The sequence below is a fragment of the Meles meles genome, chromosome 4 (genome assembly GCF_922984935.1).
Source record: "Meles meles chromosome 4, mMelMel3.1 paternal haplotype, whole genome shotgun sequence".
NCBI classification, from domain to species: Eukaryota; Metazoa; Chordata; class Mammalia; order Carnivora; family Mustelidae; genus Meles; species Meles meles.
In genome coordinates, this window is record NC_060069.1 from 45,600,801 (window position 1) to 45,672,889 (window position 72,089).

A 72,089-nucleotide genomic window follows, 5' to 3' on the forward strand; every position below is an offset into this window, starting at 1 on the left:
CCAGCTGAGGTCCTGACCTGAGAGAGCATGTCACCGAGAGGTCACTGGGCCAGCAGCGTGTGGGCTGTGGGCTGTGTAACACTGAACACCCGGCCTGGGGACGCAGGGCTAGGGGCCGGGAGGATCCTGTGTCCCAGCCCATGGCTCCTGGGCCCTATCCTCTTGCCTTCTAGAGGGTGGCTGAACCTTGGGCCCCCGCCCCTGTGTCAGCAGAACCCAATTTCCATCCTGCTGGTATCTTCTGAGAGGTTGACAGGGAGGAAGAAGGAGCTGTGGAGGGCAGAGTGCAGACGGGGGATCCTGAAAACTATAATTTCAGCAACTTCACCAACTTGGATGATTGATTCCTTTTACTTCTTTATCCTTGTCTCGTTTGTGCCATGAGGCTCTGGCCGTCACACGTGGCCAAACACTGGGCTGGGAGAAGGGGAAGGGCCGAGGAGACGGGCCCTGCCAAGGGTACCTGTGTTTTGAAAAGGGATCGGGAAGGTTTGGTGAAGCCCATCTCTTCCAGCAGGACATGTGTGTGTATGGGCGGAAGCAGGAAACACTTGCCGTCTCTTTCTGCCCGGGTTCCATCCCCCTTCTTTGGGGACTTGGCCTGCCCTGTGTGGTCCAGTGAGGCTGCTGATCATAGTACGCTGCTCTCTGGCCAGAGTCTGAAAGAGCAATATGGTGTGTCCTTTCCCTGGTCCTTCCCCACCACCGGGGAAGTACGAGGGATTTATTATGGTTATCAGAAAGTAGACGCACGCCAGTCAGGCATCACCCATCTCTTTCCACTTCCTCTTAGGAGGAGCCGTGTACAGGAACCCGAGGCTCTCCCTGGTCCAACGCTCAAGGCTGTTTCTATCTCTGGGGTTCTCAAGGTGGACGCATACTTACATTGCATTCTCTAATAAACGACTTAGCCGTAACACAAATGGTATTTTGGTCTCCCCCGGCCTTATTCCTTTGTCTTATTCTCTGTGGGCTCAGAATTCACATGGAGAAGATGAGTACTAGTTTTTAAAAAGGCAAGGATGCTCGACATGAGCCAGGCCAATAGGATTCTCTCTCCTGGGATGCTGAGTCTCGAGACACACAGGGACCAAACTCGGTTGGAGCAGGGTTATCTCTAGGCTGTGCGGGGAGAGAAACACTTTTGCTTGGCTCTTGAAGAAGAGACATGATTTGGGGGGCCATGATGGAGAGAAAGCAGGATGAGCACAGACCAGGAGTAGGAAAGTCCAAGGAATGTTTAGAGAAGAGTCAAGTGTCACTGGCTAAAACATATTGCCCACGTAGATGCATAGAAGACGTGATGGACTAGGACCGGCTCTTGACAGATATTAAACGCCAAATAAGGAATTTTGATTTTGTAATGTGGGTATGTGAAGAGACTGCATAATGTGAAACAGAGGGCTGGCCCCTGCGGGGGTAGACTGAGGCTAGAGGAGAGGCTTCCAAAGGGACCTGAATTACAGGCCAGCTCTGCCATCTTGCCGGCATGTCCTACCCCCTAGAGTCGCACTCTCTTGACTTAATCAAGATTAACAGCCTGGGTGTATTTTTGCCCACCTGTCACACAGACAGATACAAGCAATCATAGCGCCCACTCCCACTCTTTTTAGAAGAGCTAACATGTTATCATACACATGACTCTGTTCCTGGCTTTTTTCACTTAAATTTGGCAAACATGCTCCAAGTCGCTGCACACGTATCTAACTCAGTTTTGTTGAAATGTTTGCATTTTAATCTACGCGTCGATTTCCTATAATTTGTTCAGTCGATTACCTATTGATGGATATTCGGGTTGTTTCAGGCTCCCGCTAATACAAAAGTTAGTGTAACAAACATCCCTCAAGTTTACTCTTATATACTGACTTTCACAAGTTTTGTTTAGAATATATGCTCCAAAGTAGTACTCCTGTGTTACAGAGCCAGTCTGTTTAAAATTAATAAATTTTATTAAATTTATTTATAAATTTATTTTATTTATAAATTTATTTTTAAAAAATAAATTAATTAAAATTAATAAATATTTTCTGATTCTATTCAAAAAATGTTGCAGCAATTAATTCCCACCATCATGTGCACTCATTTGATGGCAAAAATGAAGAAGTCTCACAATACCAAGTGTGGGAGAATATGTCCATAATTGGATCACTTACACATTGCTGGTAGAAGTACAAATTAGCACAACCATTTGGGCAAGCAGTTTAGCACTGTCTTACCAAGTTGCACATTCGTATACCCCACGAGTCAATGGCTTCTCTATGTATGCATAAGAAAAACACCTTCACATCTATACCAGGAAACTCATACAACAATGCTCTAGTGGCGTTGTTTATATCAGCAAAAATGGTACATTCTCCCAGATGCCCTTTGGCAGAGCACTGGATATCTAAATTGTGATATTGCCACACAATGGCAGTAAACATAGATGAACTATAGTCATCATGTATTTTATTACTGTTTGCTATAATACGGCATATACACATTATATACTATATATGCATGCATAAAATGTTGGGTGAAACATTAAGACCCAGGAGAATATTGTTTACCACTTCAGAAGCAAGTGTACTTGTAGTAAAAAGAAACAAAATTGTACATAAAACAAAACTTAAAAAAACAAGTCAGGGTACTAATAGACGTGCGTTTGCCCTGGGTGGGGGGAGGATGGAAGAACAGGTGCAGAAGGAACACGTAGGCAGATACACTGTCGAGGCTCTGGGTCTTTGAAGTGGTTCATCAGTGTTGATTATATCATAAAGAGATGATAATTAATTCACAAGCTCTCCAGCTAATGGGAAGAGGGCCATTCAGAAAGTGTGTCAGGAACCAAAACCGTAATAAGAAAAAGAAGATGGAGAAAAATGAAACAAATACCAAGGAATGAGAGATGGGACGTCAGCCCTGGGGGGGCCGGGTTTCTGGGGTGACGTCAGGGCTCTCAGCCTCCCAGGTTTGGCCCAGGCCACATGAGGCGCACTGGCACGTTCAATAGAGTCCCCGCAGAAACCCAGGGGACTTGGTACTAACAAACAGTAGGGGTGGCAGTCATAGCAGCTCTCTTGTGCACTGACATCCGGGTGCATCATCCTGAAGGTCTGACCGTGGCAGGTTTCTTCTTACCTCCTATGTTTTATCCTCTGGGGATAATAATAAATAAATAATTATTTATTATAATAATTATAATTTATAATTATAAATATATATAATTTATATAATAATTTATAATTATTTATTATAAATAATAAATAAAAATTTCCAGACAGTATTTTGGGGGAAGTATTTGGGGGGACAGTATTCTGGGGGAAAATACTGTCTGGTAGGCCTTGAGTGATGCTTCCCTTGGTTGAGGTGAACCAACACCAAGCAGCCACACACTTGGGTTTGGGGTTTAGCGTGAGGCCGCCCAGACCTGGTGAGCTATGCCAGAGGAAGCCCTGCTCTCTTGCCATGTAAAAGATACACTCCCCTCCGCATCACCTCTCTGCTGTCCCAGAGCGCTGGAAACACCTGCAGGCCCAGGAGGGCAAGGATGGATGGCAGAGCAGATTGGAATAGAGACGTCTGCCATCAGGATGACTTATCAGGGACCTCTCCCAGCTGGCTTTACTACAGGGTTATCTGATCCCTCCTGAAGGGTTCCTGCACTAAAACCATCACCCAAACTCCTGAACTGGCTCGGTTGCCCTCCCTCTTCGATCTTCGATCAGGAGGGACTGAGTTGGCTCCTGCTGAGGTGGGTCAGGGTGAGAGCACAGACTTTCCATTCGCTTCTGTATCCTGGAGCTTGGAATGAATCGCCCGGAGGAGCAGCCGGAATTGTATGATGACAGATGAAATACTCGCTCTCTCCAGCAGGATAAGGAGATGGCAAGCTGTTACTGTTATTATTTTGTATTTACAAAAAAAAGAGTAAGTCATAAAGCCCCAGGGCCACTTAGCTAATGGACACATAATTGACCAGGCGCTCTCTAATGCATCATGTTACGAGCATTACGCTCTCTGCTCCCCTCCTGGCCCAGGTCTGGCTGAACAGTTGGGGCCTGAACCAACACAATCTGAACTGACCCCAAACAGTCCAGGATGTTTGTACCAAGCACTGACCCACCTTCAGGCCTGTGTTGTGACCCTGGGCCCGCAGAACTATTTTACACCAGTGAATCTGAATTTGTTAACCATCGAAAGGAAATTAGCTACTCAAGAAGGCAGAACTCCACTGACAGTCATTTCCCTGACCTGTGGTCACTGCAGAGGTTGCAAATATAGGAACCTACCCATCTGAACCTTCTTCTTCTTCCTTTCAATAAATAAGACCCAAGTACATGGGTTTACTTGGTCTGCAAAGAATCTTTACACTTGGCCAATAGACTCTGTCCCCAGAGGCCGGATTCTCTTTCCCAAATTTCTGTCTCACAATTCTGCTTCTTCTTCAAGCCCCAAGTCAAATATTGTCTTCTCTGTAGAACCTTCCTTGTTGGAATGAAATTCTTCTCCTTCTGCACTTGCCCCACTTGTGGCATCCAAACTAGATACCGTGAGACTGAACGCAGCTCTGCTTTTCCTGTTTGCTTCTAAGTCTCTTGAGGGCAAGCAATGCAGGTAAGACACATGAAGTGTTAGCAGAGGTAGAGCACAGCAGGGGCTGAAGGAAAGCTAACGCCCTCTTCCTCGGAGAATGGCCTTGGAAGAAAGTAAGCCTTGAGGTTTTAGTCGAATACGCATGGAACCGAGGAAAGGACAAAATGATGAGTGAGCCAAAACAGGCAGAAACAGAAAACCAGTTTTGCAAGATTTCTGAATTATTTGTTTTGAGCGGGGACAGATAGAGAATAAGTCCAATTTTGCTGGGATTTGGAGGGGGCTGTTCCAGATTTAGTTGCACTGAGTACAGGAAACAAATCAGGTTGTGTGATTTGCATTTGCTGATTTTGAATATTCCAGACGGATTCCACGTGTTGTCCTCATCCAGCCCCGGGGTGTCTCTCAGGAGGATGAGAGAAGGTGGCTGTGTCTTTAATCACGATGGACCCCATACATGTGGATTTCCTGCTTGGCTTAAAGTGAGCGAGGGAGTCAGCCTTGAGATGTGAAGTATTTTGTGATACGGAATTTTAATGATCATATTTGTGATAATGAGATTTGGTCTCCAATCTAGCAGAGCAATTAGAATATTTTACTGCAAAGGACAATCTGCTACGATTGTTTCTGTTTCATTCTTCAAATAATCTTGATCTTATTGTTTATCTTTCGATAGAACAAAGTAGAGGGAAAGGACCAGGGACCGCCTGGGGCAGCATTCGCGTTCTTGCTGCACACCCCGCCCCCTCCTGTCAGCACCATCTATTTGTTGTCGCTATCTCTAAGCTGTACAAGAGCCCTGCAAAATAAGTAATATTTCCTCCTTTTTAAGATAAAAAAAGCACTGAGGCCCACAAAGAATACTTGATTTTATCTCAAAGCTGAAGCTAGGATTCAAAATCAGATCCATCAGCCTCTGAGGCTTGTCTAGATCCGGCTCACCTGCCCCCCAGCCCTCTCCTTCCGTGAAGCCAGGATGACTTGTGCAGGAGCTTGTAGCAGCGGTCAGGGTCACAAAGCCCAAGAGAGGTACCACTTGCATTACGCACATCTGGAGATCTTGCTGGAGAGTTTATGGAGAGCTGGGGCTCCTCATATATGAAAGACCCTTCTGATCATTTGATATCATGAAAAAATTTCGTTCTCCCCATGTCCTCCCCCACTTTGGGTCATTTTTTTTTTTTTTTTTTTTTTTTTTTTTTAAAGATTCTGTTTACCTGAACAAGTTACTTAGGGTCTCTGAGCTTCAGTTCCCTTAAAATGAGGCTAGTAGCATCCTGTTCTCAGAAGGCTACAATGCTGGGCTGATCTGTTGAGGTTTAGTGCCTACAACAGTACGTGGAACACACTGGGTATTCCGTAAATGAGTTTATGAATTGGTTGAGTAGATGAGTGTAATTATACCCCACCCCCCCGAGGGCTGGTGTAAATTTTGAGCGGTATGAAGACCAGAGGGATACATTAACAGAATGCAGTGGGAGCATACGTGGGATTATTACAGCTGATTTTACAGATAGGGACCCCAAGCCCCTGGGACAAGGAAGTGATGGTCCAGGATTTCTTTTGTTCAGTGAGGGAGTAGATGTGTTGTCCCTCCTCTGTCCCGTGCGGCCCGTGCCTCAGTGCTCTGCACAGGGTAGGAAAGGATGGACAGAGGGAGGCGGGAAGGCTGGCCTGAGTTCAGCACCTCCAACAACGGAGGAGGTCAGAAAAAGCAGACCCGCCTTCTGGAGGTGAAGGTCTCCAATGTCTTGCTGTAGCGGAAGACTCCCCACAATTTCCTTCCTTTAAAGCCGTCAGAAGGCAACAGTCTCTAGCCTACTTAAGTAACCCAAATCTTGTATCAGGAGAGACAGAGAAGTGGTTAGAACTCTGCTCACATTTGTCAGTTCCAGAAGCATCTCCGGCGCTCAAGCCGGTGACTCCGACGGAGGCCGCTCGGTGGGAGTGGGTGATGGATGGGTGTAATATGCTTCCGTCGCTGGGGCCGGCCCTTTATCGCATTAGCTCCCACGCCCTGGAGCAGGATGCGCTGATTCAATTCACTTCACCCTGTGGACGGGCTCACTCTGACAGGAGGCCAGGGATGGGATCCTGAGGATGGACGTGGGCGCGGAGCGGCCGGACGGCTGTCCCCCACGTTTGCACAGTTCACCTGGCTCCGGAGGACCACAAGGCAGATGGACTTTTCCGGAAAAAGTGGGAGGCCATCCCTTCATCTTGTCAGACCATTCGTTCCATTTAAGATGAGATGGCTGAGGCCGTCAGGGATCGTTGGCATCTCAGACTTCTGGAAACTGCTCCTTTTCATCTAAAACTTGTTTGCTTTCCTGCTTCCAGCTTGTTTGGCCTCAGAGTTTTGAAGTCATTAAAATCTGTTTATTCATTGTTTTCAAAACCTTTGGCTCACTGAGACAAAGGGAGCTTGGATTATTGGAGAGAACATTTCATTAGGAGCTCCAAGACCACACTAGCTCCATGACCTCGGGCAATTTCACTCTTTGAACAAATATTTAGGGCCCTCATTATGTGCAGGGGACCCTGCCAGATGCCACAAAAGATGCCAAGATGTACAGAAAGCCTCTGCCCCGAGGTGCCTACAACCCCTTCCCACGTCCTTATCTGAAAATTGATAGAGGATAGGCCCCACTTCCTCCATCAAGTTGGCATTACAATCCAGCATGAAAGCCTGGAGCTCAGCGCCACGTCCCTGGAAGTGCTCAGCAGGCGCGTCTGGCAATGGCGCTAATGGTGACGTCACTCTTCTCCTGTCCTCATATACGCCGGGTCCCATTAACCAACACGTCACCGAGATGCGATCTGGCTTTCCATCTTTATGTAACAACAAACATTAATTCTAACCTTTTCTGCTGATCCAAGGATATGAATTTTAAAAACAAAACAGATAAAACTTAGCCTTTAAGCAGGTCTGAGGAAGCCGGCATGAGGGCAGGATCAGGAGAGGCCTGCCTGCCGGGTGATTCTGCTCTCATGCCATTAAAAATATATAGTGCCCAAAAAGTGAAGAAGAAGCGCAGTCTTAAATCATCCTGGGAAAAAATGTAGGTCATAGGAAGACCATTTCATCATCTGGAAGGGAAAGGAGGGGACCGAGGAGGCCACTCAGTGAGTGCCGTGGGTGGGCAGCAGCTCTGTGCATTCGCCCCCACCCCAGGAAGGGTAGATGTGGCGTCCCCAGAGCCTAGGATCAAGGCAACAGAAGGGCTCTGAGGCACAGCCAGGAAGCTGAGCCCAAGCATGGGGATCAGGTTGAAAACTGTTCACAGAAATGGCTTCTCAGCAGTATCAACTCCCTACTCCTTGTGAGGGAGGATCTCAGCAGGATCCTCTGATGAGGAAGGAGAGCTCCCTGCCCTCAGAGGCCACTGCTTGGTTGGCACCAGATGAAAGGGCAAAGCCCGGGAAATGCAGCATCCCATTTAAATCCCTTAAAATTTAAATCCATTAAAACCCTTTCCTGAGCGGAGTCCCCTGGTCCACCCCTCCTGCCTAAACACCACGGATCAGTTCGGGGGGCTGAGGGCCACCAAGGAGCAGCCACCAAGGAACATCAATCTGTCCTCAAATAATGGACCGCCCAGTGGGAGGGAGGGCTTGGGCTGCCAGGAAGAGGAGGCTGTGTTTGCTGGTATCTGAACACAGCTCTGCCTCTTCAGCTTCATAGACAGGGTGCTCAAGGCCCCTCAATGACAAGCAGAGGGTGGACACTGTGAGCAACAGGTGGTTGGCAGCTTAGCAGAGGACCAGCTGTAAGCCGGGCGGGGTCCCTGTCTGCCATGAACCACACTTAGCTTGCGGTCAGAGCTGCAGGAGTAATGGCTTCAGAAACTGACATCCCCTTCTTTCCAAATTTCTTTACCCACCAGAGGGAGATGACAGATCCTGTGAAGCAGTCAGCCTGGGCCAGTGGCCCCTGGGACCATGGGGACTCTAAAGATGGCACCCATGAGAAAATGGAGTAGCTGGTTGCACCCAGGGGAGAGGATAGGCACGAGGGTCTTACCTGTGCAGGGTCCTTCATGCCTAGAGCAATGGGAGGCATGGCAGAGGCATGATAGAATGGCAGCAAAGTCTATCATCCAAACTGGTCATAATTATTCCAGGACAGCTGGTGTCAACTGAGGCTGCTGTGGCTGTTGTAGGTGCCCAAATTTCTCCCATCTCCCCATTGCGTTCCTGCTGACACAACTCCCCAGCAAACCCACCCACAGCTGTCCATCTCAGAGTGTTTCCTGAAGAACCCACCTAAGACAGCGGTGCCACAATGTGTCCGAGGCTGACTCCAAAGTGAGAAAGTGGGGCTGGCCGATGGAGGGGGGGCAGCCCCTGGCATGCTCTGAGATTTCCACTCTAAGACTTGGGCTGGTGGCGAAGTGGAATGGAGGGCTGTTGGGGGGAGGGCCGTGCTCGCAGGCGCAGTGTCTCAGTGTCTCAGGTGCTCAAGGGGCTAGGAAGGAATCATTATAAGGACTAGGGGATCAGACGGCTGTCCCAGAGGGCCATGACTGTGTTGGAGAAAGACGGGCAAAGGTTGAGGATGACTAGTCATCATTTCAGTGATGATTAGGCCAAGGATGAGAGTTGGCATATAAAGCATGTGCGTCTCCTGAGTCAGGAGGGCAAAGCTCTGGATCAGCCTCAGGGCTGAGCCTTGAGGGTAGCCAAGCTCCAGAGAAGCTGGAATTCGTGACCTCAACAATTCTGCAATGCCACTGGGATCATGCTTGGAGAAGAACAAGGACCTGGAACTTGGCATAGGGACATCTGGGCTGACACACTTGAGAATCATGAAGTCTCTTAAACCTTCTGGGCTTGCAGAATGACTAGTATGTTTGTGTGCCATATCTTTGAAACCTAGAAAAAAGTCAAATAGAAATTCCCAAACTGTGGGTGTTGTGCAAAAACAATAAATCCTGTTATAATTTTTATTTATTTAATAAATAAATAAAAATTAAAAAAAAAAAGAAATTCCCAAACTGCAGGGCACACAGTAGGGGAAGGGATCCAAGAGCTCAGGCATGTTAGAGAGGCACACACTATGTAAAGCCAGAAAGTCCACTAACCAGCTCTGTTCCATGAGAGGGTCTGGAAGCCCCACCGTCTGCTAAGGCAATAAGAATGGTGATGGGGTACCAGGAGATGCTGGTACAGAGTGGGGCTCCCTGGTAGCAATGGGAACAAGAGAGTCTTGGCAGAGTAGAGACCCAGCTGATAGTACTTAAGACCATCAGCAGCTGGTGGGTGGGGAAGGGGGCAATTATCATAAGGAACAGCAAGGATGGGGCACCTGGGTGGCTCAATCCGTTAAGTGTCTGACATTGGCTCAGATCATGATCTCAGGGTCTCGGGATTAAGCCCCACATTGGCCACCCTCTCCGCAGGGAGTCTGCTTGTCCCTTTGCCTCTGTCCTTCCCCCTGCTCATTCTCTCTCTCTCACTAATAAATAAATAAAATCTTAAAAAAAAAAAGGACCAGCAAGGGTGTGCTGGCGGTCAAGAGGCCTGACTACAGAGCTATGTAGATACAGCTAATGGGCTAGGGCTGTTGTTGGGCAGCATGGGACGGCAGACACAGGCTTCATCAGTCTACGCAACAAGAGCAGAATCAGAAACGGATGTTTGGGAGGCTGAGGGCAGCTGCCCCAATTAAAAAAAAAAAAAAAAAAAAAAGCCATGTTCCCAGCTTGGAGCCACATCAGACAGAGACGGAAAAAGTATTTATGACTGTGGTTCAGAATGCTAATGCGACCTACCTCGAAAATACAAAACGAAAAGGGCAGCTAACATGGGATGACAGATGGAAGGGATGGAGAGAGGAGGGAAGTTTTAATATCCTTATCTGTTATGATGAGAAGAGAGGAGATAGTCCCCATAGTGATAGAACAAGAAATAGAAGTTCAAATATATTAGTTAAATTTACTGGTAGAGTACTAAATCTAGTGTTGTAGATGCACTAGGAGGGGGCCGTGGCGTGGTAGGAAGGGTAAGTGACCTAAATTTCCATCTACCAAGGCAACAAGCAATGTCTAAAGTTAATGATTGAAGAACTGATCACATAAGCTTTGAGTTAGAGACATGGAGGTAACCACTAGGAAATTAACTGAAAACGGTGTCTCACTTCCCTCGACCGAATGGGTATGAATGGCTGTCTTTGGGTTGTGGTGGTGGGGTGGACAGAGATAGGGTCTTTCTATCATGAGCTCTTACATACTCTTATTTTTAATCAAGTGCACGTGTCATTTGGGTGCATTTTAGAATAACGGTAGAAAAAGAGATGAAACAGAAACCCTTGTATTATCAAGCCATGAATGCTTGAAATGTCAAGCCATGAATGCTCACAAAACATTGAAAGATGGTGTGGAATCTGTCATTTGTTAAATTGTCTTCTATGAGAGTGAATTAGCTATAAAGGGCTGAAGAGAAAATGATGAAGGGCTTGGCTTCAAATTCAAAAAGCGAGTGGGGGCGGGCAGGTGAGAATTGGAAGATCATCACCACCAGAGTCACTGGGTGTCAGCCAGGCACGGCCGCAAGTAGGCTCTTGGCAGGTAAAGACCAGGAAGCAGCCGCTGGGCTGGAACTGGCCCTGGAACAGAGGGCCAGCACAGTGGGTTCAAGGTGAACACCTTGCATCCAGAGAGGACACGGTTTCTGCAAAGGGAGGCAGGAGCTGTTTAAGTTTTAGGATGGTCTTGCCTCAGTTTTCAGGGAGCCCTTTAGTGATGAAACGGGAGGAAAGACTCAAGTCAGGTGCCCTGGCTGGGCAGGGATCCTTCTTCCTTCTGCCCCTTCCAGGTTGTGTGACACCATCCCCCAGACAGTTACTTAGCTTCAACGAGCCTCAGTCTCCCCACCTGTGAAATACAGTTAATGAAACCTCTCCCAGAGTAAGGGGGTCACTAAGAATGAATGCACAAAGCACAGCATCGCCATGTGGGAGGAGGACAGAGAGCGTGAGGAGGGCGGAACCTGTCATCACCCAGCCTCAAGGGCTCCCATAGGCTGATTTCCCAGCCTGTGGGACCCAGAGCACCACCGGGACTAGGAGGAAGGGAGGTCCTGACTGGTTGGGAGAAGGCAGGGGGACTGAATCTGGTTGACCAAAGAAAGACGCCATCTGACAGTGTCTCTGCACCCAGGGAACATTCCATCAGCTACCTGGCCAGATGCCTCACAACTTCATAAATAATCAAAGGACACTGAATCATAGGGAATCATAGAGAATGGCTTCTTTGTGCTAATTTTATTTCCTAGGACAGCTTGGCTTGACTCTCCATCTGTTTTCAGTGTGACCCTGATTTCTACCTAATTTCTCGGTTGGATGCGAGAGGCAGAGAGAGGTTAAGTGGTGATTTGCCCATCAGTCCTTGGTATGGTTACTTTTTATTAGGGTGAAGTCTCGGTGGCTGAGTCAGGGCCTCCTCCATAGTAATCCTTTAGCAAGGGTCAGGGAAAACTGTGAGGTTTATAGACAGACTTGATAGCACATTCCATGTTGGAATAGAAAGCCCCAAGGTTTAGGCTAAGTCTCAGTTTCTCCACCTGTCAAATGGGTTCAATGACACTTAGCCTACCAGACCATTAAAAGACATATAGCCAATGTGTAGAAGTTCTCAGCAACGCCTGACACGCCACAGGGACTCACTGTGTGATGCTATTACGTTGCCACGTACAGAATCTTACAATCACAAAGTCCTTCAAAATCCTGCCTTGGTGGTTTCTTTATAGACTTGATTTCACAGACCAGTTAGATTTCGAAAAAATACGGGACCAATATAGGATTGACAACTTTCATATTGCCAAGTTAGGTCATTAAAGACAACTGCCATCCACTAGCAACATCCTTTCCTACAAGAAAGGATATTTTAACACACACGCAGAATAGAAATGCCGTTAACATCAGAATGAAGGACAATCTTTCAAAATTGGGGACAATTCAATTCGTAAAGCACTCCTGTGTTCTTTTTCTCATTTCTCCACACAGTGGTGAAACCCTGGGCATCACTGACAGCTCTCTGTAGATCTGCCCTGGGCAGCCCCTTCCCCAGTTCCTTCCACCCTCAAGGCAACCAATAAGGAAAACGTGGAAAGGATTGTAGCATTATTTCCACTTTACAGAGGAGCAAACTGAGTCAAGGAGGAAGGAACTAACTCCTGAGGTTCCTTAGAGTTCAAAGTACCTATTCTATTATTACCATCATTTTCCTCATCACCCGAACCCATAACGGCATATTTGCTAAGTACCAGCCATGGTGCTACATAAGTTATCAGCAATGCCTCGTCTTACCCTTGAAGAAGGCCTGTGACTGAGGGTAACATAATCTCCATTTTGATAACATGTGAAGTGTAGGTTACAAAGTTGTCCAATGTCACACATTCAGTCAGTGGCAGAGCCAGGATTCAAACCCAAGTTTAGGCTACTGCGAAGATGTTGCGTATTGTAGGTCCTACCTTCCCAAAGTCACCAGCTAAACCCTCTGATTCCTGGCCCACTGGTCTTTCCCCATCACAAAAGTCTAGAAGCAGGGGCCTCTCGGCCTCTTCCTGCTGCTCCCATTTGTCCAGACCCTCCATCACTTGGCTCCAGTGCCCTTGACAGTGGAAACCCCAGACTGGGAGTCAGAAGCCGAGGGCTGAAGCCAGAGTCACAGCCCCTCCCCCATGCCTGCCAGATTCTCATCAGCAATGAGCTAAGGTTCTGTGCCTCTCTTGCCTGTGAAACATTCACACACACACACACACACACACACACACACACACACACACACGCGTGCGCGCTCTTACCATTCTACTCTTCATGGATTCAGATTCTAGCAAATTCTGGGGGCGGTGAACTCTGTAGAATCTGCTTTGTAACCCAGATTAGGAGTCAAAATTGTATCCACGGTCTCTGCTCAATGGGTGGTACCCACTGATAAAGGATGAAGCAAGGGCGGAGTAGTTTGTAACCTTCGAGTTAACTGTGTCTTAGTCAGACGCAGGGTCCCCCCGGGAGCTGGGCGGTGCAAATCCCTGCCTTTCACCATGCACTTCGGTTCATCCCAGTGTGGACCTTCCTACAGCCACAGGGTGGGGAGACCACAGGCTGAGCGGCTATGCCCTGCTGGAGCCCCTACCACCTGCCCCGCCTGCCCCGAGACCACACTCTGGGGACACGGAATAGCAGAATTCCCTGCTCTAACAGCAGCAGTCTCCTCCAGGCCAGGGCCTGAACTGGCCTCTCACCCAACCTGCAGGTCAGGCTGTGGTCGAGGCATGAAAAGAGGACACTGTGTTAAAGTATGTCTGTGGGCTGAACACACACGCCCCCTACCCCGCCTCATACAGTTAGGGGCTCCCCCTCTCCTGCAGCCACCCCTTCTGCACCAGTGTCGACAGGAGAAGGGACATTTATCCTCTAAGGAAGTTTAGCGAATGAACTTGGACCTTTGGGTCCCTAGGCTCAGTGGAGGGGGGCAGGGGTGACCCATGGGCTGAGAACAGGACTCGGGGAAATCTATACTTGTACCAGCAAGCTCCCATCCCCTTCCCCACCTGCAGCCTGGCCCTCCAGAAAGGAGCCAGACTCTTGCTCGCTGGAGAGACTGCACAGATGCCAAGAACAGAGCTGGAGAGGCTGGCATGTGGCGGTCCTTCAGGAATGTGGCTGGCTGGTCCATCCTGCCATGGCCACATTCCCCAGGCGAGGAGCTGGTGTTCTCCTCGCTTGCCTGGGGACACCCTCCATTCTTTCCGCACCTCCCTCCACTGTGCTCACAATCACGTACCTCCGTGTTGTCTTGCGATCCGCCAACGCTCTTCTGGAAAGCTTGCTACCCTCCTCAGCAAGGGGACAATTGCATGCTTTGTCCTTTGTCCTCTCACTCCATCTCTTCCACCTGATGACCTCGTCTCATCCTTCTTTAATAGAAACCACCAGAGAGAAACGCCCTCATGTCTCCCCCGCCCTCTGCCCCGCAAAGAGAGAACCACACCTGCCTGTGCACCGGCCTCTTCCCTCCACTTTGGCAAATGGGGCACCCCTCTTCCGGCCCGAGGCCCTCCCCGCTCTAGGCCTTTGCTCCAGAAACGTCTCCCTGTCTGCTCAGGCACCCCCACCAAGAGGCAGCCTTCAGTCTTCAAACGCCATTCGCTTCCTCACCATCCCTCACCAGCTGTCTGCCCCGGGGTTCTGTCCCTCCTCACAGCAAGACACTGAAAACAGTGGCCGCGCTCACCAGGCCCTTTTCTCACCTCCCACTCCTTCCTTTAAACTTATGTGTTAAAATCTCTTTTGGATTATTTCTCATTTGTGGTCCCCAGTGCTCCAAAATTGAGGAGCATTTGGCTCTACAGTTGCTCTGTTCTGGTTTGTTCCAGTAGAAGGTGGTTGTCTGGGGATGGCCCCCAGGCCTTGGGTCATGCAGGCGTCTATACAGGGCGGCTCTGCACGAGCCTTTGCTGGGGCTGCTGGGATGCACTGGTTCTGCGCTGGGTTTGGAATGAATTTGTTGGTCTGGGGGGTCTGCATGTCTGGACGCGTGTGCAGTGTGGCACAAGCCTGGCTTTCCCCTTTCTCCACATGCCGTTTCCCACCGGGCACAGGCTCAGCCTCCTCGCTGGTAACCCAGGACCGTGAGTGCAGGGTCTCTAGTCGCTTCAGGGACAGAGAGCTCTTGGTTCACCTCGTTCTTCCTTCACGTACCAGCGAACAGTCACAGCAGGACAGTTGTTCCTTTAAGATTTGACGGCAGGAGGAACAACAGTCAGAGCACAGGACCTTGTGCCGAAAACTCTGGAACTTCACTGGTCAAGTTTTCTGGAGAGTATCAGTGCAAGAGTGGAAATAATATAATCCAACTATCTGCTGTCTCGCTAAACATAGTCCAAAAATTAAGCGATTGAAAAAAGAAATGATTTAATTTCTGATGGTTCTGTCTTCCCCCTCCTTCCTCCCTCCCTCTCTCCCTCCCTCCCTTCCTTCCTTCCTTCGTTCTTTCCTAGATTTTATTTTTCCTTCTTTTTCTCCTCTTCTCTTCTTTTGCTGTTGTCTTTCCTCTTCCTGAGGCTTAGTGGTGTGAAATGAGCTCTACCTTGGTTGACACTATTTTCCTCTGGAAAATCCTCTGCCTTCCTAAAAGTGTGAGGGGATATTTGTAATTTCTCCTGATCATTTCCTTAATCCTTTGCCTTTTTCCTACATTTCCTTCTTCCTTCCCTCCCTCCCTTCTTTAATTTTTCAACACAAATTAACCCTAAACAAATGAACAACAAGCCAAATAATCCATTAATTAATATATGTTGAGATGGTAAAAATGCACCGATTAAGACCAGTAACCCTCTTGCTCTCTTCCCTTCCCCATTATCTGCGGAAAGTGTGTGGGGGAGCTTGTTTCCCTTTGGTTTCCATCGAAGTACACACTTTGGCTGTATTCTAAGGACCTTGGGAGGTGGAAATGCCCTGAGTTCTCTTCTTCTTTTTTTTTTAAGATTTTATTTATTTATTTGACAGACAGAAAGATCACAAGTAGGCAGAGAGGCAGGCAGAGAGAGAGAGGGGCTTCCCTGCTGGGCAGAGAGCCCAATGCGGGGCTCAATCCCAGAACCCTGAGATCATGAGATCATGACCTGAGCTGAAGGCAGACGCTTAACGCACTGAGCCACCCAGGCACCCCTCCCCTGAGTTTTCTTAAGAGTGAATGTCCTGTAACTTAATCGGCTTGGGAATGATCCATTCTTGGTCCCTTCTGTGTTTTACGCTGTGCTTAGCTATACTCTTCCACTTGGGGATCAAAGCACATCACATTGCTGGGGGAAACTGCTACACCCCCCCTTCTCCCCATATTGCCTGCAAAAGGCTTCATTTCCCCCTGAGCATCTGCTTCTGTCCCCTGTTTTGTTTTCTTTCTCTTCAGGAAATAATCCCCACCTCTTTTTTCATCAATGTGTCATGACTTTACCCTGAGGTTGAAGTATAAGGTGTCCTCCTGGAAAGAGGGAGGGGCTGGAGACTTCATGACTCTTCTAAAGCCTTTCCCGGGAGGCTGTGGGGAAGCAGGGCCTTCCCCGGAGGTGGGCTGTGGAAGCTAAGGTGGGACTTCCCGCCCGCAGGTGTGAGGCTCCCAAACACATACGCCTGGCCTCGGGGGAAGCAGGTACTGCCACCCGTCTAGTGACATGCAGAGCATCTTTTAAACCAAAGCTCCCAGGTAGGACCTGTGTGCCCAGCCATCCCACCTGGTTTACCCCCGGAAGCACTGACTGACGTCAGAGACAACTCAACCTGAGACTCCGGCAGTGACTCAGCCTCTCTCCAGCCATCTCCTGCCCATCTCATCTGCCTTACTTCGAGATTCTTGAACCAACAACAAAAGATCCAAGACCACCCAGAATATTTGCTCGTCCTGTCCCCCACCCAGGTCTCATGAAATGTGTTTGAATTTCCTTGATGGGCACGGGCACCTGCCTGGCTCCATCTTCCCCAGAAAGTGTTTCTATGAAGAGGTGGGAAGATGGGTTACAAAATCCAAGGGGCAATTATCAGGTATGACTACTCCCAGAAGTTTGGTAATCCCTAATCTCAACTATGTGGCTGTTGATGAGAGAGAAGAATGTAGAAAACCAAAAATTCTGTGGGTGGGGACTGGGGATGAAGTCATGGGTTGCTAAACACCGTTTTAAGGAATGTATTTAAAAAAAAAACTTGGTGTTGTAGAGAAAAAATGAATCTTGGAACACTGCATCAAAAACTAATGATGTATTTTATGGTGACTAACATAACACAATTAAAAAAAAGAAAAAATGTAAAAAAAAATTGGTTTACAAGTGGATTAAATTAGGGGGAGTAATTATTTATATTCCCCTTCTTACTTAAGAACGCCTTCAACAATCAGCATGGCCTAGTGGGTGGGACTCTGAGCCAGGCTTCCACTCACCAGCTAGTTACCCGGCCTCTGTAAGCCCTGAGTTCTTTCTTAAGCTATTAATACCTTTCTCATACGGTCAAAGCGAAGACCTTAGCAGTTAAGTCAGCACCGGTGAGGTCCCTAGTCCCTTTCAGTGAGCTAAGGTCATGGGCCACACAGGGGCGGGCTCTGCTCACCAGGGACAGCCTAGTCTTCAGAGTCCGGGCAGTCTTGAGTGAGCCCTGTTCGGGCGACACAAAAGACACCCACAGAGGACACAGGAGGCTGGACCAAGCTTCAGCTCATGACCTGCAGGAATGAGCACAAAGGCCTAATTATCAGCAGTCGCTGTGGGATATGCCTGACAGGTGGTCACATGGCCTCCGCATGGATCTCTCCAGCATGGGGAACTCACCACTTCCCAAGATAGCCTTTCAGCCACTCGAAACCAGCTACCTTCTCTCCCTCAGGGTTCTCAAGGAGGAAGCTTGCCCCTGTTGTACACACAGACCAGCCCTTCAGAAACTTGAAGGCAGTTCCCCTGCCTCCCCTTCGTGTTCTCTGTTCCAGGGTCCCTCTTCCTTCAGCTGCCCCTCAGGAAGCTTGAATGAAATAGGAGCTGGGTGTCCCCCCATCTGGCATCTGGTGTGTGTCCGATGACACCGCCATTTTTAGTAAGCGCTCACCTTGAGGGATTCCTCATTGAAGAAGCATCCCATGTCCCCGGTCAGGTCTGCAGCAGGGGTATTTAGCAAGGGTCAGGAAGGCCTGTGTTCTGAGAGATTATCCAGAGCACTGGCCAGATTGGAAGTGAGGTAAAAACTGGAAAGATCTTGCGTTTCTACCCCTTTCTTCCTTCGGTTCTTCCTCCTTCGCACACTGGTCACTCTGAACTTCCCCAGCTGACTTTGGAGGTGCAGTCAGGCTCTCTGTGATTGCTTCCTCATATAAATAAGGCCCAGGGCTTCACCCTGTTTTCCTCTCCTCTGGATGGCTCTCACTGCCACTTTATCCCTGGCATTCTCTTCCTCCTCTAGCCTGGCTCTTGCCCCCACCGGTTTTTATCCTCTTGTCTCCAGGCAAACACACAGGCTCTGAGACCTAAAGGGCATAACCACTCACCCTTCAGGAAGCCATCCACAGGGGAGAGTGATGGAGGGCTGGAAGGCAGGAGGATCACAGTTCTAGAAACATCTGTTTCCAGATGCCCTTCTGAGACAGCAAATGCTAACTCCATTAGGCTTCCAGCCTTTTATCCCAAGGGAGAGAATTCGACCTGATTACCCAAGCAACCAGGGTTAGAAAAGTCACAGAGGCAGAAAAATAGTACAATAGAACATTCTGTATTGTAGAGCAGCTCGCTGTTGTCAGGAGTCCTACCTTTGGCCAAGTAAATCCAGGGGTGGAATAGAGTGGCCTACTTCAGTAGAACCAATGCTTCCAAGAGCCAGTGGTCCTGACTTTCTAAGAAACTCAGCCTCGTGCTGACCTGGCTCAAGCTGACATATTTTACACACCATTGTACAGAAGGTGTGGGAGGGCACTGGCTGTCAAGGACATAGGCATGGCTCCTTCTCACTGTCCTTCACAGGCAGAAGGGACAGTCTCTTTACTCAATCCAGGATCTCACACAAGGTAAAAAAAAAAAAAAAAAAAAAAAAGCCTTAGCCCACAATAGCATATCATCCATGTGTTCATTTTTTATTTGGACTTAGGAAGCTTTTTGGCTTAAAGAGAACAATTTTTGTGTTAGAAAATTCTGGATGTATTTAAATAAAGAAAAAAATATATATATACATGCATATATATAAAAGATTTTATATATTTTTATATATTATATATATTTATATATTTTATATTAGATTTTTTACATATATATTAAATATTTTATTTATTTATTTGACAGAGAAAGACACAGTGAGAGAGGGAACACAGCAGGGGGAGTTCAAGAAGGAGAAGCAAGTTTCCCGCTGAGCAGGGAGCCTGATGCGGGGCTCTATCCCAGGACCCTGGGATCGTGACCTGAGCCTAAGGCAGACGCTTAATGACTGAGCCACCTAGGCGCCCAAGAAAATATACTGAATTTGGATTTAAAATTTTTTTTTTTTGCAAATATGCTCTACCATTTTTTAGTAGAACAAGAACTAGTGTTGGAAGCTTGAAAATATCAGAGTGTCTCTTTCACAGGACCCTTTCTCATGGATCCCAGAAGCTAGGAAATCTGGACTGAAACCTGCATGTGAGTCCCCGACTCTCCTGAACGCTTACTGAGCAAACTGATGAGGCCGAGTGTGAAAAAGATACCCCTTCCCGCTACCTTCCTAGAAGCCGTTTCCTGTTCAAACACAAACAGAGCCTCGTGCGGCATAAATTACATAATGGATGGCAAATTTCCTTCCCTTTAGCCCCATGTCAGGAGCACTTGCATTCCAAAATTCAAGTAACCTGCAGTGTTTCCTAAACTGGGGCAAGTGTTTCCCAGAAACGTGCCTGCACCAGGCCTGTGTCCACGGAGGCTTCTCTCCAGGATGAGGGAGCGTGTCACCGTGAGTGGCAGACAGGGTCCTGCAAGGAGATTGTGGTGAACGCCCACGTGCTCCACGTGGGCATAGGTGTCCACCTGTGGCGAGCAGGCACAATTAGGCACTGATATATAGATAGATGATAGATACATAGATACATAGATATAGATATATTTATATATATTTTCATATGCTTTAATATATATTTATAAATATGTCTGGCAAGGCTTTATGTTTACATATGGGTCTATGCATGAATTTGCACAACAAATGTCTAGTAGGGACCGACCATATGTTTAGAACCAAGTATTTCAGGCCAACTTTGAGTCACTGCTTTCAAGGCATTCACAGTCTCCTTAACATTTGGTGAAAACATTCTGGGGGAAACGAGTGGGCAGAAGCGTGTGGAGCTAGCCATACCAAGGCACTGCCAGGCTCCTCTGCTAGAGCAGGGGAGGAGGACATGGGAGGGGAGCACGAGAAAGAAGGGCTGGAGAAGGGCTGGGAGGGCAGCAGTGTCTGCCAGCTGTCAGTTCACCCTTCTGGGGCAGGTACGGGTGCTGGGCTCTAGGAAGGCAGGTGACACCGTCTCCGGTCCTTGCTGCCCCAGATCGGGGAACATCCCCCCTTCTCCTAGGGCTGATCTCTCTCCACTGGGCTCTGAATCCCAGTCCCTTGGCTTCTTGGGATCCCCCCACCCCTCTGTTAACATAACCCTGTTATTCAGGGTGGTGTCAGCTTGTCCTCCTTCCCTCCTTACCCCGGGACAGGTTGCCCCAAGTCTGTCTGATCATGCCTTGACCCTCTGTTTCCCTCTGAACACACTTGCCTACCTTCTACAGTCTTTCTGCCTCTGTGAGCCCCAACCCACCCCACATTTGCCCTGGCCAAGGTCACCCCCTAGACACCCTGCACCGTCACGCTGCCTGAAAGGACACTCTCACAGGGTCTCCTGCTCAGCACCCGGCCTGCTCTGGCTCTGGACATGATGCTGTCTGCTGGCGGCCTGCTCCCCAGAGGCCAGACTGATTCTGGGCTCTCTGTCCTCCCGGGCCCTTCCGTGCAGTGTCTGCCCATCTGCCATGTGTCTAGGCCATCTCCCCATCATCCCCACCTCTCTACTGCCATGTTTCCCAACCTTGGACCTGGGAACTTAAAATCCACTGAAACAGGGGCTCATTGAACAGTAATTGGATCAGAATTTCTGGGGATGGAGTTCAGGGGATCCTTTTTTTAAAGCTGCCCTCTTGACTTGGATAGGAGTGCAAGGTTAAGACCCGCTGCCCTACAGGCTTCCTCGACGCTCCACGCTCTTCCAGACTCTTCTGTCCAAGCCCGATTGCTCCTCTGAACTCCCAGTTGTATGTGTGACTTCCTGTTTATTACAGCTACTGGGCTGTCCAACTGGCAGCTCACCACAACCAACTCAAACCAAGCCTGGCTCTCCCTCTGCCTGCTCCTCTTCCGTGTCCCTGGCTTGCTGAATGACATGGGCCTGCTCCAGGTTGCCTAGGGCTGAACCCCGGGCTTGCCTCAGACTCCTCTCCTGTCCACACACATCTCACTGACCACCAAGCCCTGTGACTCATTTTAGCCTGCCTTTTAATTACTTTAAGTACTTCTACAATTGGATCCTTCTTTTTCATCCTCTCTGACCCTGCCTACCCCATCCAGACCCCTAGCCTGCCTCACCTGAGCCATTTAACAACCTCCGAGCCGGCTCCGTCCTCCAGTCCCCCATACAGCAGGTATAGGGATGCTCCTACAGGTACATGGGATCCTGCTAGTCGCTGCTGAAAACCTCCAGTGCTGCCCAGGCCCTTCAAATGACCCCTGCTAGCGGCCCAGCCCTGTGGGCCTGGCCTCCTGCCTGTACCTGCTCTGACCTGCTTTTGGATCCCCGGTGTTCCCTGCTCACCTGCGTCTCCTGCCTGGCCCAGGCTGCCCCCTCTGTCCTTACTGCTCGTCTTCTATTTCCTGCTCAGCCTCTAGACCCCAACAGGGATGACCCCCATCCTGAAGATTTTGGTGACTTCTCCCACCACCCTGTGTCTACCACACACCATAGGAGTGTGTCCTGTCACGACCTCCTCCCCGGGGCGGGGATGATCTAGCACAGTGGGGCCTTGGCCAGAGTGGGTGCACAGGAAATGTCTGTCGAATGAACCAAGGAATGGTGAGCGGTCTGACTACAGCAGAGCGTGGGCGTGGCCAGCATGTAGGAAGCTGAGAAGCAAGAAGCTTAGCCCACATGGGGATGTCCAAGGTCATCCCACCCTCAGACATACTAGAGGACTTGTTTGGTATTCTACAGCCTAACAGGGGTGTTTAAGAGCACAAATAGTCCTTTACTGTCCTCATCTATAAAATGGGGATAGTAATAGCCATTTAGCAAGAATGCCCTGAGGATCTGAGAAGGTCATGGAGGTGAAGGAGCTTTGACAATTAGAAAGGACAGTTCCAACATGGGTGTGGGGTTTCCAGTGTCCTGACTTGGCAGTGTCTCTGTGCCAGTGGCTCACAGGATGCCTGGTGTGGGAAGGTTGCATGCCGGTGACGGAAAGGTGGCCCCGTCTGCCTGGCCGGGTCCCTGGGGAGGGCACGTCTGCACTTGCAGTGTGCGCCTTTGCACAGTGACAAATTCCCGTGGTCGGAGAAGAGTGGGGGTTCAAGTCCAGCTCCTTGACTGACCCAAGGGCCCACTGAGCAGTAAGTGTGGTGCCCTTTGCGTGCAGGCCGGGAGGAGTTCTGCTCTCTTGGCTTGTGGTCGACAGCCTGCAGGACCTTAAAAATAGCTCTGGGAAGATATTTTTAGTGCACCATCCTGAGGCGTGGCTGGAGCCCGTGGCCTCCTGTGACGCATGGAAATTGTTTTGGCTCCGTTTGCAAGTGATTCAGACAGCTGGTTTTGGACTTCAGGGGTGTAAAAATAAAAACAAAGTGGGGGAAGCTGGGTTCCAGCCCCAGGGCATCCCCCACCCCCACAACATCTGAATAATCGCTCCTGAGAATGTTTAATGCGAGCCTTGGTTCCCTAGAGACTCTACAGATCATGGCTCCGGCCGGAGGGCTTTGGGTCCATTTCTCAGGCCAGAAGGGGAGTGTTGTGTGAGGTCCCGAAGCCACTTCAAGTCCCCAGACCGGAGGTGGCAGCGCTGCCATTAGAGTCACGTCTAACTCTAGAGACCCTGCGGCCCTGCCCATCTCCCGACTACACAACCCCCGCGGAGCCCACGGAGGAGTTCCACAGACATCGTCTTCTCTTATGAAGCGGCATTAGGATGCTAATGTTACAGGTGAAGAAGAGACTCAGAAAGCAAAGAGACCTCACACCTGCCGAGCCCTCAGGACACACCAGGGCCCTCAGGCTCCAAATCCCTTGTGCCCAGTCTGCATCAGGCTTCACGGAAGGCTCTCCGTGAAGGAGAAGGCCATGGACACAGACTCTGTGCCACCTGGCAGGCTGAGTGGGGACAAATGTGTAAGTCTGGCTAGCCTTGTGGGTGCTTCTCAGGGACTGGGAAGTGAAGACAGAGAGCCCAAAGCAGGGCCTCCAAGGAAGATGCAGGTGGGGCAGACTCCAGGCTCAGGCCCTGGCTGGTCCTGCTGCTCCTGGGAGAGCCTGGTGGGCAGCACTTTGAGAAGCAGCGAGCGTGGGGACCGAGCCCTGCAGGGGTGGCCCAGTCACTTCTGTTCCCACCACAGCTGACCGCCTGGTCAGTCAAGACTCCGTCCCTAATTGATCAAGAGAAGTGAGATGTCCACTTCTGATGTTGTGTGAGGAAGAGTTAATAAAGATGACCAGCCCACAGGGCTACATCATCCTTTTCAGGATCAGCCACGTAAGCAGACTCAGAAAACATGCAACCTGCAGCACCTCACCACGCATGCTCGTAACGTCAGAAGCAGGAAAAGCAAAGCCACATGAAATCCTGCTGTGTGGAGCTGTTTCATATTTGGTGACTGTCATTCTTCAGGCATGTCTTTGCACTTGGAAGAACGTGAACTATTTTACATAAATTTACATAAGTGGGAAAACGTTGCACAGGATACGCTATCTTTTCACTTGCTTTAAATAGTCAATCATATCAATGAATTTCAATCTGTATCGTTTTAAGGGGTGTACCCAATTCCATTGTACAAACGTACCTGACGTCATTAAATCAATATTCTTCTGACGGAAGTTTGCTTTGTGTTCCAGATCTCAATTATCTTTCACCATCTTTAAGACTTGCACCTCAATCAAAATACCCAAAAATGTATACTTTAATTACTTAACAGATTAACCTTCATTTGGCCTCATTATATTTCTATTTCACGGCAGGAAAGGGGAGAACCACTGAGATATGAGAAAAGAGCTTCTGGCCTGCAAGTTCCCTGCTCCATTATCTTTTTAAATGCAAGAAAGTCTGTACTATCTTTGTCATTCTTACCAGAACCAAGCCAACTTGATGAAACACCAGTCCTATTTTAGGGCCTTATCTTACCTACATGTCATGCGTCAGAGCCATTCCAGCCACCAGAAGGACAGAAGAGAGATGTTGTACTCCCTGACCAGTCCCACCACCTGTTGCTTTCAGCCCACCACAAGCAGCCTCCTAGCCTCCGACTTCACATCCTTTGCAAGGTCGTGATTTGTGAATCATCAAACCAAATGTCATGATTTATGTGAAAGCGATTCTTTTTTTAAAGTTGCCAATGGCTATGTAAACCACAAAAAGATTGTTTCATTAACTACAGTGTGTAGCCAGAGTTTCCTAACCTTTTTTCAAATATAGCCTTTTTAAAGTAAAAAAAAAAAAAAAAAAAAAAAAGTCCCCGAGTCCTGATGACAATCTATTAAGCACCTAGTACTCGCTGGCCTTGAATGAGGTGCTGGGAGTACAGTGACAGCCACAGATTTGTCTTTCCCGGAGCTGACATTCCTGCAACGGGAAGTCATCACATAGTAGTGTCCCTTGTGGGGTCCGCCGAGCAAGAAAAGCGCGTGACGCCTGGTATGAATTTAGAGCTACTTTTAAATGAATGTTTATTTTGTTAGTCACAGTCGCAGCCCTGTTGTACACTTGACAAACAATGTATATTTGCAAAACATAGCACTCATTTAGTCAGAGACAATGCTTGATTCATAAATGGATTTGTAGACCCCTTGCAATAATTCTGAGCCTTCCATCCACTGCCCTCCACAGCAGCCCAGGATTCTGTGGCCCTAGGCCTGGGGATCTGGAGGGTTATACTAAATTTCTAGACACATTATACTCATTCTTGGAATCTGGTGCCTGTTTCAACATTTTTCAGACCAAGAGTCCAGCCGTCCTTCTACCCCAATCTTTGGAATTCAGCAAACTGATCAGCTCGGCATAGAAAAGCTGGTGGAGTCTCCCATTGCAAAGCCTCAGGATACCAATTAGGAGGAGATCCTCAATCCCTCAGAGAAGTCAGCAAGAAGCAATGGAGCTCTGAGGATGAAGTCTTGTGACCAAAGCGGCCCTTGTTTCTAATTCTGTCCTTTAATGCTATTTATGGATTTTAAGAGGATCACTCCGGGCATGATGGTCTTTGGACATCTCTTAGAGGCAACACAGAGGAATAAGAGTAATCCTCAAAGAAAACATGTTTGACGCAGTGCCACGGACCACAAAAGGTTGAAAAGGACCTCAGAGATTTGGATTCCAGGATTTTATACGTGGGAAAACCGAAGTGCTGTACAGAGAGAAGTGGCTTGCCCAAGTTTACAAAGAACTCAGCACTCGAGACTTCCTGCCAAGGTTTTTTCTTACCGTGTCACCTGCTTTACTAAGATCATCCCTGACATCAAGACCTGGGACTTATCTATCCCAACAAATTTATTCATGAATGAATGAATTCAATACCTATTGAGTTCTTTCCGACTATAAGCCGGGAACTGTGCTAGCAACTGGGGATACAATAATGAATAGGTCTGGGTTTCAAAGGTCTTACATTCCAGTAAGGGGAACAAAAAAATTAAGCAGGCAATTAGCATCCACTATGGCAAGGAACCAACAGAGGGTTACCAGGAGGCTCTGGGAACAATAGCTGGGAAAAGGAGTTGAGAGTGGTGAAAGGCATTGAGTGTTCTGCCCCTGTACCCTTAGGTGGTATGCAAGCAGGGTCTTCAAGATTGATGAGGAATTTGGGAGGGGAGAGCAGGGAGCTCTGGGCACAAGGGCAGCATGTTCAGAGACCTAAAGTAAGAGCAAGCATGGGATATGAGTAGTGGGAGCATTAGGACAAGAGATGGAGTGCTAAGGAATACAGATGTAGCTAGAGGTTAACAGGGTCAATCTGGGAGGATTCTGTGGACCAAGTAAAAGAGGCTTGGATTTTTTTCTTATCCTGAGATCTAGGGAAGTCATGGGGTGGGGGGTAGCAATAGGGACCCATCAGATCTGTGGTTTAAAAGATGGCTCTGCATGTGAACTGGAGGGACTCAGAGGAAAGTCAGGCAAGCAGGCTGGGGAGCCCTGCAGTGTCCAGGCAGGGGTGTTGGTGGCAGGGGGGTGGAGACAAGCAGATGTAACCAACAGATATTAAGAGGAAGAGTCAAAATGCCTTTGTGAGTTATTGGAAGTCCGCATTCATGAGAGAAGCCCCATAATTTCTTGCCCATGAAATTCAAAATCCTTTCATTAGGGAGATAGGCTTATTGGTTCACCTAGAAACCTAACACAGAAGAACGTGTGATCCACCTCACTGACGTGGCTCTGGCCACCTCTGATGGCCTGGTCCCATGCCCGTCAGGCCTTACACCTTTGGGACTTTGCCTGCCTGAACATTCACATCATCAGCTCAGCTCCCAGAGCCCTCATCGGGAGTCTTTCCTGGAGATAACTAGCAAGGAGGTTGCAACAGATGCGGGAGAGCTCCAGGTATATATAGAGCTGGACATATATACAAATCTTACGTATATATCTTATATGTAAATATCATAACTATATACATTTTCCCTTCAGGGATCTATGGACAGGACAACTCCTAGAGAAATGAGTCCCTAACAGTGGTCTACCTCTCATCCTGAAAAACTCCTCTGGTGGCCTGGAAGACAAGCCTGAGGCTGAATCTGCCTTCCACTCTCCATCAGATGTGGGGTGCAGAGACAAAGAAGGAGGAGCCTGGCAGGCAGTTCCAGTTGAGCCAGAAAAAACAAATAAGGCAGAGAGATATCTCTAAATCAGGGCAGGGTGTTTTTGAGATAGGTGAACATATTGTAAACAAATGATAAGAACAGCACAGAGCTGAGATTAAGGATCCCTAAGGGCACCCACCCCATAGGCTGTGTAAGAAAAAAAGGGCAACTCTTAGAAAGAGCACACGATGGGTGCCTGGGTAGCTCAGTTGGTTAAGCCACTGCCTTTGGCTCAGGTCATGATCCCAGAGTCCTGGAATGGAGGCCCACATCAGGCTCCCAGCTCCGTGGGGAGTCTGCTTCTCCCTCTGACCTCCCCCCTCAAGTTCTCTCACTCTGTCTCTCTCTCTCAAATAAATAAATAAAATTTAAAAAAGAAAGAAACGGCATATGAGTAGTAAATACTCATAGCCACAATCGGCAGTCCCGCTGATGTCTGTAATCCAAGGCATGTAGTTGACCTGGCCCAGAGGGGTACTAATGATGAGTGAATGATGAACAATTACTTAATAGAGTATTTACTCCATACTTATAAATTCAATGAGGTCAAATACTGATTTTGGCCTTCTGGAGCTTGTGCAAGGGTCCTTGGAGGGGTGAGTGCAGGGATGTGTTCTGACAGGACAGAGTATGCTGGACAGAGTCCCTTAGTGCTGAAGGGAGTCATCTGTGAGCTACTGTGGTCTCTTTTAAGCTTCTGAAGGCCAGGATTCTGGACAACCAATCCAAAAAGAACTAAAGGAATCCCAGTATCCTTGAGTGTCCAGATCCTAGAAAGAGGATCCCCTGAAATGGACCCCTTTGGGCATCTATCAGGCTCCCAGCAAGACACCAAGGAAAGTGTACTGCATGCCCCCCCTGGAAGGAAACACAACACATTGTGTCTGAAGGTGGCTGCGGGTGAGAGACCTACAGGAAACGCAGGGCGGCGGGGCGGGTAATGTGTGCGCACGCGCCCATGACAGCTCACAGGGCTGACGCTCTGTGATTAATGGATGTATTAAAAATGAGAATTCTATGTCTATTTGGGGGTTGATTTAAATTCCTTTTTGAGATCTGTCACTTAAGAGAGTTCCGCAGCACCCTCTCCCACCAGCAAAAGAAATAACATCTAATTAGCAGCAGGTCTGGAGTACAGATCTTTCTGCCTAGTAGCAATGTGGGAACATATTAAAAATCTGAATGTGAACCCTTAAAGGCTGGAATATCTGAGTTTGGAGTTTATTGCAGAGGATTTTTTTTTTTTTTTTTTTTTTTTTTTGCTTCTTTCTGGCTTGTCAGTTGAGCTCTGAATCGAAGAGGGTGTGAGATGATAACCTTCAGATAAAGATGTTACTATGGTGGGAAAATAGTGTGGACTCGTGGAAAGTTCCCCACAAATAAGTACAAATGGAGGGAGTAAAATTAGGGAAGGAGGGAGGGAGTCCTTACGGTATTTCAAAGAGACATCATCTTGGTTGAAAGGGCACAGGTGGGAAGGATTCAAGGAAGCCTCCTTCCTTCATTCATGCATTCATTCATCCTTTGTTAAAACTCTATTTAATGAATTTTAATGTCTGCCATGAGTCAGCTTCTAAGCTGAGAGCTGACTGTATACTAGTGGACAAAACCTGTACGGTCCTTGTTGTCATGGAGTTCATTGTCTAGAGAGGAAAGGAAATTATAGATGAATAAAACAGCAAATGACATTTTTAAAAAAATCAACAGGCATAAGACAGAATAATAGGAAAGGCCCACTTTGGATTGGGCACCTTCTTAGGGAAAGTTACATTTAAGTGGATACTTAAAAGATGAGAAGGATTCAGTCATGCAAAGAGCTTGGGGAAGGCCATGGAGCAGAGGGAACAGCATTGGCTGTGACCAAAAGCAGAAAAGAACTTGGCATTGGGAGAAATTGGAAAGGAGAGAACAGTGTGTCAAGAGTATGGGGAAAGGAGGAACAGGAGATGAAAGAGAGAAGGAGGAGGGGTCAGATGGTACAGGGCCTTGTGGCCTGCAGAAAACAGCTTGGGTTACATCTTGAAGGCACTGGAGAGTCACCAGTGGGTTTTATAGGGTAGAGGACTCATAGGACTTGGGTTTTTCAGCATCTGGCTGCTCTGTGAGGCACAGATTAGAAGAGGCAAGAGTGGAGGAAGCAAGAACAGGGAGATGGTTGCAGTGGTGCAGAGAGGAGAAGACGAGGGAGGGGCCTGGATGCAAGTAGACCTGGGAGATATTTTGAAGCTAGAATGGGCATGACATTCTGACCAATGGGGTTGGTCAGACATGAGGGTTGAAGAGAGGTCAAGATCAAAAGTGATTCCTGCATTTCAAGTTTGGGCAAGTGCTTCTTTATTGGTCCAAATCAGGAAGAAAAATGACATGATGTAAAACTTGGGGGAAATGAGGAATAGGATAACTGCAACAAGTATTAATTGAGTTATGCTAACTCTCTGCCCAACCCTGCAGCAGGTAAGAAAAGGTTTCACAAAGCCTGAATGTTTCCCATGCATTCTAGGTAGACGGGATTACAGTCTTGCCTTTCTGGTTCCTGGACTGATAAAGTAAATAAAATTGAGCTCATAGGGCATGAAAATAAATCATGTACTGAGTGGATAGTGATTATATTAGAGTGAGATGGGTTGTTATTTTAAACTAGGATTTTCTGTCTACCAGAAATCTGGGGGAAAAAGATCAATGCATGATGAAATTTTGGAAGTCAAGTAATGGAAGAAGATACAATTAGCCAGATAAAGAACTTCCAAAACTGGACCCTCAAATCAGAAAGAAAAAAATATAGCAGGAGAGGAAAATGGAAAGATGATCTCAGAGACAAAAGCCTTCACAGGATTTGAATGTGTGAGAAGAGAAGACCCCTCATCAGAAGAACCTGGGTAAGAAAAGCCTCACCAACACGATCCAGAAGGAAAAGGGAAGTTAGGTGACACACTGTTGTCTTACAGTAAAAGAGGAAATGAAAGGACAAAGGGCACACTGGCAGATGGCATCAGGATGACCATGAATGCACAGTTGGCCCTGCTCTCTCACTCTGCCCCAGGGAGGGAGGGAAAGCTTTTGTCGTTGTGGTCCCAAAGGGAGCTGAAGATCTTTTGTGTTCCTTGTGCCCCTATGCCATTTCCATCCTTTCCTCCCTCCTGCCCTACAGAGCCAGCACCTGGCCAGAGCCCTGTCCCTGCAGGCTGGGCTTCCTTCCCATTCCCTGGCAGAAGGGCCTCCTTCCTCTGCCATTGTCACGGTCACTGCCAACAACAGTGACCAGCATGGATTCAGATGTAAAGGAGGCACAGTGGTATGAGAGGCACTGAACAAAGCAATTCACAGCCTTTCATAGTTACTACGTCAAAGGGCTGCTCGCCCAATAATTTACTGACATCAATTAATTAAGACAAGCTTGCTTCAGGGAGAGAAAAATGGAGCCGACTGACAGAAGTATCTCACCTATCTCAGCCTAGACTAAGGACGGAAGCTGTGCCCATCTCGGTGAGTTGAGGGAGGCTTCCAGCTGACAGACTGCAGGAAGTCAGGAACCTCATGCCCACAGAGGCAAGTAAATGCATTCCACCTTCCAGAGTAAGCTTGGAAATGGATTCTTCCCCAGTCAAGCTTCCAGACTAGCACACAGCCTGGCTGACACCTCAAATCCAGCCTTGTGAGACCTTGAGCAAAAGACTCAGCTGATCTGAGCCCAGACTCCCAACCCACGGAAACTGTGAGATGATGCAGGTACATTCTTTTAAGTTGCTATCATTTTGGTAATCTGTCACACGGCAATGGATAATTAACAACCTCACAGGTGTCGGGAGAAATCAAAGGAATCCTGCCCACAGAGTCTGACACATTTTAGGGCCTTCAGGAATGTTGGCTATTCCTAATATCTCCATCACACCTTTGTGGTACCTGAGACCAGGAGGAGAAATCTGTGGCCTTGGTCCTTCGGGGAAGGCCTCCCAAGAAAGCAGATCTTGAGGGGAGTAGCCAAGAAGAGTAGGACTTCAACAATGAGCGAGAACATGGTGTGAAGGAATGGGAACGTGGACGGGATACTACTGGGGGACCATACAGAGGTCATATTTATATGGCGACCTACCAACTGTCTCCTTCATTCACTCACACATTTCAGGTTACTCCTAGGAGCTGTGGAAACCAAGGTCAATAGGCCCATTGACTTACAGAGAAGTATAGGACTTAAAGGGATGTGCCATGCCCACAGTTGGAGAATGTGCTGGGGCCTTCAGTTTGGGCCTAATGGAGGATCTCTACAAGGGGAAGGTGAGAGGTGGTTGAAGAGTTAGAGAAAGGTCAGTGGGGCCACCACTGTCCTCACACAAAGGTGTAACTCAGAAAACCATGCCCCTGTGACAGGACCAGTCAGAAAAGGCATGTCTTGAGTAGCTGCAGCCTTGTTGGTACTAGACTTGTCAGGCAGAAGGTGGCTTTATGCATAATAGGAAAGATGGCCCTTCCTATGGAGGGGCAGATGCCATTCCAGGCCAAGGTAAATGGAGTGTGGGCTAGACGCCAGCCCCTGCTTGCCCCATTCAGCTGGTACCTTTGTGCAGGGCACACTCTGTAGCCATGCGCCAAGGCCCTCCAAGGTCAAAAAGGCAAGGGTTCTGGACCCAGGGGCCTGCCCCCTATAGACCTACTTCCAAGACCAGCAGTGGCTGTCCATCTGTCCCCAGCTCATGCACAACTCTGAAAAGTTGTCTGTATGTTGCCCATCTTGCTCCAGCCAAATGCCAGGTCTATGAAAGAAGGGGTTGGGCCAGGTGCCCCGGGTTGCCTTCTCCTCCTGCATTCTGCCTTTCTGGTGTGCTCTGAGAGGGTTAGAATCCTGTCCTGGCATTTCCCCTACAAGGTCCAGCCCAGGGTGAGCTCACAGAGCCCTTATTGACTCCCATGGAAAGATTCAGGATGATCCAGTCCTATGTACCACTTGTGTGGGGAGGGCAAAAGTCCACTCAGGATAGTGAAAGGACTGGTTGATTACAGTTTTTTCAAGTCCAAACCATGAGAATCAACAGCATTCACTTCCAGACAGCATCGCAGGTATCCACGCCAACAGCCAACTGGCTGGTTATTCCAGGCTCAGGGAGAACCAAAAGACTGGATGGCAATGAACGCCCGCCCACTTATAAAAACACTTGCTGTTTTTAGAGGATGAATCAGTTTCTTTAGTAACTGCAACAACTTGGGCAAGTTTGGGGACAACTGTGTGCTGGCATCCACCTCCAACCCTTCACCCCTGCCTCCACTCAGAGCCTTCTTCAGGCCAACTGCAAATGTGAAAGACTGCTCAATGCTTCTGGTCTTGGCCCCCCAAGGTGCTTTCTCTAACATCAGTCTTAAGTTCCAGAAGGAAATTCTTTCAGAGAAGACGGAGCTGCTAGGGCTAGGTCTCTGGTTTGTGGACAGGCAGTCAGAGACTGAAATAGCCTTAATAATACAGAAGTTATTAATTAGCCTTAATGATTCCTATTAACCTTGATAATTCAAAGAGTCCCTTGCAATAACAGTGTTGTGAAGAATGTGCTCATTTAACAAAGACTTTTTATACAGACGGCTGCCCAGACAGCAGCCATTACCAAGTTGGAAAAGATGAGATCCCTACCCTCCAACCATAGGTCATTGGAGACAATAGGACATGGTACCCAATAGGTGTAGAACAACAGAGAACACAGTGAGACAAGAGAGTCACCACAAAGAACTTGGAGGCATTGCATGGGCTGACTAAGAAGTCTTCACGAAGAAGATGGCATTTGGGATAGAGGGATGGACACCTGCAGGCCTGGAAGGGAGAGGAGCACATTCTAAGTCAAGGGGAGAGTCTGAGCAAACACAGTGTCCTAGGGAAGTTCAAGGTTTGTGCAGGAAACAGCGAGGGGCTGGCTGGGTGGGGGATATCCGGTGGGATATCCAATGTGGGATCACTGAGGGCTAGAAAATCATTTGCAGCCCAAGCAAGAAGAGGCGGTGCCAGAAGAAAGGGATCAGTAGGGAAGGTTAGAGCCACAGATGATTTTAGAGGAGCACACGCTTGAGCTCAGTTTGTAGCACACTGCTCGGTGATAGGGGCTAGAGCAGATATCCAGGGGACAGAAACTGAGGGCCTGAACTGAGGGGGACAGCAGAGCAGTTGAAGGTCTTATGGGACAGAACTGAAATGTGCACAAGCATCTTTTTGAAATTGGGAATCCAGACCGGCCCCGATTATACAGCCAATAAGAAGTCCTCAGTCAGCTTCATGGTAAGACATCTGCTTTTATTTGCCGAAGTCTTGGTATCAATAGCATCAACATCACACCTGGATTCGTGGCTAATGGGACTGACTCAGACAGTGGACAGACCAGGAAAAGGGAATCAAATGAGATCAGAAGACTGAGCTTGTAGCCCAGGCTAGCGGCTGGGTGACCCCAGGTAAATGGCTTTTCCCCTCAGGACCTCAGTGTCTCCCACTGTAAAATGGGATTATCCAGGGCCCGTTCCAACCCCTACACATAACGATTCTGAGAATGTCAAGTTTTGTGCAGAGGCCTGTGCTGGTATAGGAGCCAGACACTGTCCTGACTGCTTTTACGTATTTATTTATTTCTCAAAATAGTGCCGTGAGGTCCATACTTGGTGTTGGCTGAATGTTTTTGTCCCCCTAAAATGCTTCTGTTGAAATCCTAAAACCCCCGGAATGGTATTGGGACGTGGGGTCTTTGGGAGGTGATGAGGGCTTGAAGGAGGAGCTGAGCCACACGAATGAGCCCTTAGGAGAGAGACGCCAGAGCACTAGCTCGCCCCTGCTGCCATGTGGGGACCAGAGAGAAGATGGCCATCTGGGCACCAGGACATGGGTCTCCGCTAGACCCTGAATCTGCCAATACCATGATCTTGGACTCCCAGTCTCCAGAACTGTGAGAGGTAAATCCCTGTTGTTTATAACCCACCCGGTTGATGGCATTTCATTACAGGAGCCTGAGCTAAGACAGTAGCGTGATCACTCCCATTGTGAGAATGAGGAAAGGGAGGCAGGAAGAGTGAGGTAGAAGCGCAGGACTCCAACTCAAGCAATCTGGCTTCAGAGCCCATGCTTCCAGCCGTATAGACAGCCACTGCATACAACACAGCCACACAGCCTGACCCCGGGAGAGGCGGGACCCCATCGCCACGACAGTGAGTCTTGGTGAGTGCCGGAGAGCCGAGCTTGAAGGCCAGCACCCCGGGTCCTTCCTTCCAGGGCCCAGACCACTCCAACAGGCAGAAAACTGTACACAGTGCTGCTTAGACAATGGTTTGGGGATTGCAGCGTGGGTGGTGTGAGCCTGGAGACAGGGAATTGTGGGGTCTCGAACCTGGTCACTCAGGAAATGTCACCCCCCCCCACCTACACCCTCCCACTTGGGCTGCTGGGAAGTTGAGCTGATTTGGTATGAATCATGTCCACTCTCCATCTACCACCAGCTCTTTTCTGTGGTCGGAGTTTTGCGTGTCACATTTCCCAAATGTTAGAATTCCTGGTGCCCTAGTTAAAGAGGGCAGTACCTGTCCAGAGGATCTGTACCATCCGGACAAGTAAAAGAATGGATCCTGTTTGAGGTTGCAGGCAAGATTAGTTATCTGGGAGTGTGCCCCCCACCTTGTTAGAGAGATTCACAGTATGCAAGGCATGTCTGTAAAAATGATGTCATTTCATGCTCAGAAACGACCCTGTGCACTCGCTTAGGAGAGATGCTATAGAATGCTCATTTCATGGCTGCCAGAACTAAGGCTGATGACGAAATCCTGGAGTCCAAGCCAACCCGCTGCCAAATATCAGGGGAATGGAAACCCTGCTCTTCTGTCTTCAGATCCAGCACCCTTCCCTTCACACCAGAGAATCCCAGTGTGAAACGGAAAGTCAGTGGCCTCTGTGGATTTTAATCATGTGTGATGAACAGCCAGACAAGAAAGTCCTATCACCGCCATCGGGTTCCAGTCCCAGTGTGTCCACGTGCCTTGCTTTGTCTATGCAGGAGCCATTCCAGGTTGGCTGAGGAGGCTGAGAGAGATGTGCTGTGTGCATCGCTACTTTGGGGTTGCCACGACTGCCTCACTTGTGTAAGTACCACAGTCCAATGGGCAACACCGAGGGGAAGAAGCACAGGCTCCTGGACAGAGCCTCGGACTGTGAGCCTTGAGGTCTGAGTTCAAGTCCCTGCTTGAACACAATCACAATCACTGATGGGATTGTGACAAGCCATGTACCTTCTCTGGGACTCATCTTCTTCATCTGTAAAATGGGGATGATAACCTATGTCTCACGTGTCTCCCAGGATTGTTACAGGAACCAGACGTGAAAATGGACATCAGAGAAGCATATTTGTCCCCTGAGGAACATGTGCTTTGCCAAGAAGCACAAGAAGGGCCTGAAGAAGACACAGGCCAGCAACACCAAGGCCCTGAGTGCATGTGCTAAGGCTTATCAAGGCCTGTCAAGCCCGAGGAGGTCAAGCCCAAGACCCCAAAGGACAGAGCCACAAGCTCAATCAACTTGCCTACATCGCTCACCCCAAACTTGGGAAACATACTTGTGGCCACATTGTTGAGGGTCTCGGGCTCTGCTGGCCAAAGGCCAAGGCCAAGGCTCAAACCGAGGCTCAAGCTGGAGCTCCAGCTCTGGCTCCAGCTCCTGCTGCGGCCCTGGCTCACAAAGGTGCCCAGACCCCCCACAAAGGCTCCAGTGTAGAGGCTTCTGTCTGCCAGTGTGAGGACAGAGGGACTGGTGTGACCCTTGGGCTTCTAGCATGGGGCTGGTGGCCTCCTGTGCTGTTTGTACAACTAAACCTGTGGCAAGAAAAAAAAATGGGGCACCTGGGTGGCCCAGTCGGTTAAGTGTCTGCCTTTGGCTCCTGTCGTGGTCCCAGGGTCCTGGAATCAAGTCCTGCATGGGGCTCTCTGCTCAGCAGGGAGTCTGCTTATCCCTTTCCCTCTGCCTGCTGCTCCCCTTGCTTGTTCTCTCTCTATCAAACAATAAAATCTTAAAAAAAAATAGGTATGTGGGAAGGGTCAATTCCTAGCCATTCAGAATCTTTCCCACTCGAGGGTCATTTCCTGACTCTGGAAAAATGACCTAGAGTTTCCAAGGACATAACCTTGGACCTCCTCCAGCTGCTAAGACCACCTGTCAGGTCCCCTGACTAACACCCTGTGACTTGGAGTCTTCCAGCTAACCTCACTGAAAACATTGTCAGTAGACCAATGGTACATGGAATCGCTGGCTTCCTTTTGGGGAGGTGGTCCCACTAAGCGATGTGAGATGGGGCGTGAAGCCACCTTTACGGGGTGGTACAGGGAGCAGCTTGGCTGCCTGGGGAGGGGGGAGTCTCATGTGCTGTAGCAGCCCACGAATCCTGAGCCACCTTTCCACTCCTTCCAACTCATTTTGTCTGGACCATCTCTAACTTCTCCTGTGGCCCTGAAAGTCTCTGAATCTATGAAGCTAGTTCACAACTATTCACCACTCCACCACTCTCACCCATTCACTTTCCCTCTCTAAATGTCATCGCCCCTCTGCAGACCCCAAATCACACTTCCTTTCTGCCAGCCTCAGGGTGCTGCTGGGCAGTCACTCTCAACCTGATGATCTCCCTGGAGGACATCCGCCTCCCTCCAGCAGTCGGTTGTAACAAGGTCACTGTTGGAACTGGCAGCTCGCACAGCTTCAGAATTCAAGCAAAGCACTGCAGACTTTCCGCAAGATCTGCATAAGCTTGGGGTGGCCTGGGGGTGACTGCTGTCCGGCCAACCTCAACCTTCCCCCGCAGCAGCCTCCCCAGGCTCCATCGATCCCCACTAGGCTTGGTGGGACAACTCATAAAGTTCTCCCCACAGATAGCACTCAGGCTTGCTGCTGTCCTTCCTCAGAAATCATCTCTATCTTCCTCCAGAAGAATGAGTGGAAGATTGAAGTTCATAAAATGCTACTTCTGGTCACGCCGGTCTTCAGCCTGCAGGAAGTGGAAACCACTGAGAGTTTGTGCAATCGTTCTGCTGTTCTCAGAGTGTGTAATGAAGGATCCCTAGGGTCAGCAAGACCCTTTCAGGGGTGACGTGAGGTCACAACTCTTTTCATAACGGTACGAAGATGTTCATTGCCTTTTCTCTCTCTGTTGATTTTTTTTTTTTTTTTTGGCAGCTATAGTACAAAAGCAACAGTGAGTAAAACTGTTGTCTCCTTAACCGAGATCAAGATAGCAACACTACACCACATTGGGCAGCATTATACTCTCCACTCTCACGCACTTACTGTAAATAAAATTTTTTTTTTTGAAAACTGGTTTCACTTAAGATGGCCTAATGGTCTGTGAGGAAACAATGAAGTTATCAACTCTATTAAATCTCAACCTGGGTAACACACTGTCTTAACACTGTGTGTGATGAGCCAGTAAGTGTGGTAACCACTTCTGCCGCGTTCGGAAGGGCCACACCATCTCCAGGAAGAGCCAGTTGTGGGACTGAGAACAGAGAGCTGTCCTAGTCACTCCTTCAGAAAACGTGTTTTTATGTGAAGGAAACAACTGACAAGCTCTGGTTATTCAGAAGTGGGTTTTAACAGCTCCTTTTTCAAAAATGAATCTTCAGGGGGAAATGATGGACGGTGTTCATTGCTAATGACAGAGTCTGAGCTTTCTTTTTTAAAAAAAAAAGTGTTGTTGTTGTTTTTTTTTTAATTTATTTATTTGACACAGAGAGAGTGAGCGCAGGCAGGGGGAATAGCAGGCAGAGGGAGAGGAAGAAGCAGGCTCCCCGCTGAGCAGGGAGCCTGACACGGGGCTTGATCCCAGAACCCTGGAATCATGACAGAGGCCAAAGGCAGATCTTCACCAACTGAGCCACACAGGTGCCCAGAATCCAAGCTTTCAAGTGAGAATTCGAATTTTGGAAAAACTGTTTCTGCTATTGTGAGTTTGACAGCTTTCCAATATTTAAAGCCTTGGCCAATGATAGTCCAATGGTGACATTAACAAGAATGAGTTTTCAATATTGAATAATGAAATATGTTGCTATTTGGAGAAAGTGAACCAATATGTTTCAAATGACCCATGGACTGTATTAGAAAAAGATGTATTCAATGTGCAAGGTAAAGGAAGAATTTTAACGTAAGAATGCCAAAGCTCAAGGTGCCTGAGTGGCTCAGTCAGTTGAGCGTCTGACCCTTGGTTTGGGCTCCGGTTATGATTTCAAGATCCTGAGATCAAGCCCTGAGTCGGGCTCCAAGCTCAGTGTGGAATCCGCTTGGGGTTTTCTCTCCCTTTCCCTCTGTCCTTCCCACTCATGCTATCTCTCTCTCCCTCCCTCTGTCTCTCTCTCTAAAATGAATAAGTACATCTTAAAAAAAACAAAAGAATGCAAAAAGTTCACTGATATGGTTTCAGATGTCACATTGTAAGGAAACTTTAAGAAATTACCACTTCTTGAGTTGAAATGTAGTATGAAAAAAGAACACCCAGAATTATCTAAGAAACCTATTAAATACTCCTTCCTTCTTCAGCTACATGTATGGGTATGGCCAGATTTCCTACACACATGTCAAACAAACAATGTAATACAACAGATTGAATGCAGGAGCAGCTATGAGACTCCAGCTTCAATGCTTCCCCTAAACATTAAAGTAATTTGAAAAAATATAAAACAATGCCACACTTCTCAGTAACATTTTTTTGAATACCTAAAAAAATTTTTTTAATTTATTTGAGACAGAATAAGAGAGAGCACAGGAGGGGTGGACAGCCAGAGAGAGAGGGAGAAGCAGACTCTCCACTGAACAGGGAGCCTGATGAGGGGCTCGATCCCAGGACTCTGAGATCATGACCTGAGCCAAAGGCAGACGCTTAACTGACTGAGCCACCAGGCATCCCTCAGTAACATTTTTGTTTTGGGAAATATAAAAACTTTTTATAAAAATTGTTACTTATATTGACATGTTTATTAGTGTTATTTTATTTTTTAAAAGATTTTACTTATTTATTTGAGAGAGAGAGACAGCGAGACAGGGAACACAAGCAGGGGGAGTGGGAGAGGGAGGAGTAGACTTCCCACCGAGCAGGGAGTCCGATGCGAGGCTTGATCCCAGGACCCTGGGATCATGACTCGAGCCGAAGGCAGATGCTCAACGACTGAGCCAACTAGGTGCCCCCATCGTTGTTATTTTAAAGTGTATTAGTAAATAAATATTTTCAAATCCCTCTGTTTTAATTTCTAACACCACAAATATTGACAGTTATAACTCAAACAAAATCTCTTTGGGGTCCTCGGTAATTTTTAACAGTGGAAAAATGCCCCGAGAACAGATTGTTAAGAAATCCTAAGTTTCAGTATCTGTAGTATTATGACTAGGGACCCACAACAGTGGGGAGGCCTGTGGTCAAGGATTGTATGGGAGCCTTCCGGAGAGGCTGGCAAGAGCTGAAGAGGGCCAGAACAGTTCTTAAAGGTGACAATGGGGCTGGCCAGAGGTGTGATGAACATGCATCGTGAAAACCAACGTCACTGGGTCACACTTTGGTTTGATTCCACTGCTGACATCTGCAAGACCATGGCCCGGGAGTGGACTTGGTCTCCTGTGAGTGTGGTTTCCGGTGCCAGTTACTTGAGGAAGAGATGCGTATCCTGACAAGAAGCAGGAACAAAGCATATAAATAGGAGACGCTTGCTCCAGTCGTCTGGACGGGGGCTTGGGGAATCAAGGGGACTGACTAGGCACGTACTCTGCTTGTCAAGTGCTGAGATAATGCCCACCAGTGGGACGCAGAAGGGGAGGCCAGGAGGAGACGGGGCCCCCAGGCTTCAAAGAGAAAAGCCCACCCCGTGTCTCCTTGTGCCCTGCGTTCACTTCCTTTCTGTTATCACTGAGTCTCTCATGACCCAAATCTTGTCAGAGTCCAGCTTTGTCTCCGCTGGAGAAAAGTAAGGGAAGAGGCATGAGTTTATGCCGGAAGAATATCAGGTTGCGTCCAGAGTACTATGGGATGGGAGCAATGGTTAGAGAGAAATTCTCAAGCAAAAGGGGAAACTCAGGAATCAGAGAAATGGCTTCTCCATCTAGGGACAGCCAGATTTGGTTGACAAAAGCCAGCATTTTCCTTACAGGAAGTGACTGACCTGAGGTATATTTTGGAAGAAAGAGTAAATGGAATTTGTTGAGTTCAGCCACTGAGATGATCCTCAAACCTCTTCTACTTGGGGTCTGAGATGTCGGGAGGACGTCCCAGACAGAGATGCCCAGAAGACAGCCTCTTACAGATGCTGAGTGAGGCTCCAGAGTGCTCAAGAGAGACTACCGCCCCGAGAACCATAGGTCTACCTGAGTCAGTGGTTCTCAGGCTTTGCAGCAATTCAGGGTCATCTGTGGACAACAACAAAAAGGAAGATGGCCGTCCCAGACCCACTGAATCCGATTCTCCAGGGATGCTTCTGAGGCACGCCACAAGGGTTCACAAGGTCAAAGAGACACTGGGATCTCCCAGGAAAAAGAGAATGAGTTCAAAATGCAGCCCCAAACCCAAGAGCATCTTACTCTTAAGCACCAGTGGCCTGCCCCTCCTGTCAGTAAAGAATGTGCCTAATTAAACCCTGATGAGCTTTCCATGGCTGGCACCGTCCAACCCATGGAGTACATGAATCACTCGTCCTTCGGCAGGGCAAGGGTCCTCTGCTAATGTTTGCAGCCTTAAATGCAGCCACTTAAGCTTCCCCATCGATCAGGCATAACTAGGGATCTCAGAAACTTCCCATGGCCTGGCCAGAAGGCAGTCAGCGAGCAAGCCAGAAGGCATTGGGTGACAACCCCCAGCCCTTCCTCGATGCTGCCTGTGGGAAGTAGGCACTGTCTCCTAGAAACAAACCCTTTCCCTGTGCCCCAAGACTGGATGAAATGAACATTTCTGAAACATGTCCAGGAAACAGACTGTTCTCTGGGAGGCTGCAAGCTGTCTCTTCTAGCAAAGGGGAAAAGGTGAATAAAATGTTTTTCATTTTTTAAACAAGCTTCTCTTGGTCATATACAAAGAACTACCTCTACAGACCAGGGTTTTTAACCTCTTCTTTTAAATGTCACTATTTTATTCCCCTTATAGAGTATACTGTTTGAACCATATTGCCTGCTGGAATGCCATGCCTTGTTTGCCTGTGTACTAATGAATCAATGACAAGTGAGCATATAATCTTCAAGTCAGCCTTGTCTAATATAGTGGGTACTCAGTAAATGTTTGCTGCCATGAATTCAACCCATGTCTCCATACTACTACTACGTAGATCTATTTTCCACCAAAGGCAAAGAAAATGGATATTTTGGTCACTTTTATAGTCTTGTTACAGTTTTAAAAATTTGGAAATAGTGTAAGGATTTATTTGTAGTACCATGGAGCACTTGGGTTCCAAGGAATCCATGGAAAGAAGTTTTTATATGGGCTTTGGTCCCCAAACTGAGCACTGACGAGGTATATGCTTCTTCCTACCAGAACATGCAGGAATGCCCAGCAAGACATCTCAGTTGTCCCTGGCAGAGAGGGGAATGCCTGCTAAGTATGGATAATGGAGATGCTTCATTTGGGTTTCTGGAACAGGAAGAAGATGGCACTGGCCCAAGGACATATTTTGGAGGCTGCATAGTTATATGAACATGTTCAAATGAGCTGGAAGAAGTGGTTAAGGCACCTGGAAACACCAATGTCATTGACTGAAGGAAAGGTGGTGGGTCAGGAACTTCAGGCTCCCATCTGCCTGCACTGGGAGCTCAGTCCCACCGAGCTACGTGTCAGGCTGCGTACCAATTCATACCTTGGTTAACTACCAAGGTTAAGACGAACCACCCTGATTTAGTCTTGCCTTTGTGGCTCCAAGAGTGAGGGTGCATGAATGGCAGAAGCCAGGTCACTGAAGCCGGAGCTCAGTCCCCTGGCTGGACCTTCTGCTCACAATTTGGAACCATCCCTTCACCTCCTTTGCCCCAGCATCTTAATCTGTAAGTAGCATCCAAGTTCATTACTAGTTCTTGGAGCTGTTACTAGATCCATTAATAGATGTTGAAGAAAATGCTTAGAAAATTATAAAGCAGGCTAGGTTTTGAATGTTTCATTTCCAATGCTTGAAAATTTAAGGATTTCTTTTCCTATTTATAAAAGTCACAGATATATGGGTTGCAATCATTTGGGAAAGCACAGAAAAGAATAAGGAACAAAAAAATTCTCCAGAACCCCGCCACCTGAGCAACCCTGGTCATTTTTATTTCTTTCCTTCTTTTTTTTTTTGAACCAATTCTTTCTGCACAGTTGAGATCATACTCTGTGATTTTGAATGCTGTTTTAAAGTATCGCTTTCTTTTTTTTACTCAGCATAGTATAAGCATTTCCCCATGCTATTAAAAAGTCTTTTCAAACACAATATGTAACCACCACATGAACATTTTTGAGCATAAAGCTTTTTATGCATTTTGGATTAGTTTTGCAAGATAAGTGCCCAGAAGTCAGATCACTGGGTTAAAAGGTGTTCCTCTTTCAAGATCCTTGATGCATGTGTTGTAAGCTATCGGTGTATCCCCTTTTTTCCCAGAGTTGGAAAATGAAGCACAAAAATTGAAATATTCTGTCCTAGTTCACACAGCTACTCGTCAACAAGTCCAGGACAAAACACAGGGTGAGACGCTCCACGTTCTGTTGTCTATGCTCAGCACAGCCCAGCAGAGAAGGCTGCTACTGTCCTAAAGAGCATCTGATAATTTGCACCGAAGAGGACCAACAGACCTGTGGGTGATCAAATAGGGCCCAAAGGCTGCTGCCCTTGGGGCACAGGACACTGCATCACCCCGAGCAAAGTAAATCCCTTTGACCTCAGCTTCAGCCTCCAGTCTGGACCTAACACACTGCCCTTCTGCCCATATACCTCACTACTGAAATGAATACAGAAATATTTTGGTTTTGATTTACATAAAAAGACCCAAGATAATCCATTTGCTCCAGCTTAATGTAACTGTTTGCTCTGTTGGCCATAAAACTGATCTGGCTGGATCCCAAAGCCAGCAGGCTGGGATGAATGAGACAGCCAGCTCCACAAAACATGCCCCAAGCCAGAATCTGCCCACGAGTGGCAGAAGAATGCAGTCCATTCAAGATCAAGTCAGAGGGTCCGAACCACGGCTCAGTGCTGGATCTCATCACCAGGCACCACCGGCGGCACCGTGAAGAGATCCCCTCGGTCCTGGCCCTTGGGACAGGGGGCATCGGCCCCAGCCTGGCCCTACACAAACACTCTGATGGGCAGCTGCCCAGGGTCCTCAGAGCATAGAGAACAGGGAGCTAGTTTGTTCTCCCCAGTGACCGGGAACTCAGAACACCACATCAGCCCTTGCGAAACCAGGACCAATGGGACACAGAAGGTGGGCGCGTCTGATGCTGCCACGCGGACTGCCACGTCCCAGGACTTGGACACAAGGGCCCGTGTTCTGGGTATACGGTCTAGTCCAGAAATCTGTGGGAAATAGGGCATTCCTACGCCCGCATCCCTGTGCTCCAGGACAAGGGTAATAGATGGGAGGATATGGATTCTGCAACATTTTTGAACCTGGAAACCTGTCTCCCCCATCCCATGGAAGATCTGTCTCATCTCTCTCAGAAAGGGGAATGGCGAGTTCAGGGAAGAACCCAGCAGGAGACTGGGCAATCTGTGCAAAAATATACCTGTGAAGTGTCAGGAGCCCAAGCTGCCGACAGGGAATGGGTCATATATGTCATTTACCTTATGAAAAGCTCATGGGTACAAAAGAACACACTTTTTGCAAGAATATGTTCAAATAAAAAGATAACCCTAAAGGCATTAAAATGGTGGTCTATGGGTAAAGAAATGGAATGGATGGGAGTATGGAAAGAATCGCCTTTGGTCTGGAAAAAGAGAGGCCTTCCAGGGGCCAGTTTTGAGAATGTCCATGAATTGAGGAATATCATTAACTCAGTCTTCTGGACCTAGGTCCAAAATTTTTAAATGAAAAGAAAGAAAAAACAAACCCACCCCAGGAGATGTTGGTCAGAATGGTTTTGGAGGGGCCATGAGTTTATTTTTGTAATGGAAGGAGATCACTTGAGTCTATATGAGACAGAAAAATTTTGACCGTGGGGGCACACTTGGGCCACCAGGGGAGCCTTTAGAAGACACTGGATTAGTCGCTCAGGGTGAGCCCAGGCTTTGATAGTGAAAAAGAGCCTGGTGGGTCCGCTGAGCAGCTTGGCATGAGGGAACAGCACTGAAGTATCCCTCAGGTGACTTTGGGTTCTGGTATTGGGACCCTCGGGAAGGAGGGCTGGCTGAGAGAAGAGAAGGAAGCATTTTTATTTTTTCAATTTTAAAAATTTATTTTAAGTCAATGAATTAACATATAGCATATTATTAGTTTCAGAGATAGAATTCAGTGATTCATCCATTACGTATAACACCCAGCACTCATCACGTCAAGTGCCCTCCTCAATGCCCAGCGCCCAGTGACCCCATCCCCCCACCTCCTCCCCTCCAGCATCTCTCAGTGTATTTCCTGTAGTTAAGAGTCTCTTATGGGGGCGCCTGGGTGGCTCAGTGGATTAAGCCTCTGCCTTTGGCTCAGGTCATGATCTCAGGATCCTGGGATGGAGCCCTACATCAGGCTCTCTGCTCAGCAGGGAGCCTGCTTCCTCCTCTCTCTCTCTCTGCCTGCCTCTCTGCCTACTTGTGATCTCTGTCTGTCAAATGAATAAATAAAATCTTAAAAAAAAAAAAAAGAGTCTCTTATGGTTTGTCTCCCTCTCTGATTTCTTCTTTTTTTTTCTTCCCTTCCCCCATGATCTTCTGTTTTGTTTCTTAAATTCCACGAATGAGTGAAATCATACGATAATTGCGTTTCTCTGACTTATTTCGGTAGCCTAACACCCTCTGGTTCCATCCATGTCGCTGCAATGGCAAGGTTTCATTTGTTTTGATGGCTGAGGAATGTTCCATTATATACCACATCTGGAAGAAGCATTTTTAGAGAGAAGGCATCCGTTGGAGCGGCTCACAGAGAAGCACTGTTTTGGAGAGGGACGTTGAGGTAAATGTAGGGCCTGATGTCGTGGTAGGGGATAGGGCCAGGGTGACCCCTGCCACTGACCCCCTCATGTCACGGATGTGAGGAGAAACCTGACACTCTGAGAGAAAGTGAGGAATCCACAGATGGGTCTCCAACACAGGTACCCCAACTCCCTGGGTCTTCCCAGCACTCTTGCCACTGTCCCATGGAGCTTCCAGCCACTGCCGAGTCTCCCTCATCCTCCTCCTGTCTGACCAATGCCCACCACGGAACAGGGGAGAGCCCACCCCAGAAGGAGCTGGCAAGTGATTTGAGCTTCTTGAGAAAAAAAACAAAAGAGTTGAGGAAGGAATCTGACTAGTTCTTATTCATTCCTTTCCCTTTCTCAGGGAAATATTTCCCTTCACTGCAAACTCTCTGTCACACTCTGAATTTGGGTCTTTTTTTTTCTTCTTAATCCCTTAATTCTGGAAGCTCATTTGTTTTTAGTTCTTTCAGTGTTGCCAGCCAGGCTCGGTGATAATCCTAACAACTCTTGATCTCCTGAAGCCGTGAAAGTCTGTTTGGCCACCCTACTAAGGAAGGGAAGTCCGCCGAGCGAGGGTCTGAAGGGGGTAGCTGGGAACGTTTGGTTTCAGCCAGAACACGCGGAGGGTCCTGTGCCCACGTGTTCAAGGTTTCCACATTTGCTCAGTTTTTACAGACAAGAAAAGTGGGCCCAAGAGAGGTTACATAAACGTCCAAGTTATATGCAAACTCCTCCAAGGGCATTGGGTCTTACTCAGTCCCCTTATAGGGGATGGTGCCTTGCAGCCCAGACCAAGGACAGCACAGAGTAGATGCTCACAGAACGCTCACCGAAGGGAGTGGCTGAGCCGAGCTCTGCCCTAGGCCTTCTGACCACAAGCCCCTCACTGGACCCATCAGCACAGGAGTTGTTCTCCTCTAAAGACCATATTAGATACACCTGGCCTTGGCTGGGTCTGCACGCAGTCCTGACCCAGCATTGTGCTGGGCACACAGCTGGTGCTCAGCCAACATTCACTGGACGGTCCTAACAGCTCTGTTCACAACTACTCTGGCCCTAATTGTTCACTGTCTGTCCAGATGTATTGGCAAAAATCCTGCTACCAGGGTAGGTCCTGAGAAGCAAGCATTCCAGAAGAAAATCCAGAATCACGGGGCTGGGAGGGAAACTAAAGGTCATCCAGATTTTTTCCTCCCTCCCTCCTCAGCCCCAAACACACACACACACACACACACACACACACACACACACACACAGAGCCTGTTTCTCTCCCCTCAGGCGCACCCACTCTGCCGCTGATTAGTTGAACCTGCAGGGACATTTCTTGCTCAGGAATATTTATTTATTAGAAATGGCTAAGGTGGAGAAACTACACCAAGGGGACATTTACAGGTGTTCTAGCCACAGGTCACCTGAAGACCCAGCTGACAGCATGGGTCATCATGAATCACCAGCCACCAGCATGAATCACCAGCCACATAAGTGGAGTTACCTTCATATAATACATTGTGATAGAGTTATGAACCATTATTAGAGTTAGATAGAGATAGAGTAAGATTATTAGAGTTAGATAGATAGAGATAGAGATAGAGTTATGAACTATTATTAGAGCTCAACGAGAGAGCAGTTATTAGTGGTGGGGATATCAGAGAAGGTTTTTTCGAGGAGGTGGCAAGTGGGACGGTCCTTACAAAATGGCGAGGCTCTGGCCTTGGTAGTCTGGACAAGCTGTGACGTGACTGCGGTCATGTGGGACCTCGAGCACCAGGTTAATTGCTGTCAACCAGAAAGGGCCATGCCCCTGGAAGCCCCAGGGTGCCCAGCAGGGTGGTGACAGGGAAAGAGTTCTCAGTCACTAGATGATGTCTACTTGCCCCAGGGACTCTGAACAAGGCCTCAAGACTCTGGTCAGTTTCCTCATCTCTCAGGGAAGGGCAAGAGGTGGGAAGGGCAGTGGGACAAGTACAAGGGGTTTTAGGGCCTTGGACTTGCTAGTCTCACTGAGTCTCTAGTCCTCTCATCTGTAGAGAAGGATGGCAATGTTATCTTTATTCAAGAAAATATAAATCTTTGAGAACCATCACGAGTGGAAGAGCAAAGATGATTGCTGTCTCTGGGGCCTTACCTGAGGAGACATGAAAATGGGGGTGACTGAGCAGCTGGGGGCCAGTGTACTTGGGGTTGTCTTCACTTAGACGTCATGATGGAGGCTGGCCAGCAGTGGCATCTTCAGCGGGGTGATTGCCAGAACACCGGTACACGTCCTCTTTGTGTGGTCTCTCAACCTGGGGGAGTTGGGCCCTCTTGGGAGCATGGCGCCTGGGTTCCAGGAGAAAGTATTCCAAGAGAGAAAAACGGAAATGCATGGAGTTTGTATGATCTAGCCTCAGAATGCAAATGACACCACTTCCTCCATGCTCTAGAGGTCAAGGCAGTCACAAAGCTCTGCCTGGTTTCAAAGGGAAGGGATGTAGACCCCACTACTCAATGGGATGGGTGCCAAGGTCAGGTTTTTAAGAAGAGCGTGCCAGAAGGATGTGTTGCTGCAGCCATATTTGAAAAACACCATCAACAACACCCCTCCTCACTTTGGCCCTCAATGCCTCCGCCTCCCGCCCCCAGCAGCCCCTCCTGCTACTGCTGCGCACAAACCCCCTCAAGGCAGGCCGGCTTCCTCACCGTGCCCAGAAGATGCCATACACATCCCAGCCTGAGAGCTGGAGCCCTGTTCTACTCACTTTTCTTGATTATTCAAGTCTTATCTCCCAAAGGACTCACATTCCTGGTATGTTTGATTAGCAGTTAAGACTAAAAAAGAAGTCCCTTGGCAAACAAAGTTCTGGGGTCTTCTTCACTCTAGAGTCAGGGCTGCCTCTTCCTTCGAATGAGTAAAAATTCGACCGTGCTGGGAATCACTTGTTCTGAAAAGCGTCTCCCAAGCATGGGCAGGGGTCCCCTTCAACGGTAATCATTGCACGCATTTTTATGAAACTCAGGTTCTTTATCTCTCCTAGACAGAAATAATGACTGCAATAAATTAAAATGAGCTTGTTTTAAACCAACAAATAGCATGGCTGACAATAGAAGTGTAAATATGATTACGGTTAATGGATTTTTTTTCAGCTTTGCTCCATTTCAGCTCATTAAACTTTTCACTAATAACGGACTAGCCAGCATGGATCACTAATCACTCTCCAATTAAATCAAGGACCAGGCCCCTGCCCTCCTCTGCAGAACTCTGTCCCTAGGAGTTCCGGGCATCAAAAAGTGCTCAGAAAACACATGGGAGCCGCTTGATGAGAAACACCAACAAGGCGGCCAAACCATGCAGTTTCCTCTATGCTCCAGCTAGAGATGCAAGTCCCCACTGAGCACAGCAGAAGCACCTAACACGGGACAGTGATTCATATCTGATGGGGAGCTTTGGCATCCATTCTTCACTCACAGTGTGGTGAGGCACAGGGTGAATGTAGGGTTGTCCCCATTTTAATGATTGGAAAACTGAGGCTCAAGGAGATTAGGGGGCTGTTGCAGAATCCGTGCATCCCATGTAGGGTGCAAAGACTCTGAACCCAGTGTTTCCATTCCCCAGTCTTGATTCTTTTCTCCTGCACTGCATCCCTTCAGCTGGCTTATTCTCTCATGACATTGTTCACTCATCGATTGATTTGACCAACTCTGATGAAGCATGTACTTTCTACACAGCACGATGTAGGCCCTGGGGCAACAATGATGAGCTAGGCAGAGTCCCTGCTTCCTTCGGGCATGTTGTCCAGAGGGAGAGATGGCAACAAATATCCAAACAATTATATAAATAGAATTTGGCATAATGTCAAATGCTGTAATGGGGTAGGGAATGGCTAGGGTTGTTGGGGCAGGGAAGTGAAGAGGTGGCCCCTTAGCTAGGATTGCACAGAAAGGCTTCTCTGAGAAGGTGATGTTAGAGCTGGGACTTTAAAATACCAGTCATTTAAAGATCTGGGGGGGGAAAGCCCCAGGAAGGGACTACAGAGGGTGCAAAGGCCCTGAGGCAGAAGTAGGAATAAGCTGGTCATGTTAGAGTGACAGAAAGGACAGTTAGAGCAGAGTATCTCAAGCAATAGAGAGAATGGAAGGGACCAGAAGGTGTAAAGCCTTGCAGGCCATAATATAGTCTATGTAGGCATTATATTAGCTGCCGTGGTACAGAGGTGAGCAAAATGGGTACGAGTCCCACCCTTCCAGGAACAGCTAGCCCCAAGCCTCCATGAACCTGTCATGCTTGATGTCAAATTGCCTCTGCCCCCTGCATCGAGGCAACCCGGGAACCACTCTACTTCCCTTACTGGCAGGATTACAGAAAGATTACAGGATTATAGAAAGAGTTAAGAGAGGAAAAACTGCGGATTCCCAGAATCTCTCTTGGATTCAATCTGTCCCTTCTACCTGTCCCTTCTACACTTTACCTGTGGATCCTGGCACTGCAGGAGGAAATGCCTAGAATTCCACAATTCCTTCATGTGGTTCCCCCACCGCCTCACCATCTCCAACGCAGAGCCACCTGAAGCCAGAGCCAGCCTGGCCAGCCTCAAGGAGGATGTCAAGTGGCGGAAGATCATCCCCAGAGGCCTAAGTCTTTTTGCAGCATCAGATGGACCGGCACATTGATGAAGAAAAGACCTGCTGCATGAAAGTGATTGTTTCCCCAAATCGAAAACAAAGTCTCCTAAAATACAGGAAGCGTGTCCAGGAGTCAACCCCGTTCAATTAGAAGAAGAGCTTACTCGGGGCGCCTGGGTGGCTCAGTGGTTTAAGCCTCTGCCTTCAGCTCAGGTCATGATCTCAGGGTCCTGGGGTCGAGCCCCACATCGGGCTCTCTGCTCAGCGGGGAGCCTGCTTCCTCCTCTCTCTCTGCCTGCCTCTCTGCCTACTTGTGATCTCTCTCTCTGTCAAATAAATAAATAAATTCTTTAAAAAAAAAAAAAAAAGAAGAAGAGCTTACTCAGTGTGCTCTTCGGTTCGAAGCTTTAACTGGGACCCAGTGACAGTACGCCCAAGTCATGGCAAGGATGGCTAGGTGAGAAGGAAAGAACAATCTCCCATCACTATGACCTTTCCATCTTCTACCCTCCATACTGGCCTAGTCACTCTCTCATTCTCTCTCTCTCTTACACAAACACACACATTTTCATTCCATTCCCTCCGGATTGCTGTGAGCATGCGCTGCCCTGACCCCGACCCCGTCCCTGCATCAGACCAAAGACCATGTTTACTCATAGGCCAACCTTTGGGAAAACAGACATCCGGGATTTGCTTCCTAAACTTCCTATTATGCATAAAGAACCCATTGTCCTTTCAAAGCCAGGACTGAGACCAGCATTTGTCCCGTGCATTGCCACATTACATGGCTACCACGAATGGGGACAGATCGTAAGCAGCTTTGCAGGTCCCTCAAGGATCTGAAGCCACTTCTGCTCTAGCTGGACACCTCAGAACTGAGCTCCGATGTTTCTTGTTGACCGAGGAGCATGGCTCAGCCCTGTGAGGTCACTGGCGGGCCCGAAGGCATCTCTCAACATGGCGCTCCCCTGCTAAGGAGCCACTTGTGGGCAACTCAGATGTCCACGCCTAGGGGGTGGAAGGGCTCCTGTGGCAGAGGCACGTTGCAGGGCACTATTCTAACTAGCAGTTAGAAGTTGTTGTCTGGATGCACACATGCAGGTATGGATGAATCTTAAAACCACAGTGCCACGGAAAAAGTCAGAAGTGGGACGTGCTGGAAAAAAACAAAACCATTTACATACATTCAAATGACATCCAAACAACAATGCACCTTATATGAGAATATGTAAAAGACTGAATATGTACATGTAAGTATGAAATTTTTGTACCTTATACGAGAATATGCAAATAAAAACGATGTTGAGTATATTAGAATATGCTGTGTATGGATAGGGAAATGAGAGTAAATAAGTAAGACCAATGAGGTTATAATATGTCATGAACTAGAGAGCGTGGTAAACTCTATCTTTCACTGGAAGTCAGAAAAATGTAAAGGAAAGTCACAAATCTCTGAGCTGGGGGCGCCTGAGTGACTCAGTCTGTTAAGCGTCTGCCTTCGGCTCAGGTCATGATCCTGGGGTCCTGGGATTGAGTCCCGCATCAGGCTCCCTGCTTGTGCTCTCTCTCTGTCTCTGTCAAATAAATAAATAAAAATCTTTGTTTTTTTGCTTTTTCGTTTTTTTTTAATTTTTTTTTTTATTTGACACATAGAGATCACAAGTAGGGAGAGAGGCAGGCAGAGAGAGAGAGAGGAGGAAGCAGGCTCCCTGCCAAGCAGAGAGCCCAATGCGGGGCTCGATCCCAGGACCCTGGGATCATGACCTGAGCGAAAGGCAACCCACTGAGCCACCCAGGCGCCCCAAAATCTTTGTTTTTAAAGAGGCTGGAGTTGGTCATTTTAGGAAGTAGTGAACCTCTCTTCCTTGGTTCAGCATATATGCATTCAGTAAACAACTATTTCTAAGTACCTGTTCTGTGCTCAGTGCTGGTTTTAGGTTCGAGGATTGACAAAGATTCCTCCCTCTAACTTCTTCGTTTTTCTCTGCATCGTCCAATTTTAGCAAGAATCCTGCCAAGTCAGCTTAGCTCCAATTCCCTGTCCTCTGTATCTGGTTACTCTTGCTATCTAATCAGTCTTCATTGTGATATTGTGATAATGTGGTTTATAATAGAAATATATAGATGGACTTCATTCCTATTGCTGGCACAGTGCACCTCAAATTCTTGGAATTTCCCAAGTGCTAAGAATGATAAGGTACCTTATTATTCATAACAAACCTTTCTAGCCACTGAGTTCATGCCAGTAAAGTAAGTTCCAGAAAGCACCTAAGGATGGGGACTGGTTGCCAGGGGAACCAACCATGTGACTGGAGGTGACCCGTACTGCACCCCCCCCCACCACATCTCCAGGGAGGGGAGAAGAGCTGGAGGTTGACTCATTCGCTGATGGCCAATGTTTAATAAATCGTGACTGTGTCGCGAAGCCTCCAAAAAATCAGGAGGGTTCCAAGAGCTTCTGGGTTGGTGAAGACGTGGAGGTACTGGGGGAGTGCCCCACCCTCCGGAGAGGCCATGGAAACTTCTTCCCCTTGCCCCATACCTGGCCCTGTGCACCTCTTTCAGCTGGCTGTTCCTGACTTAGATCTTTTCATAATACACTGTTAAGGTAGTAAGTGAAATGTTTTTTCTGAGTTCTCTGAGCTGCTCTAGCAAAGGAGGGGGTCCTTCTCTGATTTATAGCCAGTCAGCCAGAAGCATGGGAGACAACCAAGGCTTACAAGTGGCTCCTGGAGTGGAGGGCAGTCTTGTGGGACTGAGCCCCTACTCTGTGGAACCTGCTGCTATCTCTGGGTAAAGAGTTTGAGAACAGAGTTCAGTCGTAGGACACCCACGAGCTGGTGTGGAAGGGAATCCCCACACACTGAAACTGGTGATCAGAAATCTACCCATCCCCCACCAGCCCTCAAGGGATATCCGATCACCCGTTCTGCGATCAGCAAGGACCCTCTTAAGTCCATTTAGCCTGAACCACTCCCTGTTATCCCTGATGTTTCCTCTTAGGAATTTCCCTCCATGGATCCCTTCCCTGCTCCTTGGCTACACATTCCCAATTCCCCATGCCGTCGTTGCGTTGAGCCCAATCTCTCTCCCCCACTGAAAAACACCATTGCAGGGGTTCCCTACACCTATTGCAATGGTCCCTCTGGACAAGGTGTGCCCTGTCATTCTTTAACAGGTGCCACTGAATAATTTTTTCTGAAATCGGCTGTGATGGTTAACAAGAGCAGGCCAGGCCTGCCTCCCAAGGGCTGATGGATGATCGCCTAGTCGCTACAGGAGGGTGCCACTCCTACCCACTCTCCAAAGACAAGACGCGAATTTTACCAAATTCTATTTCCTTTCTCCTGGGGCCTGTGCAGCGCCAGCCGCAGAGGCACGTGGCTGGCTGGAACCCAGCTGCTCGGAGCAGCCCTGCCAGGACTGGTGTAGAAGCGCCTGGCTCCCAACCAGGGTGGCGTCTGTTCCGAGTTGGGAGCCCAGCAGACTCTAATTGTCCTGTGGCCTCGTGACACTTTTTTTTTTTTAAGATTTTATTTATTTATTTGACAGAGAGAGAGATCACAAGTAGGCAGAGAGGCAGGCAGAGAGAGAGGAGGAAGCAGGCTCCCCGCGGAGCAGAGAGCCCCATGCTGGGCTCGATCCCAGGACCCTGAGATCATGACCTGAGCCGAAGGCAGCAGCTTAATCCACTGAGCCACCCAGGCGCCCCTGGCCTCGTGACACTTACAGCCTATCAGCTGAATCTGAAAAAGCTACTCCCGTGTTTCTTGGTTTCCTGGGCTGGATGTAAGTCACTAGAATTTTCCTTAAGAATGGAAGAGCTCAAAGAACGGGATGTGGATGCCTCTCACATGCCAGGACCCACAGGGCTGGCACTGATGACTGATTAAGGAAAAGCTGGTCCAGAGTCCGCCCTGCTGCTTGCTGCCCACCTGCCCTTCTGAACGGCACTGGCCTTTTCTGAGCCCTTGAACAAGGTGCCTTGACCCTCACCCCAATCATGTATCACTGCATTGCTGTGTAGCCATGGCCAAACCCCTTCCCTCTCTGGGCTGGTATCCTATCTCAGTGTCTCTTGAACAGACGAAATCACAGATGCAAATGGGCTTTTAAGCCTGAAAGAATGTAAGATCCTGTGGGAACTCTCTGTGCCTCCCACTTGATTTTGCTATGAAACAAAAAATTATCTTTAAGAAAATAACCTATTAAGAAACAAACAAACAACAAAGTTAGGCCTTATGGGGAACCCTGGGATGAGAGTAAAACCCTAAGTTCTAATAGAAGCTCTGCTCTTTTTGGTATGGCCTTGGGAAGTATGGAAACTTCTCTGAGTCTCAGTTTCCCCACTGCACCCACTGTGACTACTATGAGAGCTAAATTAATTGGTTTCAAATATTAAGTTAGGGGCACCTAGGTAGCTCAAGTGGTTAAGCAGCTACCTTTGGCTCAGATCATGATCCCCGCATCAGGCTCCCTGCATAGGCAGGAGTCTGCTTCTCCCTCTGCCTCTCCCCGCTACCCCTGCTTGTGCTCTCTCTCTCTCAAATAAATAAATCTTTAAAATATTGAGCTAATTATAGAGCACTGCCCCTCTGTGAGGGCTTCTCGTTAATATTTGTTGTTTTCTCAAGAGACCGTAATGAAGGCTGACCGGTTCGGCCCAAGCTGGGAGAAATTCTGCAGCTCTTAGAGACACTGGAAAGCCCTGGAGAACGTATGAAAAGATACCTTCTAGGCACTGAAAACTCAGCATGCTCGAAGCTGAGCAGGAGATTGAGAAGGAGACAGAGGAGGAGAATCCGAAAAAAATAGGAGAAGCAGAAGGGAAAGAAGGAGGAGGGTGAGGAAGAGGAGCAAGGGTGGGAAGAAAAGCAAAAGCAGATACAGAAGCAGCAGAAAGGAGAGAAGGAGCCACAGCAGAAACGGCAGAGGCAGCAGGAAAAGAAATGGAAGAAGAGAAAAGATGAGAAAGAGGGGATGCAGCCATGAAGGAGCAGAAGGGGAAGCGACAGGAGCAGGATAAAAAGCAGAAACAGAAGCCACGGAAGTGAATGCAGCGGAAAGAACGGAAGCAGCAGAAGCAGAGGTAGATAGGAAGAAGAAAAGCAGAAGCAGGAAAACCAAAGCAGGAGGACAAGAGCAGAAGGAGAAGCAACAGATGAAGAAGAAGCAGAAGCAACAGAGGCAGGAAGAAAGAAGCGAAAGAAGCTGGGGTGGGGTGGGGGAAAAGGAGAAAAGAGAGCAGGAAGCAGAGAGAGAGAGAGAGAGAGAAGGTGGAAGAGAAAAGCAGCAGCAGTAGCGGAAGCAGAAGCAGCAAAAAGCCAAAACCAAAGCCAAGAAAGGAGAAGCTGAAGCTAAAGCAAAGGCAGCGCAAAAAAGGCAGGAGAAGGAGAAAGAAGAAAAAGCAGAAGCTGAAGTGGATGCGCATGTGGCAGAAGGATCCCAGCCAGGAAAAGCAGAAGCCCAAGTAAAAGAAGCAAACGGGGAGAGGAGAGGGAAAAGAAGGAAGCAGAGCGGGGAGGGGAGGGGGGAGACAGGAGAGGAGGGAGGAGGGGAGGCAGATGGAGGAGGGGGAGACAGAGGGGGAGAAGGGAGGGAAGAGGGGGAAGTGGGTGGGGGGAAGAGGTGTAGAAGTCTCAGCGGTAGCAGGAGGAGAAGCAGTGGCAGGAGAAGCAGAAGTCAGAGGCTGGGTGTCCATGGAGTCTTATGGAAGACAGGACCCAAAGCCGATAGCAGTTTCCCTCTTGAGGCAAATGAGGCACGTGACTCCGTGAGATGTTCTTGCAGTTCTGATAGTTGGGGCCCTGAAGATGAGGCTGGGGGTGCAGCACCACTCACACCACTCTCCACGCCCCCACCCCATTCCAAAAGGACGATGAAGGAATGCACTGTGATCTGCACAGAGGTAGAGGGGACGCAGCCCCTGCCTTTCCTGAGCTCGGTCGGAGGTAGGACCACACTAAGGGTCAGGACAGGGAAACATCTGAGGAAACATCAGAGAGGCTTTAGAAAGAGACGAAGTTTGAGTTCAGAGTCAACGGGTCGAGGTAGAATTTAATCGCGAAATTGGGATGGGGAAGAAGGGTTCACCTCCCAGGAAAGAAGGGTGCTCAGGGCTCCCAGCTTGGACCAGGCTGGTGGCCGGCCTCATGCACGGGCTTTTTACCCCCAGGGCTGAGGCTACATCAGACTAGCAGATTCCAACAAACCCCTGCCCCTGAAACAATTCCTCCCCCAGGCAAGAGACCCATGACATGGAGGTCAGGCTGTCCTGCTGGGGACAGATGGCCACCTTGCCGACTAGAAGTGCCTGTGAGGTGACCACCTCTAGACACTGGAGGACGAGGTTCCAGGGAAGCGACAGCTGGGCTGACCAGTAACCTTGTAGTGTCCCCAGTCTTCTGAGGGGTTGCTCCTTCCCTCCCGAAAAGCCCTTGGCAGTGTGACAGCGAGGCCAACACCAGGTGCCATCATGTGATGAGGCATCTTCTGCCTGGACTTAGGGCTTCCCTACCCTTTCTCTCGAGGCTACTACAAACCTCACCACATGGTGTGAGGTTGGAGGGTCTCTCGTGCGTGCGTGCGTGTGTGTGTGTGTATTCAGGGGAGAAGATCTTGGAAAAGATGGGTTGGGGCATTATGGAGTCTAAGAAGCAACGGGGTCTGTCACAAAGCAACATTTCAGGAGATGATGAAAGTTGGAGTCAATGGGGAAATCAGAAGCAATAAGAAAGGGCAGAAAGGGGGTGCCTGGGTGGCTCAGTGGGTTAAGCCTCTGCCTTCAAGAGGCATCTGGGTGGCTCAGTGGGTTAAGCCTCTGCCTTCAAGAGGCACCTGGGTGGCTCAGTAGGTTAAAGCCTCTGCCTTCATCTCAGGTCATGATCCCAGGGTCCTGGGATGGAGCCCCACATCAGGCTCTCTGCTCAGCAGGGAGCCTGCTTCCTCCTCTCTTTCTCTGCCTGCCTCTCTGCCTACTTGTGCTCTCTCTCTGTGTCAAATAAATAAATAAAATCTTTTAAAAAAAAGAAAGAAAAAGAAAGGACAGAAGGAAAATACCTCAGCCCTCCTAATGCTAAAAGCTTCTGAAGTCTGATAAATACTATTTGGAAAATGCCTGATGATCCATTTCTCTCCACAGCATCCCACAAAGTGCTGGTCATGGAGAGAAGGTACTAGGAGGGCAGCACACTGCAGTGGATTAGATCACTGGCTCAGCAACCAGGGTGCCTCTCTGAACTTCAGTCTCATCATCTATAATGTTACCCATAGTTGAATGTGAATGGCTTAGAGCAGTCCTCGCAGACACTAAATGTTCAATGACTCCTAGTTATTATATTGTTGGGGGAAGCACATATAAGCACCTGCTAATTAACTGATTAGAAAAATTCTATTAAAGTCTGAATAGGCAGTAAAAATGTATATTCTGAACTGCTCAAAGGTGAAGGTTATTCAGGAAAGAGTTCTTTTCCTTCAACTTGATGGCAATAAGAGGAAATGTGACCATTCTCCTAAACCAGTCTTGTCCTTGAGTCCTATTCTCTTAGGGCAAAACAACCACCACTAATAACCTTGTATCCATTGAGTTGTCTCAAAGTTTCCAATTACAGTAAAACCAGTTTCAAGTCACTTAATGGCAGGCCAAGCTGTCTGTCCCACCCTCCCCTGTTGGAAGGTCTTTAGAAAATACTTTGAGAGCAGCAGATGAAAGAAATGGTTTTGTGGAGGAGGATCAAGGCTCCAAGGCGTCTTTGAGCAAGAAAGGAAGGAAGCCCAGCTTCTCTACATCATGAGGTCATGATTCATATGGTCCCTCGACTCACCTTCTCTGGCCAGGGAGCCAATCCAACTTTTTCCCTGGATGTTGAAATATCAGCTAGCCATGATGGACAGAGAAGGGATAGCCCCAGATTCTCTCAAATGTCTCCGTTCCTCTCCATCTCCATTCCCACTACCTTGGCCTAAGCTGCTGTTTTGGCTCTTCTAGAAGAGACACCTTGGAAGTCTCATATCCATAGTGGACAGAGAGATTTATTATTATTATAATTATTTGGTTTTATTTCAATTTAAGTTAGTTAACATATAGTGTATCATTAATTTCAGGGTAAAATTTAGTGATTCCTCAGTTGCATACAACACTCAGTGCTCATTACGTCAAGGGCCCTCCTTAGCGCCCATCACCCAGTTACCCCATCCCCCTGCCACCTGCCCGCCTACAACCCTCAGTTTGTTCTCTATAGTTAAGAGTCCCTTATAGTTTGTTTCCCCTCTCTGTTTTCATCCTATTTTATTTTTCATGCAAATCTGATCATGACAGATCCCTACCTGAGATTTCCACTGTCCTTAAATGAAAGGCAACGATTTTCCTCTGCTCCCACAGACAATTTCATGTGTTTTGACGCTGCCTCCCCTCAGCTCCTCTCTTGCCCAGCCCCCTGCACTCCAGCCACACAGACTCTCCTTCAGTTCTTAAGTACACCAGACTCCTCACCATCTCAGGGCCTTTGCACAGTTCTTCCCTCTGTTGGACATTCCCCTCCCCCCAACACACACCATTCCTACCCTTCACCCGCCCCTGCTCTTCTTTGCGTTGACTTCCCTAGACTTGATCAGGTCTCCAGGCCCCAAGTGATACCCTATGTTTCCCTTCATATCATGTCTCCCAATATCCAGCAGGAGTCTGGCAATACATGAATGTAAATGATTTTAATATATTTAATAAATTAAAGGAAAGAATTTCATTTTCTAGGTAGCCAGAAATCCCCATTGCAAAATGGGTAAAATTAAAGTTAAAATCCCCATTGCAAAATGAAAAGAGCATGGGAATAGTGTCCAGAGATATACATCTTGGCCCCACTCCCTTCCAGTCAGCGTTATGACCTTAGGCAAGTCTCTTCCCATTTGGGGACTCAGAGTCCTTAAGGCAATACCAAGGAGTTTGGGCAGTTTGGTCTCTCAGGGCCCTCCCGGCTGGGCGCACAGTTTTGTGTTGCGGAGTGCACTGATTGTAGACCCCTTCTTCCGCAGACAGACATTGGACCCAGCAAGTCACGTGGTAGGAAGTGGAGGTGAGCATGAATACGGCTAGTGAAACTGACCCTCCTGCTCCCTCTGTTGTCAGAACACTTGCGTTTGAGAGTGACTTTCACAACCAGAGCCAAGGGAAGATTTTGCCACCAGCAGTTTAGTTTTTGGTTTCATTACTTAAACTGGTGACCGAAACTCCCCATTTCCTCTCGAAACAGCCAGAACGTGGACAGAGCTCACCACAGCCTGTTCCAAAGTCTACAGGCTAACACAGGCAAGTCTTTAAACCACTTGCCAAGTGTGATGTTGTGTTCAAGAACAAACAAGGGCATCTCAGGCACGTTACCTTGGGGAATCTCCTTTCTGCCCTGGGATATATTCCTTCCCTCCTTAAATTTCATTCCTTCTGAGTTCCATTCTTAGATCTCTAGAATTAGATTGTCTAGCCTTCTTATGCTCAGGGCACAAAGTGATAATTATTCTCGCTTTGTTTCCACAGCATCAGCCTGTGTCTCGCATTTGCCCACTTTAGTTCCAAACATTATTTAAATGCAACAGTGAGAAAACAGAGTCGTTCAAGCAGATCAGATAGGAACCTGATTCCAGGCACTCTCTGGACAAGACGTTTTCCTCAACTATGCAGAGACCCGTGGAATGTGCACTTTCCCATACAACATGTTTTATGTGCCGGTGGAACCATCTCTTTGTGGAGAATTATTACATGCATTCCCTCTTGTTGAAACTACCCTCCAAGAAACCTGGCATGCAACCAGGGACCCCAGCCTCTGGGACTGACACCCTGGGGTTGGGACTTCTCAGCCATTCAGAATCCGAGAGCCTGATGTTTGTGCGGCGTTCCTGCTGAAACTTCTTTTTGCTGTGAAGGTGACCCAAGAAGTCATCACAGAGCAGAGCAATGTACCATGGACAAGGAGCCCTTCACTTCCCATGAAGTCACCCCATGGTCGCTTTGGGGGCACCTTCTTTGCATGGGTGCACCTCAAATAAGCTTGAGAGCAAGATCATGGCCCCCTGGCCCAGCCCTAGATGGTGAGCACACTTGAGGGCAACAACCGAACACAGCTCCCGCCGTGTAGTAATTCCTACTTCAAAGGATCAGCCCCACCCAGCTCTGGATGGTCCTCAGGTATGTGAAGATGAATTCCATCTAATTAGGCTCATAAAAGTTCTTCCAGCTTAATTAATTTGCTCCAGGTAACTTGTGTAGAAAGCCTGAACACAAAAGAAAATTAAAATACATCCCAAAGTGGTGTTATTCTCCATCTCTTGTTGAACAGAGTAAAGAAATATGGACACTTCTATGATAGCAATACCGTTTAGATCTTAACCAGAGCAGTAACTGAAACTGTTAATATCTCCTCTGTACACTAGGGAAAATGGAGAATAGTTTCTCAGCTAAGAATCTCTGTTGGAAAATTTCTATAGGATCGCTCACTGCAGGTAGGGCGATAATCCATGATGTTGCGACAGCTGGTCTCCTCCCAGCACGCACCAACCCCTGACAGCATTCATCTCTTGGATCTGGATCATTCTTGGCAGCGTACAAATAGCTCTGACATGGGTGGAAACCAAGATACAGACAGGTTAAGTGACATACGCCGGGTCACGTGGCTAATTAGAGAGCTGGCTCTTACTGGCCGTGTGAAGTTACTCCTTTACCGACTGATACTCATGTCCCTTGTGGTAAAGTGAGGCTTTTAGAGGGAAAAGAAGCACAAGACAATGAATCCAAACCAAAAGAGAAAAATTTAAAAAAATCAAGTGTTTGTTCCCAGGCTTATTCTCTTTGAACGTGGCTTTGGAAAATGGTGTAGTCAGCATTTTTCCTACCAGTGGATTTTAATTTTCCCACCTCTAACATTGCAGGTATTGGCAAGAATCAGAGGCAGTTTAAAAAAACTAGAAGTTCTCGGTTGGTGGGATAGCCCACCTTGGAACAGAAAGCCCCAGCACAGGGCCGCCTTGGTGGCTCAGTCAGATAAGCATCCAACTCTTGATTTTGGCTCAGGTCATGATCTCAGGGTCTTAGGATTATCCCTTGCCCTCGGCATGGAGTCTGCTTGAAATTCTCTCCCTCCCTCCCTCTCTGCTCCTCTTCCTGTTCACATGCACTCTCTCTCTCTCTCTCTCTGTAAAATTAATAAATAAATAAAATCTTCTTAAAAAGAGAACCACTAGAAAGCCCAATACAGTCCAAGTTTCTCCATCCCCCCCCTCCTCCTCCTCTTGTTTCTCTCTCTCTCTTTCCCCTCTCCACACAGACACAAGATCATTCAGCCAGAAGGAGTTTGGGAAGAAGAGAGATAAGCCAGCAGACTTTTAGGTGCCTTTCACATTTCCCTTTCAATGGACTTAAGTAAAACATCTGTCTTTTTCGGCATATGGCCCAGAGAGGCGCCTGTTAATACTGTGTCTCCAGCAAGGGCTCTTTAGCTAATGCAAAGTCAAAAGAGACTGGAATGAGCAGGTAATCAGTATTCCCACAGAGATGGATCATTTGGTGATGCATAGAGTTTCCATCTGCAAAGTGAAGGAGACAAACACTTAAAATTTTAAGTGTCTTTTTATAAAATAATAACAATACAGGAAAATCAAGAGCTAAGCCCTAACAGCACAACTAATTTCAAAGTAGTGCAAATTGGTCCAATGTTTTTCAAAAATCCTAAAAGTAAGGGCGTCTGGGTGGCTCAGTTGGTCAAGCGTTTGCCTTCGGCTCAGGCCATGATACCAGGGTCCTAGGATCGAGTCCTGCCCAGGGCCCCCTGCTCAGCGGGGAGTCTGCTTCTCCCTCTACCCTACTTACCTCCGCTTGTGCTCGCTCTCTCTCTCAATATTTTAGTTAAAATATTGAGAATAAATATTTAAATTAAATTAAATGAAAATTAAGTTAAAAAATAAAAAACAAAAATAAAATATTAAAAATATTTTAATTTAAAAAATCCTAAAAGTAACAGTCCACAGACTCACCAACCCTCCCCATTCTTCCAGGAAACCCTACCAACAGCAGAGGAGAACCTGAAGGAGGACGGGTCTGTCAAAGAAGATGAGGGAAGCCCGGTAGAAGCTAAGGCAAACCCTACAGCTGTGTTATACCATTCACTCTGCCATGCCCAGTACCCTCCAACACCCACACTCTCCACTATTCTCTCCCTCTCCACTCACCTCTTTTTCAATCAGATCATTTCAACAGTTTTCAGTAAGGAAAAAAAGTCCCTCCTCTTTCCAAGGTGGAGGTTAGGGGAAAATTGTCCTCAAGAATGCAGGATTCACTTCATCAGCTTGCAGTAGTTGTGATAAACTGTGAGCACTCCCAAATGAATGGTTTTTAAAAAATCCTTAATCAAGGGGAGGTATCAGGAAGTAAACACACACTTCTTGTACGCATGCACATCACGGCCATGAACAAGGCTAGGACGTAGCCCCTGAGCTGGCCCCGGGTAAAGCCCCAGCTCATTCTCTTACTGGGCGCCTTTGGGCAAGTTATCTCATCTCTTGAGGCATCCAATCCCTCATCTATAAAATAGGGATAATATATAGATAGATAGATAGATAGATAGATAGATAGATAGATAAAATAGGGATAGCAATAATACCTCCCTCCAAATGTTGTTGGGAAGACTGAATGAGGTCAATCCTGCACAGACAGCTAGTCACACTTGATGCAATGTAAGTACCTAATGCGTGTGATTGATGATCATTTATCTTCCAGTATTTTTTCTGAGATATCCTACAGGACATGGGACTGGGACAGGAGGTGCCTATCCATAAAGATTTTCAGAATAACGAAGCCCAGGTCCTAGCTCCCTGGAAATGGATACAATTCATCTCTGAGCATCACGTGTCCTTGTCCTAGAGACTTCTGGGGGGAGCCTGAGGAGCAAGTGTTCACCCCTTGCGTGACTTGTGAACACAAGTTTGTACCCCTGGGATGGCTTGGAGCAGTCCTGCTCTGTACTGGTCTTCGCAGGGAAAGCCACTCGTGCTTGAAGTTCTTGTGCTGTTGAATTGCCTTCTTTTAGTCACATGGTCTGTGATGGAAAACTGGACTCTCTATATATTATACTCAGGAGGAACCTGAGGGCATGAGGGAAAGAGAGGTGCACCTGTCGCAGATCAGCAATAGGGAGTTCGAGCCTCTGTCTCCCAAGTGGTTATAAGCACAGTTCAAATCCCGGCTCTCTCCCCTCCTGTGGAAACCTGTGCCGGTTACTCATCCTCTCTGAGTGTGTTTTCCCATCTGAAAAATAAAGAGTTGGTACTGCCTGCCTTGGAACATTGCTCTAAAGATGAGAGGTAATATATAAGGTGGGCACATGACACCTGGAAACACGTCCCACGCCGTGCAGCAGTTCACGCATCCTTCATAAACAACAGCGCTCGTTCTACAAACCGGAATGGCATGTGATCCTTCCTGGGTCAGAGAGGACAGTTTCCTTCTATGAATACTGAGAGGTATTTGGCCCATGTGTGCCCGGAAATGAGCAGAGCTGGAGCAAACCCCCACTTGCTTGCCATGTGACTTTGCACCAGTGGTTTCCCCAGCCTGAGTGTCAGGCTTCTTGTATGAAAATGAAGGGGCTGGACAGATCATCTCAGAGGTCCTGGAGCTTGGAGACTTGGAGAGTGTGGCCCTAGTATCTAGACTTACGCTCCTGGGCTGGTTGGGTAACAATAACAAGATCAAATTATATGCAGCACTGTAATGTATGACCCAGCATCCCATTCTTGGTTACACACTCAGAGGCAAGTGTACACGCTTGCAACTGTGTGTGCAAGGACATGCATTACAGGGCTAATTGTAAGAATCGGAAGCCAAAAACAAACTAAATGTGGAGCTGCTATAGAATGAGTAAATAGGGGCGCTGGGTGGCTCAGTCATTAAGTGTCTGCCTTCAGCTCAGGTCATGATCCCACAGTCCTGGAGTCGAGCCCCGTATCTGACTTAGTGGGGAGCCTGCTTCTCCCTCTCCCTCTGCCTGCTTCTCCCCCTGCTTGTGCTCTCTCTCTGTCAAATAAATAAATAAAATCTTTTTTAAAATATATTAAAAAAGAATGGGTAAATAATTGTGGTGTCTTCACACAATCCAATACTACACAGCAAAGGCAATGAGCAGACCCGAACTACAAGCTAACAAAGGGAAGGGGACACAGAAATACAATATAAGCCAGAGAAGTCAGACATAAAGGAGTCCCTACTGTTTGTTTCCATTTACATGAAGTTCAAAACCAGGCAAAAAATTAGATGTCCATCAACAGATGAATGGATAAAGAAGATGTGGTACATACATACAATGGAATATAACACAGTCATCAAAAAACCCACAAAGTCTTGCCATTTGCAACGATGTGGATAGAACTAGAGGGTATTATGCTAAGTGAAATTAGTCAATCAGAGAAAGACAATTATCATATGAGCTCACTGATAAAGAGGAATTTGGGAAAGAGGACAGAGAATCATAGGAGAAGGGAGGGAAAAATGAAACAAGATGAAACCAGAGAAGGAGACAAACCATAAGAGATCTTAATCTCAGGAAACAAACTGAGGGATTTCTGGAGGAGAGGGGGTGGGAGAATTGGCATGGCTGGGTGATGGACATTGGGGTATGTGCTATGGAGGGTGCTGTGACTTGTGTAAGACTGATGATTCACAGACCTACACCCCCTGAAAAAAATAATACACTATATGTTAATAAAAAAGAATGTTTACCCAGTTTAAAAAAAAACAGGCAAAACTAATGCATGATGTTAAAAGTCAAGACCACCATTAGGTTTCAGTAACAACTTCGGGGGGTCAGAGGGGAGGGCCAGGGGTGTGGGTAAGACACTGCTTATAGGCACAGGTGTGTTCACTTTGAAAACACATAGAGCTGATACACGTACGATTTGTGTGTGCATATATATGTTATATAGTTCAACAAAATGTGTACATAAAAGTATGCACAGAAACATCTTTGGTCTCCAGAGTCCCCAACTTTTATTTCCTCCTCTGTGTGAGACACTGTCCTGGGGAAGCCGAATAAGAAGACAAAGCATCTACCATCAAAGAGCTCACAGCTTTGAGGGAAGACAGATGGGTAAACAAAAAATTACAATGTGATGAAAGGCTGTGATGTGGGTTTGAGCTGAGGAATGTGGGAACCCAGAGAGACAGAGGAGTGACGTTTGAACTCAGTCTTGAAGAGCACTCCAGGCAGAGAGAACCATGTGTGTAAACACAGACTGGGGAGGAGGATTGAGAAGGATCAGCGTGGATGAGGAAGGATATATAACCCGGGGCCAAGTGTTTATCTTTTAAGTCCTTGTATCCTAAGCTGAGCTTAATGGACTCTATAACGTAGGGCACAATAGGGAGTCACCGAAAAGGCTTTAAGCAGCTGAGATTTTCCAAAAGCACTTCCCATCACATCATCATACTTACTTGTATCTTCCCGTCTTACAGATGAAGTATCCTCTCCAGACACAAACCAGCCCCTCCACACCTACTCAAAAGCCCCATTCCCTCTCACCTACCCAAGAACATGGCTCTAGAAATGCTACTTCTCTTGCCTGCATCATCAACATTTTCTCTTTATGGAGCCTTTGACACTAGCACACAAACCTGCGATTACTTCTTCCATCCTAAAAATAAAAGGTGCCCTCAGCCTCATTTTTTTCTCCAGCTACCCTGTCCCTTCTTTCTCTGTATGACAAAGCTCCTAAAAACATTGTTTATGCTTGACCCTTCCACTTCCCATCCTCCCACTCTCTAGTAAACACACTTCAGCTGTACCTTCGCCCCCAGAACTCCACCAAAACAATGACCTCCACATGGCCCCACCCAGTAGCCGGTTCTCCAGTCTCTCTCTGCCTTGCTTGACCTTAAAGGAGCAATGACTTAGTCAATGACTTCTCCTCAAAGCACGCTCTTTACTTGGCTACCAGGGCACTCTGCTGGCTTTCCTCTTACCTTACACCCTGCTCTTTCTCAATCCTTACTGGATCCTCCCCTTTTCTGGACTTCTTTGTCTTGAACTTGCCCCAAAGCTCGGCCTTTGAATCCCTTTTCTATCTACATTTGTCATCCTGGTGATCTCATTCATTTCCACACTTAAATTCTGTCCATAAGCTGATGACTCCCAGATTTATATCTATGGTCTGTATTTCTCCTCTGACTTCCAGACACATCAATCCAATTGCTGCTGACATCTCCCACTTGGGTAGTTAGTAGGCATCTGAAACTGAGCTCATGATCAGTCCCTCAGATCTGCTCCTCATACAGTCAACCTCATCTCAGAATGGCAACTCCATCATCCCCAGTTCCCTGGTCAGAATGGTCATCCTGACTCTTCTCCCATACAATGCATACAATCTGTCAGCCTCACACTGCTGAATGGTGGGAAGTAAGATGTAGAACAATAATGTCATGTACAATAGTCTAGAGGAGTGTGGGACACAAGCCTGACCATGAAGGTTGGACCCTGACCATTACTCTTTGAAAGAGAGTGTGGCCTCTTGCACTGTAAGACCTCACAAACAACAAAGTTCTTCACTATGAGCGAAAAAAAATAGAATAATTGGTAGTAGAGAGCTATCATTCAGCCGTAGATGGAAAGGATTGTGCAGACCTTAGTCAAACCAACTGCTTTGCTTGATTAGGGAACCTCTCAACTAGGACTCCTAGCCAAAGGTCGCCAGGCTCTGTACCACACACTTAATTTCCAACATGGGCATATAGCTGTTTAGAAAAGGAGCAGCACTTTCTATGATTAGCATAAGCCCACTGGCTAACCTAGAGTAATTGTCTGTCAAAAAATGGTGTAAAAAAACCATATGGTTTCACTCATATACTCACATGTGGAATCTGAGAAACCAAATAAACAAGGAAGCAAACAAAAACCAGAAATAGACCCATAAATACAGAGAACAAACTGATGGTCGTCAAAGGGGAGGAGAGTGGGGAAAGAGCAAAATGGGTGACGGGGAGAAGGGGAGGTGCGGGTTTCCAGTTATGAATGAATAAATCACAGTGATGAAAGGCACAGAATAGGGAACAGAGTCAATGGTATTGTACAGCACTGTGTGGTGATAGATGATAGCTACACTTGTGATGAGCATAGTATAATGTATAGAGACGTTGAATTGCTATGTTACACCTGAAGCTAAGGTAACATTGTGTGTCAACTATACTCAAATAAAAACATTTTTTTGAAATAAAAAAAATTAAAGGGTCTAAGATGATCTTAGCAAATGCTTAGCATTCATGCTTCCATTCCCTCCCTGCATATGCTCCAAGACATTACTAATCAATCTTGCTACTCTTTCCCTCTCAACGTAGATTTGATTTCAGAACCCCTTTCAACCCAGGAGCCTAAGAAATCATCACCAATTGATCTATCAGCTTTGGCAAACAAGTTTAAACCTAATTATCTTCCTTCATCTGGTCCTTGACAAGTAACTGTATAGTCACATATACATACTCAAAACAAACAAAAAAAGAAATGATAACACTAGGCCATGAAAGTTAGGCTTAAAACCCACCCCCCTCTAGGATGATGTTTACTATCCTAGGATTTCTACCCCACACTCATCCCTCCCTCAAACCATACACATATCCTCTATTGGTTCATGTGAGAATGGGCAAGTTCTGCCTTCTCCCAAGGTATATTTCTGAAAATCGTATTATAAGTGGGTTATATTTTGTTATAAAAACAATAGAATAATTGGAGGTTGTGCTTCTGATTGAGAAGTTGGCAGGAAGTAAATCACAAAGATGATCAACAGTATGTCATTCAAAGTCATCCAACAACAGCCTCCTAGAATTAATTAAAGTGTGAAACTTTAAAGTCCCTTAAAAATGGGTCTCATATACGACACGCACAGATGAGTCAGTGTTTATGAAGTGATCACGTACCACGTAAGAGCACCCAACTCTCCTGAGTCACCAGTTAACCCATCTAAAATGAATATGGGGACGTCAATAAATGGTAATTAACTTTTTAATTTAAAGGATTGGGTTGTCCTTCTTATGAATTAAGAAGACTTTGGGGGATAAGTGAGATGATCCAGATTTCTTTGGAGAAGAAAAGGAATTGCTAAGGGAAATCTAAACCATGGCTTTCTCTATTTCCTAAAGAGACACCATTGGCCAGTGTTTCTTGAAGGCCTCTTTGTGCCAGGCACGATGCTGAGGGCTCCAACAAACAAAATGATTCAAACTCATTCTGCTGACCTCAGAGCTGCATCTGTGGAACCATTCTTTCCAAGACAGCTCTCACATTGTCTGAATATTTGCAGACCTTACTAGAGAGTTTGAGTACATCATAGATGTCACCTTTTTTCCCCCTAAAGATTTATTTATTTATTTAAGATACAGAGAGAAAGCACAAGCTGTGGGGGGAAGAGAAGAGGGAGAGGGAGAAGCAGACTCTCTGCTGAGTGGGGAGCCTGATGCGGGGCTCGATCCCAGGACCTTGAGATCATGACCTGAGCTGAAGGCACACGTTCACCCGACTGAGCCACCTAGGCACCCCTGGATGTCTCCTTTTTTTTTAACTTCTTTTCTCTCTTCAATATGTATTTTAATATTTTTACTAATTTTCCTTAATTTATAGTAATCATACAGTACACCAATCATCTGGAATCTACAGGGACTTCTACTAGTGCTTCTCAACCCTAACTGTACATCAGAATCACCCAGGAACCTTTCCAAAATCCTGATACCTGACAGTACCCCACATGGCTTACATGAGAATCTCCGGGGTGGGACCCAGGCACCAGGATTTTAGAGCTCCCGAGTGCTTATCATGCGCCCAGGTGAAAAGCGGTCAGGTGTCCTTCCTTGCCGCTCAATAAATCCCTGTCCGAGCCCAAAGCCAACCTCCTGATGCTCTTGGATTCGGTCAGCTCCATTCTCTAGGAAGAGCCTCATTTTTCCCACATAAAAGTGGTTTGTTTGTTTGTTTGGTTTTGGTCTAGAGTTATCAGTTAACATGGTAATCAGGTACCAGGAGAAAAGCCTTCATGGATGTTGCCAATTCCATTCCTGACTTCCAGGAGCTGTCCCGTTATGTCTGGGTTCTTTTTTCTCACCGCTGGGTGACATGCATGCTCCACCCACATCTAGTCCTCAACGCAAGGGTCTCCCAAGAAGGTAGAATGAGCGTCGGTCCAAATTCCACCCCCAATTCCCTTATTACTTTTGCAGGGCTGCTGTAAGAAAGTACCACAGACAGTGTGGCCTCAGTCCACAAATGTATGCTCTCACGGTGATTCTCTCATGGTGTCCGCAAGACCACACTGCCCGAAGGCTCTAGCAGAGGACTCTTGCCTCCCCCAGCTTCCCAGGTTGCTGCATCCCAGCTCCCTGGCTCCCAGCTGCATCCCCCCCCCGTGCCCCCCCCCCCCCACATCATGTGCCATCTCCTCCTCCCTGTGTGTCCTTCACGTGGCCTTCTTGTTAGGACAGCAGCCATTGGATCCAAATGTCGCCCTCATCCAGTGCGACCTCACCTTAACTAACTACATCGGCCAAGACTTGATTTTCAAATAAGGTCACATTCCCAAGTTCCAGGAGGACATGAATTTGGGGGACACACAATTGAAGCCAGTACACCTCATAAACTACCTGTGGGTATTTTTTCGTTCCTAGGATGCAGACAGTAGAAACATTTTATCCCAGTCTACCTGTAAATCTCATTAGGTAATTAATCCTTCTCTAGGATATGAGAAAGGAAACCATCTGCCCATAGCAAAAGAAAACAATTTAGCTAATTAGGTTGGCCTTTTAAATGTTTTTAAGACAGAGAAATGAAAAGGGCAAGTGTTATGCTTGTATTGTTCCGGTTTTATGCTATGTTTTTAGTCATTTTGCTAGTTCCGTGCCTGTTAAGAACCAGCAAACATGTCATATTTAAAGTGTAATCAACTCATTTTTTCCCCTAATGAAGCTTGACAGGCTATAACACACACACACATACACACACACACTCACAAAGGAACTGAACTGCAAACACCTTTCACTGTTCAAATTTGACATTGTAACTCTTCATTTCGATGACCCCAGGAAGCTCCAAGCAGAGCCCAGGCCGATGATGACGATGGTCAGACTTTGTAGGAATCCCTGTGAGATAATCATCTAACGCGAGTGGCATCTACTTCACTAACAACTCTCCTTTACAAAATCGGAGGCAGGTTTCCTCCAGATCTCTTGTTTGTATTGCTCTTCGACCACATGCCCCAGGTGTATTTGCAAAATTAAATGGTGTTAGGCTTGGAGAAATGAAAAGAGGCATTTATAAAACCCCAAAAGTCCCCGAGGTTCCTGGGCTGACCTAGAGGTCTGGGTTTGGGAATTCACTATTCCCACTCCCATTTCTTCCCATCATTCGAGCTGTCGCCTTAGAGATGTCACAGCCCATATGTGCTTCCTTCTGTGAAACGAGGCCCATGATCATTGGCTATAGAACACCAGGGGAGCTGGAAGAGCAGCCCGGAGATGGTAGCTTATTCTCACCCCCAGGCCGCCCTGGCTCTGTGCTCAGAAAGGCAGCAGGCAGAAGCAGATCGGGGATGGAAAATGAACAGCAGGAAAGGGTGAAAATCAGGATGCAGGCTCTGGAGTTGGACATCCTGGGTTCGAATTTTAGATTCATTTTGGGGAGGGAGGGAGATCCTTAACTTTTCTAAGCCTGTTTGCTCATCTGTAAGAGAATGACAGCACTTGCTTTGTGGAGCTGTATGGAAATAATGTGATCGTGAATGTAGCAGAGCGCCCAACACATCGTAAGCACCGTAGCAAATGCCATCAGCATCTTAGGAGTCCATGAGCCAAAGTTAAGTAGAAACGTTCCCTGAATACAGATTCTTCGCTGCCAGCTTTCCTTGGCTGGCACTGATGTGAGCTGTTTATTTCAGGTCTGCAGCAAAGGAAAAGTGAGCCCTATAGGCAGACCTGTAACCGGCTCCCAGGACAGGCAGAACAGAAGTACACATCGGGTCTCGGAGGAAACCTCAGTTTGCTCTTCAGGACAGCTTGGGCATGATTTCTGATCCACCTACCACACCAGTCATCCAGTGTAGAAGTTAAGGAAGGACTATGTGAAGGACCTGTAAATTATTAGATGTTTTCCAGGAAAGAATTTGGGAAATGGAAAAAATGAAGGGATGGTCATTTCTTTCCACTGTTATGATGACAGGGAAGCATCCCAAGGAGGGAAGGAACCCAAGAGAAGTTTGAGTTGCTGATAGAGATCAGACTTTAGGGTCAACTAACTGCCTAGACTGGGCATGGTGAGAAAAAGACCATACAGCATCTATTCCCCAGTCCCACACCAACTGAATCGCATTCAGTGAGGGCGGGCTGTGGCTTGGGGCAAGGGGGCTTTGTTTGGTGCTTGGGTTTTTTGGTGTTTTGTTTTGTTTTGTTTTGTTTAGCTCCCTAGAGGGCTCTAAGTTTCTTCCAGATTGAGAGCCACTGTTGGAAAGTCTTGTCCGGAGCTAGAGGCTGGGGCTTAGGCTGTTCTGTCTGAGCCTGAGCATCCAGAGATAACCTGGGGGAATGGACTTTGGAATAAGAGAGGAACAGAGGAAGGAAGAGAGGAAGGAGCTTGGTGGGAAGAAAGAAATGATCTAAACCTGAAAGGCTCGCCAACGTTAATTGCTGACTTTTGCCCTAGGAAAAGCTAATATGTTGTGTCTTGTGCAGACACTGTGCTTGGAACCTTGACAAGCGAGACATTATGCAATCGTGACATCATACCCACCCTGGGAGGCAGGCATCCCTGCCCCACTTACCAGAGGAAGAAAGGGAGGTTCAGAGAGGTGACACGGTTTGCCTAAAGGCATCTGGCTCCTGGCCAGCTGAGCTGGGATCCCAGAGCAGTTCCCCTGATCCCAAGACCTGACAGGAGCCCTGGTGAGAAGGCCCAGTCTGGATTTTCTTGGAATGTTGGCACTGAGCTGGACGGGACTCAGGTCTGTGAGGTATAAGGAAGATGAGACAGACGGATGAGTAAGTATGTGAAAGCAGGACACTGGAGATGCAAACACCTAGGAAAGCCTAAGAAAGATAAAATAATCAGGATGTCCAGGCCTCCGAGATTCCTCCACCCCTTGGCAAGAGGTGGACATGAACTTGCACTGTTCTTGCACAAGACCCAGGGGTACATAGGCTAGAGCCACCCAAGGAGATGCAGGGGGGTGTGGGGGACGGGGAAGAAGTACCAAGCAA